We start from the raw sequence: 72,089 nt of genomic DNA, 5'->3' as shown, positions 1-72,089 counted from the left end.
TAAGTCCTAAATTGGGAAATTATTATTCTACCCCACCTGATTTCTACCTTGCTAGAATAGCACACTGAGCACAATAATCACTTAATAAACACAATACCATGCTGTGGCTGCTCAATAAATATTATTATAAATCAGTGGCTGATCAATAAGGAGGAGAATATGTCTGTTAAGGCTTTTTATATGACATATCTAGTTTTATCAAAGAGCAGTAGAATACCTATCTGACCAGAACCTAATCAGCTTCTTAAAAAATAGGAGATATTGTCATATACAACTTGAAGCTTTCTTGATACCCCATTTTATTTTCAGATTTTAGAGGAGAAATGGTACATTCGAATTATGTTAAACCAAGCTAGATAAAACTGTAACATTTCCAGCTTCCATAAGCCTTAACTAATTCATTGACTAGCCACATTGGATTTGTCTATATGGCAGAAAGAATGGCAGCACATAAGCTTGTTCAAGTCTATGCCCATAATCTTGTGCATAGCAGGGCTAGGCTGACTGATGACCTTGATTGTAAAATCGAGGTCAGAATTGTTAAGCAATAAACTTTTACCTTCATGTGTATATGCAATTTTGCTTTTTCACCCACATTTTGTTTTGCTTTGTTGTCTCCCTAACTCATTTTTCCTCTGTTATCTGTGGTAATGCCTGCTCAGGATGTTATACCTGTATAATATTTTAATTTTTATTCTGCAAATTTATATATATGATTTAATTTGAAGTACAGAATAGCTTTACGATAACCAGAAATTTGAAATACAGAAACTAATGTTTAATACATTTCTGAGAAATGGATCTTAAGATCCTGCTTGGAAATTTAATCAAGTTTTTTACCTTAACTAATTCTTGGTTAAAGAACCAATGCCAATCTGGGAAGACTGGCCTATCTGACGGAGAATACATATTAATAATTGAGGGATGAAGGGAGGAAGCACTTAGATATCAGTGTGACAGATAAAACATTCTCAGTCTCACAGCCAATCATAAAAGTTAGGAGATTTTTCTGAATGTACTGCAACTGGTAAGCTGAAAATCAGGCTGACAATTAAAATAGACTGTCCCCTGGCTTGCTCTAAAATAATATCCATTGCATAGAATTTGAGAAGTGCTAAATGTTATTATATATGTAACAAGTTTTACACAATGCCTCTTGCGTGGTAGAGGATCTATAAATACAATTTCCTTTAATGTTGAGGCAACTCCAACTGAGAAGTTCTATTTGCTTTTACAGTGTGCCCCTAGAAGTTCATAACTGTGTCACAGCCTGAAAAAATATTGGGCGATGCTGCCCCAGGGCAAAGGGAAGAAGCCAAGGCATTACGCTGCGGCATGTCACACAGCAGGCAATTTAAGATTCTAGGTTCTGAAATCCATCTCTTGAAATAGTTCCTAGAATAGATATAGGGCATTTATTTCAAGAAATTCAAAACCAATCTTTTACCCTATCTCATTTATTCACACTACTCACCTATGAGAAATGAGAAGGTCAAATAATACCAACCCCAGAGTTTTGATACATAGATCTGATAAGTGATTTATTCAGAAACATAATGTTTAATAGATCTCAAGGTTCTAATTCCCAAAGCTTTGCAATGTTTCTTGACTTAATGAATTAGCTAATTTCTTTGTGAAGAGGGCAGTGATTAGTTCTTGTTTTACTGGCCCTTATGGATGAAAATGTGGTCATTTATCTTGAATGTGTTCACAATAATGGTCACCTAGGGCCTTTTTGGGATTGCAGCTCAAATAAACAAATAAAGTCCCTTTTTGGGATTGCAGCTCTAATAAACAAAGTCCTGAACTAAGCATTAGCATTGCCAGATTTAAATCACTTTCTCTATTCAAGTTAGTTTCCTAGGACACGTGCACTGAAAATTCCAACTTTATCATGTTAGTGAAGAGGATTTATAAGGATCCCTTTTTATAGGGTCTGAAAGAGCGACAGCATAACCACTATTGCTCAGGACCCTCACTCAAATGAATAATAAATATAAACTTATTTAAAAATAAGATTTTTAATAATAAATGACTGCATTGCGTGGAAAGAGCAGCTTCACACATCCCATTAGAATGGCATTCATTATCTGCAGGCATTTCCACAGTTCTTGCTGACCTTTATTAAACCATCACTAACAAACTCCTTCAGGTGACTGGTAAAACATGTTGAAATGAAATGAAATGAAGAAGTTAATATCTGGATGTGGAGAGACATTGCTGTTTTTACAAACAGAGAAGTTAAACTCCCAGTCAGATTCTAAAGTGGAAATATACCATGCAAAAGTGTGCATAGCACAAAGCTTACCACTGTAAAGTACATTTTGGAAATATATCTAAACAGCCAAAGTAAAAAAAAAAAAAAATTCCTTCTTCGGGAGAGAACTGTCAAGTTTAGAAAAAATTACTGTTTGGTGTCATAAGTTAGGGCACTACTTTAGTCATGGATTAGAAGGAGATACAAAGGGATAGCTAATGTAATTTTCATTGCAAATAAATAGGAATTTAGGAGAAGCTGAAACCTGTGGGAAGGATGGAATCAGGAATTTCTAGAGTCAATGATGTAACTGAAGGTGTTGTAAGAAAAGATACTTAATATACAGTTCCTTAAATCACTGATGTAAAATCCCTCTCCCTCTCAGGCTATGTATATATGTGTTTGTGTATATGAAATGGACAATCAACTGACTGAGCCTTAAACAAAGAGAAGAATCATGGATACATGAGGCTTAATTGGGATGGGAAATTACAAGGAATCAGAATCATAAAGTCAGAAGCCATAGCAATCATGAAAATACAAGTCCATGAACATGTTTAGGAATCTTGGGAACAAGTAAAACATACAGTTTTGATTGCCATCTAGATAAACCTCGTTTTGTTTTCCATTCTCAAGTAATATTTAGTTGGAATTTCATTTTTATTGTTTTGAGCCACTTGAAAAACGATTTCTTTTTTATATCACCATCCTCTAATAATATATTGCTGGGCTTTGTTTTCTGTAGGTTTTTGTTTTCTTTCACATCTCTCTCCCTCACATGTCTGACCTTACTCCTTAAGGACAATTCAGTATCATTGGTTTTAGCTGTCATCACAATCTTACTTATTAGTTCCTGTTTTTAGTCTCTCTGTGCTACAAGCTTTTGTCCACGATGCCACCAACTACCTTTCTTAAAATTTTAAATCATCTTTCCCTCTTTAAACAACTATGATAGCACCACTTCATAGCAAAATATTTTGATCTTTTCATTTTTATACTTAAGGGTATTTTGACTTCACTGTTTGACCCTTTGTTTTGTCTTTGCTCTGTTACTGGTGGGGAGAGTTACAACACCTCGTGCAAAGCAATAAAAAGATGGGTGCAGAACAGAGTGAGTGGTAGAACATGTGCAATGTGGTCAATAGAAACACTCCTAGGACATCTGAAAGCAATTTGGCATATTTTTCTCATTGGTTAGTTACCACCTCAATCATAACGGCATCTGTCTTTAATATAAAGTAAAATGAACAATAACCAAAACTTCTCATTATAAAAAATGAGTTCTGCAATATTTTTACCCTCAACCATTAGACATCACACACACACACACACACACACACACACAAACTTACAATGGTGGAGTTATAAAGAGTAAAATTTGAAACTGAAAAAAAATCTAAGTGATGCATAAAATTTAAAAATATATTTACAGAACATTAAGTAGGATAATGAAAATATAATAAATGGAAATGGTTTAATGGAAATGGTTTAATACATTTTAGTAAAGATTGATCAGTGTTGATATATATCTTAAGCATTAGGCTTGTTCTTATTAAATATATATTATTAAAATGCTGTCAGGTTAAGAATTGCTTAAAATAGAGAATTCAAATTACTTTCCCAGCTAGCCTCAGTCAACCTCCCCAGCAACATGTCCTAATTCCTCCCCAATTCCTTAACATAGTCCTTAGGACCCACACTGCTATAATCATATTGAGGGTCTTATTTGCATTTTCACAATCTCGCACTTTATAGTTCCTGAAACCTCTCTCCAGAACCTCTTCATCTTCCCTCATTTTTCTGCCTGGCAAATACTTACTTACCCTGAAGGTTTGGTTGACCTCCATGACCACAGTCAGATTTGATCACTCCCACCTTAAGAGCTTAGTACTGACATGATAGTATTCACTGTAGAGATGTCCATTTCTCAACGTATTCCATCCATCACTAATCATCAATTTAATAAAGGCCAAGATTTAAGAACCAAGATTTACACATTTGTATATTCCCCTCAATATTTTGCAAATATTTTGTGCACGTTCCAAAAATTTTGCTAAATAACTAAAAAGCCATATAGTAGAAGCCTTGAAGAGCTTCACAATGAATTACCATGTACCCTCTGGGAATTTTCTTAAGCTCTTTGTACCCTAGAATTTATTTTTGTTTGTTTGTTTTTCTCATTTTAAAAACGATGATGGTCATACCAATCTCATGGAATTGATATATACATGAATGTATGTATGCAAAGGACTCAGAACTGTGATTGGAATAAAGTACGCATTCATAAATTAAGATATGTAAATTAATTTCATGTCTTGAATATTTACATCAGTCCTAACTGGAAGTAAGAATACACAAAAGTTCTTGAACTATCTACCAGCTCTGGGATTTCCTATGGCTGGTGAGTAAAAGGCAGACATATCAGAATTGTTCTGCTTTTGTTTACATATCCTGATACATTATGTAATGTGATAGGGATTTTAACGTTCATGTAAACTGCAGTGGTAACTTCTATATAATGGTCTGTGGCCCTAAAAATTAGAGAATTCAATTGAAAGGAATTATGGTAGTGTTGGCTGTTTTCAATGAACTAATTTGAAAGTTAATTTTTTTTTAATAGCTTTACCAAGAAAGTAACTCTTCAGGAAGCTTAAAAAGCATAATTTCTCTGACTGCTTTTCATCAAAGTCCTTTTACTCCCTGTTGTGCTGACCTATTAAAATGATTATTGAATCACATGTTGAATGCAGAACTTTGGATAATTCTTTGCTAACAAGTAAATAAAACATTTCTGGGATAATCACAAGGTTTTATTTCTGCCAGGTAGGGGCTCTCACATTTGACAGTTATATCTTAATGTCAAACTGAAAGCAGACATTTACAGTGATTACTCAGTGCAATAAGAAAGGGGACCTTTCCCTTCTAGATTCTTACCCTTTAAAAACACTCCTTCACCGGTCTCAGCTTTTGGCAAGGAAAGTCACTATGGCCAGTTTTGTGGTTGCTTCTCCATACTTGGTAGTAGTTGTTCTGGAGAAAGGAAAGGAGGAATATACTTCAGTGAAAGAGGGAGACTTATACTGGTGATCACTTTTTATGAAAGAGAAAAAAGACGTTTGGACTCCCTCAGTTTTTTTGAGCATGACCTATAACAATAGTAATTCAGAAGACACTTATTCAGGCAATTCTATGACACTGTAAGGAGGGTAACACAGGTATCTGGCTTCAGGGAGGGACAGTAGTGGTGGAGGTTATGATATAAACAGAAATAGACATAGGTATATTATTTCCAAAATAGCATCCCTCACCTTTTTTAAAAAAAAATCAGCTTATGAAATAGCTTATAAACATGTTTGCACGAGTGGTTTTGTAAAGGGATTTATTTGAGAATTCATTCTTTCAGCAATCTGTTTTGTAAGAGGCAGTGGCATATATAGATCTTAGAGAAGAAATGTAACTATCCTAAAACAGAGGTGAGGACGAACACCACAAATTGCCCTGGAATAGAATAACGACCAGATTTGAAGTTTTATAAATGTTCTGGAAATTGATCATGCATCTTGGCCTCTGGACATTTTCCAAACCCTTCCAAGACATGTCTCTCCAGGCAGAGGTGTAACTTGCTTCCTATTCTCCTATGAGGTGATGTAGCAGGAATATGGCTTGTCTGCCAATCTGCTAGATCCATATGAGACATCAGTTCAGAAGAGAACAATATGCAGGCAGCATGAGGAAGTCCACACAGGAGTCTGGTTTTCAGGGCCACCAGTAGCACTGGAGGTTTTACTGTACAGCGTCCAGCATCAGCATCGTAAACTGCAAGGTAGTGCCCAACATAAGGGCAAGGAGGTCATAACTGGAACAGCCTTCACACCTAACTTTGTGATCCTACTGACGAGTCGGAGAACATTTAAGTATCTTCTAATAAATCTATTGTCTTCTTAAACTAGTTAGTGGTGGTTCTCCTGCAACTAGAAGCCATGATACACTGAGATAGCAACAAGAACTCGTACTTCTCCCAGTTTCTAGAGTATATAAATGACAGTGACCCCAGCTTGAATGATATTAACTATGCATATATAAATGAATAGATAACTATGTGATACTGAATACGAACTTCAGAATTGCATTATTTCAAGGTCCTGGTGAAAGTAGTCCTTTGGACAAGTCATTTAAGCATTGATATGGCATTTTGCAGCTCAGAAATTTGCTTTTAAAGTATCAATGTAATTAACTCCCTAAGCCCATAGTTATGAGGGTTAAATAAAATGATTTTTAGAAAATGATTCAAAAATACCTGGAACACATGTAGCTCTCAGCAAATTTTGGTTGCCTTTGCTGATGTAGTAGTAGCAATAATAGTAGTAGTAGTAGTGGTGGTGGTGGTAGTATGACCTGATGAAAGTTTTTTATTATATTACCTCACTTATTCTCACAGAAGCCTCAGTAAGTATTATAATTTCCAGTTTTAGTAATGAAGAATATGACGCTGAAAGTTTAAGTATCTCATCCCAAATCACACAGATTTGAAATAATAGTCGACATTTCTCCAAAACCTGTGATCCTCAATTCCCCATATCGCTTACCCAAGTCAAAGGCCGACAAACACAAAGGTACGAGTCAGGACGTATCAGTGGTCAAAGTCTGCATGAGTGAAGAAGGAAGGCTCAGAGTCAGGGCAGGTGCCAATTTGTCCCCAGAACTGGAGATCAATAGTTTTTTAGAGGACCGAATATGCTCCATGTACTGCTGTAAGCTCTTCATAGGAATCATTTCATTTAATGATCACAAGAAACCAAGAAGACCAGTTTTATAGTGAATTATCAACGTTTTACAGGAAAACTGAGACATAGCCACTTTTGCAGGGTCACAGAGCTTGCACCTGCTGGAGCTGGGAACTGAAGCTAAACTGACTTCCAAGTGAGTCTGTGTTGATTAAGCCAATGTTTTATCATCTCCACTTTGCTCTGGTTAGCAACTCTTTCTCTGGTGTCAGACTAACCTGGATTGCTGTGTGTGATAGTTAAGAAGTGACAATATGTGAACATTTGCATTGGTTAAGGGGTTTGTTTTTGTCCTTTTGCTTGTTTGTATTTGTTTTATTTTTTGGTGTTCTTTTTCTCTTTGTTTTTAAATGGACATCAAAGCTCTCTTTGTTCTCCGAATTGTCGGTTGCTGACGTCTTTTGATTTTGCTCCTAGGTTTTGAGCACCTACTATGAAGAAAACAACTGACAAAATGTTGATGGAGTAACATTACAGGGAAAAGTTGTAGGGGAGAGAGAAATGTGGCTGTTCCCCACAAGAATGGGAGGGAATAGTCTTTAGCATGGGGTTGGGGGTAGGGGGGGATGGAGCAGTGGAGACTTGTTTCCCTGATTCTTGACAGTGCCCAAGGCAGACAACCAAACCTGGGTCTGTGCGGGGAAGCAAGGAGATAAAATCCTCAGTCTCACACACAATTCTCAAAGCTCAAAGTTCAGGCTTGGCAAGGAAGTAGTGAAGAGTCATTTAAGTATGTGAATAATGATTTATAAAGTCTAATACATAGGAAACACAGTAATACTCTCTCATGGGTGTGTATGTGTGTGTGTGTGTGTGTGTGTGTGTGTATATATTTGTGAAGTGACATAAAATCTAGGGAATGGAGAACACAGTACTTGATAATTTCAAGTACTCGTACATTTTAATGATTATTATTGATATTTCCATCATGAATTCTTGTTTCTGTGGAATGGATCATATTAAAGAGCCAAGAATAAACTTGTTTAATCTTATATATCTTAAGATTATAGATGTCATTACTTCTTATATTTCTGTATATCTTAAATTTATTTATCACTAAATATCCCCCCCTATTTTCTTTCCTGACTGGTCGTCTTCTCCCTATGTTCTCCCTAGACTATAGTTATCAGTCTAAATGGTACCTAAATTTTACAAGAAAAATAGCATCTAGGTTAATATGTAGAAAAACTTTGCGAGAAGAGTAAAAAATAACTTTGTTTTTGATGCTTTGCACTAAGTTGATGTCTGTATATATGGTGGCAATAAACTGACCTTTTTAGTAGTACAATTTCTGTCCAATTAAAACATGCTTAAAATATGCTTATTAGCATGTGTCTGAGTTATGTATGAATAAATGCATACAAACCTTCCATTTGTTGTACTTGGAGCAGATGAAACTAATAGAAGTGCCTACAGCAGATGACAAATAGTCTGGCTGCAGTTCAGCTACAGAGTGCACATGATTCTTACTCTTAAAGCCTTCATGTCATTAAACTGTTATTTATTGATCCTGCTGTCAAGGCAGCAAAGAAGAGTAATTTTAAAGCTCAGAATGAAAAAAATAAATTTAAAAAAATCCCTTTTCTGATAGATTGTGCATATCCAGTGCAATCCATTTTCATATGTTCCCAGTTCTTGATTTCCTTCTATGCCCAGAAGTAATGTAACCATAAATGAGATAAATGCATGAAATATCTTCTCTGCTTTTTCAATTGATAGTATCCTGTGTTTAATTCATGTATCAAAAGTATTAGTATCAGGAAAGGAGAAAATGTAGGAAGTCAGTGCCCCATTAAAAAGATAATAAATGCTTAATTTTATCTTTTGGTATCAATTTGTGACTTTTTTTTAAAGAAGAGATTGCTAATAGGAAAGATAGATATTATGGTGATGATTAAAATGATCTATTCCTCCCTGTTTTTGTTTTTATTTTTGTTTTGTCTTCTTCCTGTATATATTCTTTATTTTCAACTTGTGGAATCTACAAAGAAGCAACAGCAAACAGCCACGTTAACTAATTCCCTATGTCTTTGGAAAGGGGGATTTTTAAAATTTAGCAATCATGACCTGTGATTTGAAATATAATATGAATTGTGTGTGTGTTGATTTTTTATTTGACTGGGGTTTTTCTTTAATATTCCTCACTCTAACTTTCTGTGCAAGTTTTAAATACAGTTTTCATTTAGGACATTGAATTTTCTACTAACTTACAATACAGTACCGATTAACTGCACTGTTATTTCCTTTCCTTGTGCACTCATTTATGTATTGAGAGCGCTGAAAGATTTAATATATCAGTTTAATATTTTTAACTGTCACTGAATTTGCTACAAATGTGGGGGTCTTCATTTTTTGATTGTGGAATCATGCTACAGTTTCTATGCTCTTGCTGGCTTGATCACTCTCTTCTATAATGGATCCAGAAGAAGCAACACCAGGTGGCAGATATCTGCCCCAGGGAAACAGCTAGGTATGTTTCCTGTTATGCTTCTGTACTCTGTTAGTGTTTGTTAATGATGGGATTGCAGACGTTCTCCAAATCTTCCTGCTGAGATGCAAGTGTCTCCTTCTCTACAATGTTATTCTTATTGAACCAGTCAATGATTTCATTACACTTGTAGAAAATCTTCTATTTGTCCTTATCATTGACATTGCCTTTGATATTTTTTTTACATTCGACGATGGCTTTCACATTGAAGATGTAGGATTTAAGAGAATAATTAGAAGAAACCTTGTCTCTCTGCTTCTCGTTTCAACTTTGTGTTTCTTAGCCTTCTGAATTGTACCCTCAAGGTCTTCCTTGCTCAAAGGACACTTGTCATTTGTGGTGGCAATCTGTTCTTTTTTTCCTGTATTGTTATCTGCATACTGTGATCTGAGATATACCACAGAAAACGGGAGTATGCCTATGAATTAAAACGTGCCAAGCAGGTTGTCATGGCACATCACCCTTTATAAACTAGAATAAGTGCACTGAGCTGGTTGAGTAAGTTGTGAAAGTCTGTGTGTGCTTTGTGGGCACGCTGATATCGTGTTGATCATGGTGATTATGACGCCACCAGGGGTTTCAATATTAATGGAAAAAGTAGTGATATCCAAGAGCAGTAAACCTTGAACATCCTCAGATTTGTCCCTAGATAAGATCACTGCCTGGGCAGATGTATCATGAACAATAGCTCCGGGATTGATGTACCTGTCAATTGTTTTCCCTTGAAGAAGTCTTGCAGAAGTGTCTAAATACTAGAGATATGTGTATAATCACTCATCACAATGAGGACATATATCTGTGTCTTGTCTAATTTGACATAGTGAATGGCTTTCTCCACAGATTCCAGAATGCCACAGGTCAGCATTCAGTTTTTCAAACTAGCACAGATAATTAACGTGTGGAGCTCAACCCTCTCTTGGAGAGAATCAATATCAATTTTGACCTGATTTTGTTTAATTACATTGTGCATGTTTACAAGTAGTAAGAGGCTACAGTCATATATCTTGTTCTCATGAATATCCTTCTTATGCTTGGACTTGAAATCTGCAATGAAACCTTTTGTTTGTCAAAGTCTTCTCCATATAAGCTTTAATCTTCTGCTATAGGTTTGACCCAAAAGATTCCATAGTCAATAGTGAGGATTTGTACATTTTAAAGTACACCTTTTAAGAAAAAAGGTCACCATATGTATTTCACCACCAGTATCTTATTCAAGCCATAGCAGCAGCCAATAGCTCTTTGATACTTCTGAGAATATTAAGAGAAGCAGTAGGTTTACCATCTTTGGAAATCTGATGGTGGCCGTCATTAATAAACTAATGCTGTGGCAATAGCATTTGTAAACAGTCTTCCCAAGGTAGGCTTCTGTGGTTTCTTCATCTTTGCTAGAATCATAGATGATACCTCCTCTGGTTAGAAGCCTCTGGATTCTCCGTTGTATTCCATCTGGACCATAGGCCTTCTTGCATCATTTACCACCAAGAACGGCCAATGATTCATGTCAGACATGTCCAGACATGTCAGGACAACAGCATTTTCACATCTACATTCAAACTAACACAGTCTGATTCTTCGAAACGTATCACCACTTAATTGAAAATATTAATTAAGGTAATAGTTTCAGGTGATCTACCTAATCATTGGCAATTATCTGTACTTCCCATGCTGGCAGATATCTACACAGGAATAGATGGTGCCATTATCACTGGCAACTGCAGGTGCCTCAGACAAGGTTTCTGGGTATAGGTCTAGGTCAGCTTATTGGAGAAAGTAGTTACTGTAGCTGTTGCTGTGTTCAAGGGGAGCTCTATATTTTTAAAAAGAAAACATACATACCATTTTCTTCTGAGAGTGAACAGGATATTTATAGTAAAACAAACAGCCAGTCTATTACAAATTATTCAAATTAGCACTGTTTATAAACATTCAAGTGAGATTTTTGATGATATTCCTTCCAATTATTTACATCTGAATACCTCTGGATAGATATAAAGTATAAAGTAAATATAAATTCACATATATGGAAACCTAACATTCTGCTGTTCTTGAAGTTTTTATACACAAAAATATATCATGGGGAGAGAAAGAGAAAGAGAGAGAGGAGAGAGAGAATTTCCTTATTCAATTTAAGTGTCTTCTTAGCACAGAATTGCATTTTTTTTAAACATCTTTATTGGAGTAAAATTGCTTTACAGTGGTGTGTTAGTTTCTGCTGTACAAAAAAGTGAATCAGCTATATGTAGAATTGCATTTTATATGTGAACTGATTAATCTGGCTCTCACTGATGGACATTTTTTATATTTCTAATTTGGCTTACTATAAACAATAATGAAATGACGTCTTTGTGTAAGTACATCGGTTCACTTGTGTAATTATTTTCTTTATATTGATTCTTCAAACTCATTGCTAAACCAAAATATATTTTATATTTAAATATTAAATGTATTGAATTATTTAATAAATATTGTAATTACTACTCCAAAGAATAAATCATAAAATATTTTTTTCTTCATAATATATCCAATACTAGATTTTAGCTATATGTTTTATTTATTTTTCTTAATTTTTAAATTTTTTTTAACATCTTTATTGGAGTATAATTGCTTTACAATGGTGTGTTAGTTTTTGCTGTATGACAAAGTGAATCAGCTATATGTATACATATATCCCCATATCCCCTCCCTTTTGCATCTCCCTCCCACCCCCCCATCCCTCCCCCGTAGGTGATCACAAAACATGGAGCTAATGTCCCAGTGCGATGCAGCTGCTTCCCACTAGCTATCTATTTTATGTTTCATAGTGTATATACGTCCATGCCACTCTCTCACTTCGTCCCAGCTTACCCTTCCCCCTCCCCGTGTCCTCAAGTCCATTCTCTACATCTGTGTCTTTATTCCTGTCCTGCCCCTAGGTTCATCAGAATTTTTTTTTTTTTTTTTTTAGATTCCATATATATGTGTTAGCATACGGTATTTGTTTTTCTCTTTCTGACTTACTTCACTTTGTATGACAGACTCTAGGTCCATCCACCTCACTACAAATAACTCAATTTCGTTTCTTCTTATGGCTGAGTAATATTCCATTGTATATATGTGCCACATCTTCTTTATCCATTTCATCTGTCGATGGACACTTTGGTTGCTTCCATGTCCTGGCTATTGTAAATAGAGCTGCAATGAAACTTGTGGTACATGACTTTTTTGAATTATGTTTTTCTCAGGGTATATGCCCAGTAGTGGGATTGCTGGGTCGTATGGTAGTTCTATTTTTAGTTTTTTAAGGAACATCCATACTGATCTCCATAGTGGCTGTATCAACTTACATTCCCACCAACAGTGCAAGAGGGTTCCCTTTTCTCCACACCCTATCCAGCATTTATTTTTTGTAGACTTTTTGATGAAGGCCATTCTGACCGGTGTGAGGTGATACCTCATTGTGGATTTGATTTTCATTTCTCTACTGATTAGAGATGTTAAGCATCCTTTCATGTGTTTACTGGCAATCTGTATATCTTCTTTAGAGAAATGTCTCTTTAGGTCTTCTGCCCATTTTTGGATTGGGTAGTTTGTTTTTTTGATACTGAGCTGCATGAGCTGCTTGTAAATTTTGGAGATGAATCCTTTGTCAGTTGCTTCATTTGCAAATATTTTCTCCCATTCTCAGGGTTGTCTTTCATCTTGTTTATGGTTTCCTTTGCTGTGCCAAAGCTTTTACGTTTCATTAGGTCCCATTTGTTTATTTTTGTTTTTTATTTCCATTTCTCTAGGAGGTGGGTCAAAAAGATCTTGCTGTGATTTATGTCATAGAGCGTTCCGCCTATGTTTTCCCCTAAGAGTTTTAGAGTGTCTGGCCTTACATTTAGGTCTTTAATCCATTTTGAGTTTATTTTTGTATATGGTGTTAGGGAGTGTTCTCCTTTCATTCTTTTACATGTAGCTGTCCGGTTTTCCCAGCACCGTTTATTGAAGAGGCTTTCTTTTCTCCACTGTATAGTCTTGCCTCCTTTATCAAAGATAAGGTGACCATATATACATGGGTTTATCTCTGGGCTTTCTATTCTGTTCCATTGATCCATATTTCTGTTTTTATGCCAGTACCATACTGTCTTGATTACTGTAGCTTTGTAGTATCATCTGAAGTCTGGGAGCCTGATTCCTCCAGCTCCGTTTTTCTTTCTCAAGATTGCTTTGGCTATTCAGGGTCTTTTGTGTTTCCATACAAATTGTGAAATTTTTGTTCTGGTTCTGTGAAAATTCCATTGGCAGTTTGATAGGGATTGCAGTGAATCTGTAGATTGCTTTGGGTAGTATAGTCATTTTCACAATGTTGATTCTTCCAATCCAAGAACATGGTATATCTCTCCATCTGTTTGTATCATCTTTAATTTCTTTCATCAGTGTCTTATAGTTTTCTGCATATAGGCCGTTTGTCTCTGTAGGTAGGTTTATTCCTAGGTATTTTATTCTTTTTGTTGCAGTGGTAAATAAGAGTATTTCCTGAATTTCTCTTTCATATTTTTCATCATTAGTGTATAGGAATGCAAGAGATTTCTGTGCATTAATTTTGTATCCTGCTACTTTACCAGATTCATTGATTAGCTCTAGCAGTTTTCTGATAGCATGTTTAGGATTCCCTATGTATAGTATCATGTCATCTGCAAACAGTGACAGCTTTACTTCTTCCTTTCCACCTTGGATTCCTTTTATTTCTTTTTCTTCTGTAGATAAAACTTCCAAAACTTTGGTGAATAGTAGTGCTGAGAGTAGGCATCCTTGTCTTGTTCTTCATGTTAGTGGAAATGGTTTCAGTTTTTCACCAATGCGAAGGATGTTGAGTGTGGGTTTGTCGTATATTGCCTTTATTATGTTGAGGTAAGTTCCCTCTGTGCCTACTTTCTGGAGAGTTTTTCTCATAAATGGGTGTTGAACTTTGTCGAAAGCTTTTTCTGCATCTATTGAGATTATCATATGTTTTTTCTCCTTCAGTTTGTTAATATGCTGTATCACATTGATTGTTTTGCATATATTGAAGAATCCTTGCATTCCTGGGTAAACCCCACTTGATCATGGTGTATGATCCTTTTAATGTGCTCTTGGATTCTGTATGCTAGTATTTTGTTGAGGATTTTTGCATCTATGTTCATGAGAGATATTGGCCTGTAGCTTTCTTTTTTGTGACATCTTTGGTTTTGGTATCAGGGTGATGGTGGCCTTGTAGAATGAGTTTGAGAGTGTTCCTCCCTCTGCTATATTTTGGAAGAGTTTGAGAAGGATAGGTGTTAGCTCTTCTCTAAATGTTTGATAGAATTCGCCTGTGAAGCCATCTGGTCCTGGGCTTTTGTTTGTTGGAAGATTTTTAATCACAGTTTCAATTTCAGTGCTTGTGATTGGTCTGTTCATATTTTCTATTTCTTCCTGGTTCAGACTCAGAAGGTTGTGCTTTTCTAAGAATTTGTCCATTTCTTCCAGGTTGTCCATTTTATTGAAATATAGTTGCTTGTAGTAATCCTTCATGTTTCTTTGTATTTCTGCAGTGTCAGTTGTTACTTCTCCATTTTCACTTCTAATTCTATTGGTTTGAGTCTTCTCCCTTTTTTTCTTGATGAGTCTGGCTAGTGGTTTATCAATTTTGTTTATCTTCTCAAAGAACTAGCTTTTAGTTTTATTGATCTCTGCTATCATTTCCTTCTTTTCTTTTTCATTTATTTCTGATCTGATCATTATGACTTTTTTCCTTCTGCTAAATATGGGGTTTTTTGTTCTTCTTTCTCTAATTGCTTTAGGTGTAAGAATAGTTTGTTTATTTGAGATGTTTCTTGTTTCTTGAGGTAGGATTGTATTGCTGTAAACTTCCTCCTTAGAACTGCTTTTGCTGCATCCCATAGGTTTTGGGTCATCATGTTTTCATTGTCATTTGTTTCTAGGTATTCTTTGATTTCCTCTTTAATTTTTTCAGTGATATTTTCATTATTTAGTAGCCTATTGTTTAGCCTCCATGTGTTTGTATTTTTTACAGTTGTTTTCCTGTAATTGATATCTAGTCTCATAGCGTTGTGGTCGGAAAAGATACTTGATATGATTTCAGTTTTCTTAAATTTACCAAGGCTTGATTTGTGACCCAAGATACGATCTAACCTGGAGTATGTTTCATGAGCACTTGAGAAGAAAGTGTATTCTGTTGTTTTTGGATGGAATGTCCTATAAATATCAATTAAGTCTATCTGGTCTAATGTGTCTTTTAAAGCTTGTGTTTCCTTATTTATTTTCATTTTGGATGATCTGTCCATTGGTGAAAGTGGGGTGTTAAAGTCCCCTACTATTATTGTGTTACTGTCAATTTCCCTTATGGCTGTTAGCACTTGCCTTATGTATTGAGGTGCTCCTATGTTGGGTACATAAATATTTACAATTGTTAAATCTTCTTCTTGGATTGATCCCTTGATCATTATGTGGTGTCCTTCTTTGCCTCTTGTAATAGTCTTTATTTTAAAATCTATTTTGTCTGATATGAGTATTGCTACTCCAGCTTTCCTTTGATTTCCATTTGCATGGAATATCTCTTTTCCATCCCCTCACTTTCAGTCTGTATGTGTCCCTAGGTCTGAAGTGGGTCTCCTGTAGACAGCATATATATGAGTCTTGTTTTTGTATCCATTCAGCCAGTCTATGTCTTTTGGTTGGGACATTTTATCCATTTACATTTAAGGTAATTATCTCTATGTATGTTCCTATTACCATTTTCTTAATTGTTTTGGGTTTTTTTTTTTTTTTTTTAGGTCTTTTCTTTCTCATGTGTTTCCTGCCTAGAGAAGTTCCTTTAGCATCTGTTGTAAAGCTGGTTTGGTGGTGCTGAATTCTCTTAGTTTTTGCTTGTCTGTAAAGCTTTTATTTTCTCCATCAAATCTGAATGAGATCCTTGCCGAGTAGAGTAGTTTTGGTTGTTGGTTTTCCCCTGTCATCACTTTAAATATGTCCTGCCACTGCCTTTTGGCTTGCAGAGTTTCTGCTGAAAGATCAGTTGTTACCCTTTTGGGGATTCCCTTGTATATTATTTGTTGCTTTTCCCTTGCTGCTTTTAATATTTTGTCTTTTATTTAATTTTTGATAGTTTGATTAATATGTGTCTTGGCGTGTTTCTCCTTGAATTTATCCTGTATGGGACTCTCTGCACTTCCTGGACTTGATTGACTATTTCCTTTCCCATGTTAGGGAAGTTTTCAACTATAATGTCTTCAAATATTTTCTCAGACCCTTTCTTTTTCTCTTCTTCTAGGATCCCTATAATTACAATATTGGTACATTTAATGTTGTCCAAGAGGTCTCTGAGACACCTCAATTCTTTTCTTGCTTTTTTCTTTATTCTGCTCTGTGAGAGTTATTTCCAGTATTTTATCTTCCAGATCACTTGTCTGTTCTTCTACCTCAGTTATTCTGCTATTGATTCCTTCTAGCAAATTTTGAATTTCATTTATTGTGTTGTTCATCATTGTTTGTTTGCTCTTTAGTTCTTCTAGGTGCTTATTAAATGCTTATTGTAATTTCTCCATTCTATTTCCAAGATTTTGGATCATCTTTACTATCATTACTCTGAATTTTTTTTCAGGTAGACTGACTATTTCCTCTTCATTTGTTTGGTCTGGTGGGTTTTTACCTTGCTCCTTCATGTGCTACATATTTCTCTGTCTTCTCATTTTGCTTAACTTACTGTGTTTGTGGTCTCCATTTCACAGTCTGTGGGTTCATAGTTCCCGTTGTTTTTAGTGTCTGCCTCCAAGGGGTAAGGTTGGTTCAGTGGCTTGTGTAGGCTTCCTGGTGGAGGGGACTGGTGCCTGTGTTCTGGTGGGTGGGGCTGGATCATGTCTCTCTGGTGGGTAGGACCACATCCGATGGTGTGTTTTAGGGTGTCTGTGAGATTATTTTGATTTTACGTAGCCTCTCTGCTAATGGGTGGCTTTGTGTTTCTGTCTCGCTAGTTGTTTGGCATAGGGTGTCCAACACTGTAGCTTGCTGTTCTTTGAGTGGAGCTGGGTCTTAGCATTGAGACAAAGATCTCTGGGAGAACTCTTGCCAACTGAGATTACATGGGGCCAGGAGGTCTCTGGTGGTCCAGTGTCCTGAAGTTGGCTCTCCCACCTCAGAGGCTCAGGCCTGACACCATGCCAGAGCACCAAGATCCTGTCAGCCACACAGCTCAGAAGAAAAAGGAGAAAAAAAAGAAAGAAAAATAAATAAATGAATAAATATATAAAAATAAAATAGAATAAAATAATTTAAATTAAAAATTTTTTTTAAATTATTAAAATAAAAAAGTACCAGGATCTTGGTGTGCTTGAGAGCAATGAAACCAATAAACAAATCCACCAATGATAACAAGTGCTAAAAACTATACTAAGATAAACATAAAGATCAGAAACAAGTCAGTCACAGAGAGCAAACCCCATGTCTACATTTGCTCCCAAAGTCTGCTGCCTCAATTTTGGGTTGATTCGTTGTCTATTCAGGTATTCCACAGATGCAGGGTACCTCAAGTTGATTGTGTGGATTTAATCCACTGCTCCTCAGGGTGCGTGGAGAAATTTCCCTTTCCCTTCTTTTTTCGTACAGCTCCTGGGTTCAGCTTTGGTTTTTAGCCCTCCTCTGTGCGTAGGTTGTCTCAGGCTTCTGTTCCCACCCAGACAGGACGGGTTAAAGCAGTGGCTGATTAGGGGGCTCTGGCTCACTCATGCCTGAGGGAGAGAGGGATACGGTAGTTATAATATGAATGCGGGGTGAGCTGTGGCGGGCCGAGACTGGCGTGACATTGCACCAGCCTGAGGCATGCCATGTGTTCTCCCGGGGAAGTTGTCCCTGGATCATGGGACCCTGGCAGTGGTGGGCTGCACAGGCTCCCAGGGTGGGGTGGTGTGGGTAGTGACCTGTGCTCGCACACAGGCTTCTTGGTGGCTGTAGCAGCAGTGTTAGCATTTCATGCCTGTCTCTGGTGTCCGAGCTGATAGCCACAGCTCGTGCCTGTCTCTGGAGCTCGCTTAGGTGGTGCTCTGCTTTCTGTGGGCAGACAGGGAAGGAATCCCCTGTCCTCGTGCACCCTGAAACAATGGTCTCTTGCCTCTTAGGCAGGTCCAGACTTTTTCCTGGACTCCCTCCCAGCAGCTGTGGTGCACTAGCCCCCTTTAGGCTGTGTTCACGCAGCCAACCCCACTCCTCTACCTGGGATCTGACCTCTGAAGCCCAAGCCTCAGCTCCCAGCCCCCACCCACCTTGACGGGTGAGCAGACAAGCGTCTCAGGCTGGTGAGTGCTGGTTGGCACTGATCCTCTGTGTGGGAGTCTCTCCGCTTTGCCCTCTCGCCCCTGTTGCTGCTCTCTCCTCCGTGGCTCTGAAGATTCCCCCCCGCCCACCGCCCCCCCACCCCCGTCTCTGCCAGTGAAGGGGCTTCCTAGTGTGTGGAAACTTTTCCTTCTTCACAGCTCCCTCCCAGAGGTGCAGGTCCCGTCCCTATTCTTTTGTGTCTGTTTTTTCTTTTTTCTTTTGCCCTATCCAGGTATGTGGGGAGTTTCTCCATGGGGGAATAACATGGGGGGAAAGCCCCATGTTATTTAATATCACTATAAAATTTATTTTTGTAGGAAAAGGACACATCCTTGGTTTTCTTTCCTCTTCAAGTACCTCATTTGCATCTTCTTAGGTATTTTTAAAATACTTCTGCTGTAATCTGCTGAGCCAAATTCTCCTAATTTTATAGGACCCAGTTTAAGCTTTACTTTTTCATTAGTACACTTTTTTTCCCTCTGTATTCTCATAGATCACTGTAGCACTTTTAGCTGGTAATTGGTATTTAACGTTTTATTACAAACTGATTTAATGATAACTTGGTTCGTATTCACATTATCTCCCTAAAAACGTAATATCCCTGATGTCAGAATTCAGACCCTAATCTAAAGCCCTCAAAATACTTAGCATAATACTAGACAGCAAAGAAATGGTCAATAAATTTAAGTCTTAAAACAGATGTATACATTCTTCATAGTTTCAGTCTCATCACAAAGAAAATAGTCGGCACACTATATGTTCATTCCTCATTCTAACTCATTCTTCATCTTTCAAAGTATTAAGTAAAAAATATGTGTGATAAATATGGAGGAAATAGTTTTATGACTGGTTGAGAAATGACAGTAGTCATTAATTGGATTTGACCAAAAAGGGTTTCTACCAATTCAGCTTCATTATTTTTATTTTATGTAACAAAAATTTATCAAAGTAGGCATAACACCAAAAATTGTTATTTATCATGTAAATAAATCTTTATCATTTTATCTAAGATGACATAATATTGTAAAAGGGAAAAGCAATATGAGAAGATTTGTTATCTTAAAATTAAAGTGAACTTATAATAAAATATATGCTAGAAATAAGAAAATTTAATAATAGCACAAGGAAAGGACAGTGGATAATAATGTCAGGGGTAACATCTTAAGTTAGTATATCATGTTTTCGTATTACCATCTAAGTAACTCAGTCTTATTAAAACTAAGTTAAAAATTGAAAAAATAATTTTAAAATATTGTTTACAAAGACTTGCACAATATTGTTGAATCTTAATTTCAATAGAAATTTTTAGATACATCTCTTTGAACATCACATACAAATGTCAAAATATTGACTCAGTGAGAAAATATATGAGAAGGTATTTGGGGCATTAATTTATTTTCATTTGAATTGACTCAGAGTGAAAGTCAAAATATTTGTGTTTAGGAAAAGAAATTAACTGCAGTTTTTGTTCCAAATTAGTTCATTTAAATAGAAGCCTCCTACTTATGAGTAGGTTGTCTTCTAAATAGTGATGTGTAAATCAATTATTTGAACATTGGAATGTATTTTCCCTTGCTGTAATACAATAAATGGTGGCTTTGTTACTTATATGAATAGCTCCACAAACTCAGGGTGGGAATATAGTTAGACTTATTTATTTATTTTTTTCTTTATAATTAATTGGCTAAAACTCTGCTCTGTTAAAGGGGTACCACTGTGAAATATCCTATAGAGAAGATGAGAAAAATAAGACTATAAACTGGGATGAAACATTTGTAAATCACATGTCTGGTAAAGCTCTTTTATCTAGAATCTGTAAAGAACTTTCAAAACCTAAGCTTAAAAAATCCAGTTAGAAAATCTGAGAAAGAGATATGGATGGCAAATAAACACATGAAAATATGTTCAATATCATTTACCATTAGTGATATGCAAATTAAAATCACTATGAAACATCACTGCACACTTATTCAAACATTTAAATTTTTAAATATGTGACAAAACCAAATACTGGTGAGAAAATGGATAAATTGGATCATTCATACATTTCTAGTGAAAATACAAAATGGTACAGGCAACTCTAAAAAATAATTTGGTAGTTTGTTATAAAATTGTACAGGTACTAACCAGACAACTCAGCAGTCGTATTCTTGGGCACTTATCCCAGAGAAATGAAAACATACATTCACATTAAAACCTGTACGTGAATCTTCCTATTGGATTTTTGTAACAGTTCCAAACTGGAAACATTTGAATATCCTTCAGTGGGTAAATGTTTAAATAACTGTGCCATATTCATACCAGGGAATTCTATTCAACACCAAAAATAAACACAATACATGTAATAATTTAGGTGGATTTCTAGGATATTATTATTGGTGGAAAACAATTCTGAAGTTTAAAAACCATATGTTTTCATTTGTATAACATTATATAACATTCTGGGAATTTTAATGGTAGAGAACACTTTAGTAGTTGTCAGGAGACAGAGACTAGGCTTGTAAATATAAAGGGCTAGTATGAGGGAGTTCCCTAGTAGTGTTGGAAGAGTTCATATGTATGATGAAATTGTTTGGAACTATGTGCCCATGTTTACACACACACAGAGGAATGCATGTAAAAATAATTTTAAAAAGTGAATAAGGACTGTAGTCGACTTAACATTGTACTGAGGCCAGTTTCCTGGTATGGGCATTGATTCTGTACTACAGCTATATAAGATATCACCACAAGAAATCTGGGTGAAAGGTACTGTGGACTCTGTGTACAATCTTCCCTACTTTTTATGCATCTACAACTACTTCAAAATAAAATGTTAAGAAAAAAGGAAAGGAAATTTGGTATCTCACTTTGCCGATTTCTACCATCCTCTGACTTCTCCAGGAACCCCTAAGGCTTATACACTTCAGGGAGAGCATCTACTTTGATGCCACACACAATGGAGAGGGGACTTAGGTCTAGTTAGTATATTGCTGCCATTGCTTCTTACCAGTATAGGGTGTGATTTTTAAAGATTGATCTTATATAGACTCAAGAGACAATTTTTCCTCAATCTGTGATGGTAGAATGCAGGTTCTCAAGATTTTCTTTTTTTTAAATTAAGATTCTGATGATTCAGCTAAAAACCCTCTTTAGGCTCACAAACCATGCTGAGCTGCTTCATTTCTCATACACTGGCAATTCTCAAGGTGTCTAGCATTCCACAATGATGAAATCATAAAAGTGTTAGCATTCTGTCTTTCAAACAACTACCATTTCATCAACCAAACTAGGGACCTTCTATTTTTTAATATTCTTTGTATAAATCTACACAATAATGTCTCATTATCCACTCTTTATCCACCAACGAGGCTATTTACCCATTCATTCATCTAAGGATACTTCTCAGTGGCTACATGCAGTCTACAGCCAGCCTTATGAGGAGGCTACTTTTTTTTCTAAACACTCCCTCCCAATTGATATTCTTTGCTTCTTTACCCTTCTAGAATGATTACACTCATTTTATTATAGTGTGAATTTATAAAATACATCCGGGGGGAGAAGAAAGACACAACCATCAGTTTAAAAATTTCTTCACTAACATGGTACGTTGGTATAGTCAGGATCCCAGGTGAATTGACAAAAGCCTATTAAACCCAGCTCTTTTGAGACTACCAAATAGCCACCAAATGGAAAGAAATATATATAGGAATTGATTTTACCTCAATGCAGAGGACTGAGACAAAAAGGACAAAAGTTTCAGGAGACTGATTTGAGTCTAAAAAAATAAAATCTATAGATTCAATGTATTTACATAATAAATGGCTTTGTCAGATAGTGAGTTCTCAGAAAATTTTTCAAGAAGTGGTTACGTATGTTTCAAGAATTTCAAAGAGGATATTACTGTTTTGGTTTTCTCTTTATGTGCCCATTTGTGTTTGCTGGGGCTCTTGGTTTCAAATAACAGAAGTACTTTAGCCATTTCAAACAAAGTGGGACAATGCATACTATATTAAAAAGAAATATCCATAAAGATGAAATACAAGGATTCACTTGGACCTCAACTAGAGGTCCAACTAGAACCAAGCTCTCAGATGACACTGGAATTTTCTTTTTTTCAGTTCCTCAATACTGCATTTACTTCATTTTCTTTCTCTTTGGTAATCATCCACTTCTGCTTATTTAGTCCATGGGTGGGGGAAATAGAACTTTTTGTTTGTTTGATTTTAGTAGCTCCATATTTTATGATTTTTTGTAGCCACTTGAGGCTAAATGGAATTTATCTTCTCATGAGATCAGAGATCCCAACTATGGATCCATCAACTATGGACAAAGAGTCAGGTTCTAGATATGGGTAAGTAAGAAGCCCAGTATCCTGGTCAAGTATCTGAGTAGTCTGGACTGTGGTCTATGTGTGATCTTTCAGACCTGATCATAGACAATGACAAAGGTTTTACCTGGCAGAGCCTTATGGGAAAAAGCTGCCCCACAACGCACATGGTACCTATCTAGGTTATTGCAGTCTCTGTAAGGAGTTACAGTCAAGGACTCAGGCCTCCTTGGCCATTTACACTCTTATGCGCATCTCCACTCCTAGCCTAGGTGCCTCCATTGGGAGATCTCCTTATGGGGGGGAAGCTGGAAGACACCTTACTCTGCTCAGACTCAGTACTAAGTAGTTTTTCATACCTAGCCCTTCTCCTCAACTCCCTCCCTGGTTCCTGGGTCCATAAAATGACAGCAACCTTATATTTGTAGCTCCCTCTTTAGTGAGAGGATCTTCATGTCTGTGCTGATCCGCTGCACCCCCTGCTGCCCCCCACCCAGTGCAGTCCCATGGCAAAACATGCAACAGTGGAGGAGCCATTCCTTTCTCTAGCTTTAGCCTCTTACTTACCCTATAGCAGGAAGTAATGAAAGGCTTGCGTGTTACTTTCATTTTGGCTTATTGTTTTAATTGACTAGTACTCCAACACCTGGTGGCTCAGCTCTGCTCTTGACAGTATCTACTCCTATCAAATAAATGTATTGAGGGGACATGCTGGTTGTCTAAATATGACTGTTTATAGTACAAGCATATAATTGAACTGCAGAAAGATTAACTCCTAAAAAAAGTGTACATGATATCACCCAGTTCTAATGTTATACAAGTTATGTTGCCTCTGGGGGGAAAAATCTTTCAAATTGTCTGAATATAATTCTTACCGAGAAGATGTGAACTACCTATTCAGAAGGGGGAAACAAATGAGCAGCAATGCAAGATTCTGTAAGCCTACTCAGAAGGATATGCACGATATTTATTGCAACAATATTATCTATCTACAGAAAGATTGATAATAAATATTAAATCAATAACATGTGTGATTAAATTAAAAACATGCTTCTGAAGAGTATAATATCCTGTAATTAATATACTACTAAGAAGATATATGATCTGATGTCACCTTGATATCGAATTATTCATTTTAAATAAAATTGGCTTGACCTCCCATCTCTGTCCTGTGAAAAATCTGATACCCAGTATAGGATGTCTACTAGTGGCTTAAATTCTCATTTCCAAGGTCTGTTCTTATCACTTTCTTGTTCCCATTTTAATAATAATTGCACTTCCAGTAATGCCTGTAGCCTTATCTAGGCCTTATGTTTAGCCAAATGTGAAACACATACCCACTTCCAAGATTTATTAAAAATACTGGGCACATTCTTTCTAGTATAATTTTAGATTTGATAGAAAATATAAACCATAGCAATAAAAATACAATATAAAGTATTCCCTGTTCTTAAAAAGTCCCTGGCTGTGTATTTCCACAGAGGATTTCAGTGGACTTGCTTTTCTCTCTTGTTATCTCTCCTTCCCTTCAGACTTGTTTTTCATCCCTGCCCATTCAAGCCAGGCCTAGAGAATATTATTTCTATATGCATCCATATGCGTTGGACATTTTTCTGAACAAAGGTATTTCTCTTCAAGAGAAGAAATCTGCAATGGTCTCTTTATTTATTTATTTATTTATTTATTTATTTATTTATTTATTTATTTCCTATCTTGCTATTAGGGCATTCTCAAACAAGAGCTATAGTTAAGTGATGTAATCCATTTAATAAAGGTCACATTTGAAGTGCAGTAGCTCCAGAATTAATAAATACTCCAATATGTGAATAGTGAGAGAGTGCACAGAATATGCATATCTATACAACGGGAAATGTATTAGAGACTGTGGCAAGAATCTTTAACTCAGTACAACAGATAAATGGAAAAAATATATATTTATTCATCACTTTCTATGTGCCAGGCAGTGTAAGAACCTCACCGATTTTATTTTTTAAATCTCTACAACCACACTCTTCATTAATATTACTGTCTCTCTTAACAGATTTGTGAAAACTGGCACCCATGGTCCTATACCTAATAAAATAACAGAGCCAAGAGTCTAAAAAATTTATTCTGATTACAGAGTCCACACTTGTATCCATAAATCAGGATTTTTTGGCTCCTTATGAGAGTATTTCATTGATAAGATGGAATTTTTTAAATATTTTATTTCATGGAATCCAAAATAATTACCAAATGTTTAATTAGCAAGAAAAAATTTATATTATTTTAATGTGATATCAATTATTTGTGTAAGATCTGTCCTACTCTGCAAAGTCAGTATATAACCTTCCAATTCTTTGATTTAAGAGAAAGTAATTTATATGCATTTCTCCATAGTAAAATATGCAAAGTCTTCAGCAAGACAATTAGAAACTGCATTGAGAAATGCATGTTTAGTAACAAGAAACATATTGAAAGTGCACAGAAAGTCTTTCTTTTGTATATATTTTATTCCCTTCTTTGCTCTCACACACTTTATTATTACTCCTCTAGCTTCTAAATAAGATTGATTGGTGAGTTGATTACAGGGGTGCCTGAACGCAGATTGTGGGAAGCCTTAGTGTCACTCGGTATGCCATAAATCAAACAGCAGGTGAGTGGGAAACACAGTTCCCTGACTCACAAAATATAATAATAAAAATGTAAATAAATAAACTAGCCTCCTTTATTAGGAGATAACCATTATCAGTAATAACTCTGATAATATATAGGATTCAGTTATACAGTTTCCTTTTATTTACAAATTTTAAAATATTTATAATATACAAGCTATTATACTAGGCAGCATGGGAGATTTAAGTGTGAAAAAACAAGGTGCTTGTCAATGGCATCACCATCAATTAGAGGAAATAAAATCGAGCACTGTAGCATAGAGTAGAAATTAACAGCAAATGTTTAAGATTATTTGGAAGGGAAGAAATTTATGTTTTCTGAGGTAATGATTTGAAGAACAGAGAAAGATTCTTAGAAGGGGCTTCCATGCACATAATGATGAAAAACAATGGCATCGAAAGTGCAAATAGCAATGTGAGTATTGATCCTCCCATTTTTCACAACAAAACAGGCTTCTTCATTTCCTTACTCTCACTCAGTGTGGACACAATCTAGGCATCCATTGCCGTAAATACTCTTTTCATTCATCATTCTTTCCATACTGTTTTTTTGATTCCTTAGTATGTGCCAGTCACTACAATAAGCTCTGGGAATAAAGAAGAGAGAGCCAAAGTCTCTGTCCTCAAGGAAATCTTAGAGAATCTTTTTCCATGTCAGAAATGCCTCTTCAATTTTCCTTCCTGTCCATTTTGTAGTCACTGCTTTAGTATATGTTATCATCACCTGTTCACAGAACTATTCTGACCAACAGTTTCTTAGACTTCCCCACTTTACACCAACCTGTTGTTGAGGGTTTTCCTTGGCACTCTCTGTTGGCAAGAGAGGAAATCAAGCCACACTACTGAAATTAGTCAATCAATGAAAAAGTACATGGACCAAAATATAGATGACAATTATGTGCATAAATGATAGCAGAATACATGAAAAAATATCCACGTTATAATGTTCATTTCAGAGCTGTTTCTAATGGTGAAATAAAAATATAATTCAAATCTCCATCAATACTATGGTGATATAAAAAATAGTGCATAATCGTTAAAAATGATGATACCATTTATAATTTCTGACGTAGAAAAGATGTCCATGATGTATTTTTAAATGTGTGTGTGTTTATGTTTGACAGAGAAAGAGAACCCTGAAGGAATATGTTTTAAATCACTAAAATTGGTTACTGCTGCGTCAAGGAATTATGGTTGGCAATTGAGCATTCTTTCTAAGATCTTTATAATAATTCATCAAATCCTAATATAAATAATATTTATTGATTTATATATAAAACAAATATATTCATATTATAAAAATGGAGTTTTTACATAAATAAACATATTAAAGCAACACTATTTTGTATAGTCAATGATATAACATTGGAGGTTATGTATACACAGGAAAATATACTTAGCAGTTTTTTAATTTACTTATATGTATTATAAAAAAAAATTCTGCCACTGTTTTTGGTTAGATTATCATAATTGCATGTTAAACACTTTCATGGAGCTGGCCTAAACTGCTCAGCAAATTATAGGCATTATAATTTAGTCAGAAGTCTACTAGATATAAAAACCTGAAAAAAGATATTTTTACAGATTTAGGCTATGAAGATCTCTTTATTTCTCCAAGGAGCTTATAAATATTTAAAGATAAAAAGGCTCTCTAACTGTAACAGATGATTTAGGTAAAATATTTGAAAAAAACATTTAAATGATAAATTTTTCTGACAGTGATCAGTAATACCAGGTTTCACATAACCAGAGGGAAAAATTAGTGTCAGTCAGAAGTTTAGCTAATAATATGGTATCACAGTATGAATATTCCTGGGGATAATTTTTTCAAATTGTGTCATATTTTATCTCGGTTATTTTATCACAGAGCTGAGAAGTCTAATTTGTAAAGAAATCCTCATGAGATGTTGGGAGGCTAAAAGAATCAAACTCTGAGTATACAAAGAGCCAAACAAGATCTATACGAACTTCTATCTATCCTCCAATCCTTTTCATAGTTTACATTATTGGGTGTTTTATTCTTTTCCCATCATTCCATTCAATTTAACTCTGGGTTATACTTGGGATTATGATCTGGTTAGATTCGAACTCAACAAACATCACAGTATTCTTCCACATCTTCCTTCCTTAGTTAAAACTCGACAGTTTCCAAGTTCAGTTTTGTCTTCCATAACGGCTTCCTCACTTTCTTTCATGACGTTTGCCACTGTCATAGCTCAAGCCCCTCTCTTTTCTTTCCTTTAAAGACCTCAGTTACCCATATGTTAGGTCACTTGACATTGTCCCACAGTTCACTACATATTTTTTTTTCTTTCTGTTCAACTTGAGTCATCTTTTTTCTACAGTGTCTAATCTTCCATTAATGCATTAATGCTCTCCAATGTATTCTTCATCCCAGATATTGCAGTTTCTGTCTCAAGAAATTTGATTCGGGTGCTTTTTGTTTTTTAGTAGCTTTAACTAAGATTTTAAAATATATGTAATACAGTTATAATACTTGTTTTAAAGTTCTTATCTACTAATCTAACATCTGTGTCAGTTCTGGATTGGTTTCAGTTGGTTGCTATTCTCTTCATTATGGTTGATTCATCGAAATAGAGACTATATCCTCCCAGATGAAGCTCAGCCACAGAGAACTGAAGTGATATGTTGGATTGGTAGAGTATTCAAGAGTAATATTCCATGAAATACATGTGAGGAGTTCTATGTGATCTTGGAGTGGTTTTGGAAGACTTTTTGGTTGAGGAAAGACTAGCTGGCTCCTCCCTTAAAGTTCAAAGTGCTTATTTTCCCCGATGGCAGGACACATATCATTTGAATAATAATGAAAAGCAGAAGAATTTATGTTCCTCAGTTTTCTGTTAAATTTTTAGCACAATAACAGCTTGAGGAAAGACGTAGAATGATGTTCATTTCAAACAGTGAAACATTGAAAAGTTAATTTCTAACTAAACTAAAACCCAATTGTGTGCATAAAAATGGCTGGAATATAATGATTCCTTGGCAAGTGAGAAAAGGGGAGGACTTTGTGTTTGCTGAAGAAGTGTTTATCATTTGTCTTTTGTTTGCACATTTATTTCCTCCCTATATGATTCTGATAGAATGCATCAAGGATATAATTCTCTTTCTGGTGCTTGCTTTGATGTTAACCCTACAAACAGAAAGGATAGTGTATGTTTCTGTATAAACAGGTCAAAGATGGCCTAGAAATTAGTTCACATTATACTGTCACTTACATCATATTACAAGATTCTTACAATAGCTAAGGTGTCAGCATTGATGTGGACTCACTATGCCCATTTTATAATTGGTGGATGTAAAATTTAGAAAGGTTAAGGGCTTGCAATCATAAGATAAATCTATGAAGGATTTATAAACAAGCCCAGAATTTCCAGTTTCAAATCCAGTATTCTGCCCTCTGCCTCAGCCATTTTTTTAAGTTTGCATGTTAGAGGCAGTAGGACTTCTACAGTTTTAGATAACATCAATGAAATACCATAATTGTACTCTTGATTATGTTTAAGATACAAAGAAACTTTAGTCTACATTCATTTTTTTAACTAAAAGCTTCAGTTTGAATATTAATTTTATTTAAATAATGTTCCTAGAAATTTTAGAGAGAAAATTAAACTGACTTTATGTGCAGAATACAATCTCCATTTGCTTTGACAACTCTTAGTTTACGTATGCAAAATAAGTCTACCTTTTTGTATATATAATTAAGATGCGATGCCAGGATATCATTGACTGCTTAATTAAAGCAATTAGGATTGTAGTGAATCATGGCACAACTTACCTTAAGAGGTGTGAGCAGACTACGTCACAGGCTATGATACAGTAAATAGTCATTGAGTTCAAAATACTTCCCACATAATAAAACATAAAGCATATTTGAGTGCTAAAGTTTCATTCATTCTTAACATTGTAGATGCATTTAGAAAAAAAGAAAAACCTTAGAGGTTACCTGCTTTTCAGGACTTGACTTGGTGCACATCATATAGAAGGACTTCCACATGCTGTGACTTATTATTCAAAACAATGAAGTCCCCAATAGAAAGCATTTCTTTGCTTGGAGTGTCCTTTAATGTACCTGTCTTAAGAACCTTTGGTGGTGGTAGGTAGCTGGCTGAGGGTTCAGGGAGATAGACCCTGCCTGTGTCTCTGTCTTTCTATTAGAGAGCTATTGCCTCTCTCACCTTATCTGAGGAGGGATTAGAAGGTTGGTCGCATTGCATTAGCATGGACTTTGAAATGACAATCTCGGAATCAAATTCCAGTCTCAACATTCATTTCCCGGTAAATTAGGTCAGGGTGCTTAACTTTTCTGAGAGGCAGTTTCAGCAGTGATACTGTTGTATGTGCCTTATAGACAGGAGTAGATCCAGATTTTATGGGACCTAAAGCAATACTTTTGGGAGTGCTCTTTAAGGAAAAGGATACACAATAGGAATGATTGTGAATATTTATTTAGAATTAACAAAGAAATCACAATAGAATAGAACTTTGAAGAAGCTGACAAATTCATCATACATTAAAAAAAATTCAACTCTCTATAATTAACTGCCAGACATATCGTTTATTGTACTTTTTCTTTGGCTTTGGCTGTATATTCTCTGATTATTTCTTTATAACACTTTGAAATTATTATTTTCTTTAGAGAGAAGGGTATTCAATATTTCCACTAGCATGGCTGATTATTTTTTAATTAATAATGACAATTTAGAAAAGGTTCTTTCAGTTTCACAAATAAGTATTGATTATGTCATGTGGATTTTAAAAATTACTTTGAAACTTGGGAAACTTCCATTGAGTTTCTTTTGTATATGAGATATTTCAGATATACTTTCTGTAGTATTGCTATAGGTTTGTGTCCTAGAAACATAGGAATTTTATTAAATTTTATTTTACATAATTCTCATTTTTAAATGCATGATGTTTTTGTAGTCATATATATTACTGAGTATATGCCTGACAGAGAGAAATTCTCCTCTGATTTAGGCGCTGATGAGAACTAAATACTCTTCTTACAATTTTATACTTCTTGTGACTAAAAGAATATTCCAATAACAACAAAATCTTTTTTTTTTTTTTAACATTTATTTATTTATTTGGTTGTTCCTGATCTTAGTTGCTGCATGTGGGCCCCTTAGTTGTGGCATGTGAACTGTTAGTTGCAGTATGCATGTGTCATCTAGTTCCCTGGCCAGGGATCGAACCTGGGCCCCCTGCATTGTGAGCACGGAGTCTTAGCCACTGCACCACCAGGGAAGTCCCAAATCTTTTGAGCTCTGTCCTTTTCATACCTCTATTATTTACATATTTCTTTTGTTGCGTATCTTGGGACACATTTATATCCCATCGTGATCTGTGGCTGTAAAAGTTTGTGACATGATGATGGGTGGCTCAGCACAGGGCCCTTAGGGGTACCCACCATTCCTATACAGTGGATTCAAAATGCCTTGACAGTACATGAAAGGGGTTTCATCTACTAAATACAAAGTTTATGTATCCGCAACTCAACTTCTGCTATCAGCTAGCAAAGATGCCCATGGCTGCTTCAGTGTTCCCTGACACAAAAGGAGAGGTGTGACAGAGGGGAAATTGTTGCTTGAAGAGATTATCAGTCTTAACTAACTGTTAAAATATTTTAATTGTATAAATTTAGCATAATTATACAGCCATATGAAACAACTGCCAGGGTTTCACCTTTGAAAGAGTCTTTGTGAGCAAATGGCTCTGAAGTTTAAGATTCATTAGGTATGTAGTAAATCTTCTGGTTTAATGTTTACTGCATGTGTAAATTAAAGAACGTATTCAACTCTATATATTTTGATATTATCCCCACAAAAGCTACTGACATATAATGCAATAAAAGAATACTACCTATTTTTCTATTTCAAATTCAGAAATTCTTATGCTAATTAGAAGCAAGGTTCTAGATACAATATTAATAAGATTCTTCTTGGTCCTCATCATCAACAAAGAATTGATCAAATATTTCCAGCTTAATTTTTTAAGTCAGAGAGTAACATTTTATTAAAATACAACCATATACATTTTAATTATAAACCTCAGATTAACAATTGATTAAAATATACAAACATCTTGGTAAAATTAAGTATTTTCCAATCTTTTCTGAAATTTCTTTTGACAATTTTATCATGAAAAAAAAAAAAACCTGTGATCATTTTACATCGTCTAAAGAAAATAATTTAATAAACCTATTAGGGCATTATTGAAGTTTTTATTATCCTGTAATAACTCCTTAATAATGAAAACATTCTCTTGAAAAGAATCTATTATTATTATCATTTTTAGAGGTCTAGCTCTTGACAACTGAAAAAGATACACAACCTAAAAGTTGAGAGTTGTTTTACTTGGCAGACGGAACTGAGGACGTAAGCCAGGAAGATAGCTTATCAGCTCTGAGGGATGCTCTGAAGAGATAAGGAAGGAGACAGGATATAGAGCAGTTTTTGCAACAAAACCAGGCAGTCTGAACAAGACACCAAAAGATTACTGTTAATTAAAGAAAAACAGACATCTCAAGTTAATGAATTTAGTGCTTTTCTGTGTATGGGAACATGCAAGAGTCTGGGCTCTTTAAAATCATTCCTTTGATATGCACCTCAGCTATCTAGGGCCAGTATCCTGTTCTTTTCCATCCTGAATCCCCTCAGGGTACACAGTCTGGGGCTGCTGCAGTGGCTGATGGCTGATGGCTTGATGGCTGCAACGTCCTTTGTTTACTGATATGGCGGCCGACTTTCTTTGTAGACAGTCTCCTGGGTGATGATTATGCATGAATTCCAGAAATTCTCTAACATTTTTATCAGCTTCCTGAAATTCTGTATGTTAGAATTTGCCATTTCACTTGATAATCAATTTGAATTCCATTTCCATTATATTTTGTGATATCTAATATATAGAAAAATTAGACTGCTCAAACAGATAGGGATATACATTATTGTAAAATAGGGACAGCTGATTTGGGGAAGAGTGTATCAATCTGCTTGGATCACCATGACAAAATACCAGACTGGGTAGCTTAAACAACAGAAAATATTTTGGTACAGTTTCGAAAGCCAGAAGTCTAAGGTCAAGGTGCAAGGAGATTGGTTTCTGGTGAGACCTCTCTTCCTGACTTGTAGATGGACACCTTCTCATTGTGTCCTTACATGGCCTTTTCTCTGTGAATGCATAGAGAGAAAGAGAGAGATCTTTGGTGTCTCTTCCTCTTCTTATAAGGACACCAGTCCTAAAGTGTTAGGTCTCCAGCTTTATGACTTCATTTAACCTTAATCTTCTTTAAAAATTCTATCTCCAAATACAGTCACATTGGGGGTTTAGGGCTTCAACATATGAATTTTGAGGGAACACAATTCAATCCATAGCCAGGACTAATATAATGAATTCTCAGTTTATTAAAAATATGTCCATATTAATGTTATTTTGCTCTAAACTCTGCATAATGAATATTTAGATAATAAATATCCACTGTACTGTAATTTTTCTTTCAACATGTTACATATTCACTCTTTTCTTGTCTGCGTGTGTTCTAAAGAGAAGTCCAATGTAATTCTTATCTTTGTTCTTTTATAACCATAATTCTTTTTCTCTTCTTTCGAGATTTTTCTCTTCGTTTAGTTTTTTTACAATTTGATTAGGATACACCTAAGTGTATGTTTTTTGGTATTTATCCTGCTTGATGTTTTCTGAGCTTTCTTGACCTGTAGTTTGGTGTCTTACTAATTTTGGAAAGCTCTCTGTCATTATTTCAAACAGTTCATCTACACCTTCCCTCTTTGTTCTCTTAGTATTTCTATAATATGTATGTTTTACTTTTGAAATTGTCTTACAGTTCTTGCATGTTCTATTCTTTATTATTTTCATTCTTTCTCTCTTTTCATTTTAGAATACAAAGTTTCTATTGACATATTTTCAAGCTCACTAATCCTTTTTCAGCTGCGTTCAATCTACTACTGGACCCATCAAAGGCATTTTTCATTTCTGTTGAAGTTTTTTTTTTCTAGCATTTATTTTTATTCTTTCCATCTCTCTGCTTATAATACCCATCTCTTCTTTCATGGTGTTTACTTTTTCCATTAGAATTCTTCACATATTAATCATAGTTATTTTAAATTCCTTATCTGATAATTTCAAAAGCTGTGTCTTTTCTGAGTCTGGTTCTGATTCTTGCTTTGTCTTTTTAGATTGTGTTTTTCTTACCTTTTAGCATGCCTTGTAATTTATTATTGAAAACTGGGTAATAGCAACTGAGCTAAATAGGCTTTTAGTGTGAGGTTTCAAATTAATCTGGCTGGGCATTGGACTGTGCTTAATGATTACTATAGCTGTAGGTGCCAGAGGCTTCCAATTTAAGTGTCCTTGTTCTTGTCTTGCCTGTAGTCTTTGGACTTCCCCATCAGTTGCTCCTCAGTTAGAGTCTGTGTCTTGCAGTTATTTTTGTTGTCTGTAAGCCACTGTTATTACACAGGAGTCCTTTTGGTGTGGCGGTAAGGTTTGAAGGATGGCAACAATTCTATAATCCTATGATTGCATCTCAGTCTTTTAGGGGGTAGGCCTGTGCACTTAGGCTGTATCCTTCATAGGGATTTCTTAGTTCCCCTTCCCTTAGGTGAGATGGGAAGGCTGGAGGAGCCTGGATTTTGAGTAACACCTTTCCTACAGGTGAGAAAAGGCTCTGGTAAAGGCTTTTCTCCGGTAGAGTAGGCCTTTGTAATGGACAACACTATGGGCATATTTTAATGGTTACCTTTGCCCTGCCCCTGCCAGTGTCATTAGGGATTGTCTCTTGGCTGTTCATCTTGAAAACCTGGTGAAATCCCTGGACATAAAAGCCTGGAAAATGTGGGAGCCCCTCACAAGCCCCGGGGGTTTCTCACTCTCAAGTCAATGCACATTAGCCTCCAGCAATTCATTAAGAGAATTTCCAGTTAAATATTCCTGCCAGTTTATGAGTCCAGGGCCTTCTCCAATAAACAGATCTCAGCTGTGACTCTGGATTTGCTTGTCTCCAGATTTCAGGGCAGCGGTTTGCCCTGTGACCTCAATCATCTGATGAGTCCAGGAAAAGTCATGGGTTTTCAGTGACTTTTTTCCCCTCCTTTTCTTACTAAAGATAGGAGTAATGACTTCTAAGCCCTTTACATAAATGTTGGAGCTGAAACCAGAACTTATATTGAAATTTTGCTTCTGAAAAAGTTATGCCAACTTATAAATTATAGTGTATTAATTTGTAATAATAATAAAGACTATCACTTGAGAACTTAGTTTGCATGAGGCATTGTGCTAAACACTTATATGCCCTATTTGATAGAAACAAAATGCATAGTGGTTGAAGATACGTAGTTTGGAGCTAGGCTGCCTGGGTTGCTGAATCCAGGCTTTATCACTACTATGGGACCTTGGGGAAGTTACTTTTCTGTACCTCAATTTTATCATCTGTTCATGAGGATAATAATAAGACCTACCTCACAGAGTTTCTATGAGGATTTAATGAGGTAACACATGAGCAGTGCCTCGTACATTGTGAACGCTATGTGCTTGCTATTATTACCTCATGTAATCCCATGATAATCCCCTGAAATGAATATTCTTTTGACAGAGAGGAACAAAAGCACAGATGGTTTAAATTACTTGACTAAGTGCTCTTCAGTAGCCAGTCCAGATTCCTAAACTATACCTATGACTTAGAGATAATATAGAAGAAAAATCCCCCATCCTAATTTTCATAATTGGCCACACAATTTTTGTAACTTAATATAATGCTCCTAGCCTACAGAAATGGGTTAATGCTATTTAGAAATTAATTTTTTATGTATGTGTAATCCAGATATTGTAGATTAGTTATATGAATCTCAGAGCCCAGCCTAATCTGCACAAGTTTTGATCGGTAAAAACAGTCTTTGTTGTAAGAAATATGAATCTGAAAGTGTTCCGACTGGGGCTCCTGCAGTGTCCCAGTACTTTACCTCCTCTGGTTAAATATTTGGTTTTTACAAGACCAGGCATCAAATACCGAAATGATGTATAGCAAGATCATGCAGGGCTTATTGAGGGCCAGGCAATCTCAAGTCCCTCCATGTGTTCCTATTCAGTTCCCCAGGGAACCAAAATATTTATTGTTTTCATCTGATTCATCTCTTTTACTTTGGAACTTTCCTCCTCATTGTTTTATTCTTCTATTTGGGTACCTGTGCTTCAAATCAAGCAAGTGGCTTTTTTTAAAACCTCAGCTTGTACTGGCACTGGGAGTACCAGACAATCACCAACATGATGAACAGGTTGTACGAATAATCAGTATTTACAGCATACGAAACTTCCAGCTTTCATATGCCTTTGTCATTATAGGCACAAGATGCCTCTCCACAAAGTTTTGTGCTTGCTGGTAGATTTTAGAGGTTGTTCTGCTTTCCCTAATCTAGCAGAAAACTGCAAAGTATGGTTTTCATTCTCAGGCAAACCATAAAACCCACAATAAAAAAGAACAAAACTGCCAAACTCTTCTGAGAGGGATTCCCACTTGGTGAATCTTTAAAAGCTCGTAAATCCAGAAGTATATTTATTGCCTTTGATGCAGTTCTCTTCCAGGGGATTCCCCACCTTCCTCAGTCTCTTAAGTTCTGTATTATCCTTCTTAGATCTACTGCACCCCAGCAGGGTTTCCCTGAACTTTGGTAAAATCCCCACATACTAATAGGTCTTTCATTCCAACGGATATTCAGACCTCCTTTCCAAGCATTCGATTCCTTAGAATTTGACTCCCGAATCCATTATTGTTTCAATATGTCTCATAATAGCTTGAAGGAGACACAGTACTTAAACAGTTTTGACTTCCTGCTTTGTTTTTTCTTTCCAGAAAGCATTACTCACATTCAAAAGAGGAAAAAAAAAAAAACCTAGTTTAAGTAAAAATGAGATACTGTGCTATGTGTCTGTGGCGGGGTGGGAGAGGGGTGCACATGCTTTCAAGTGTGTACGTACCAAATGGGATATTTTGACTGAGAAGAGGGATGAGGCTTTTATTTTCTTGGTGTGTTAAGTTAGGTGTCATCTTTCTCCCAGTAAATCAGTTTAAACCAGGAATTTTGTTAAAGCCAATGTGTCCCAAAAGGTAGCACATTATCCCTGTATATATATTCGAATTCAATTAATTTGTATAGTGAAGCTTGGACCTCCCCCAGCGAATTAAGGGTCTTAAATAGTTATCTAGTTAAGGTCAAAGCATGTAAAAAGAAATAAAAATGTTTGCTATGGACAAAGGCGGGTGGGCACTGTGGGTGGAGTTGATGGATATCTCATTGAAGATAAGAGTGAACCCAGAATGTTATAAAGGAAGGGGAAATCCTGGGAGTGATGTGGATTCAGAAATAGGACTTTTTTTTTAAACTGAAGTATAATTAACTTACAACATTATATTAGTTTCAGCTGTACAACATAGTGATTCAATATTTTTATGCACTACAAAATGATCACCATGATAAGTCTGGTTACCATATGTCACAATACAAAGTTATTACAATTACTGACAATATTTTCTACACTGTACATTAGATCCCCGTGACTTATTTATTTCATAACTGGAAGTTTGTACCTCTTAACCCCTTTTACCTACTTTTCCCATCTCCCCACCCGCTTCCACTCTGCCAACCACTAGTTTGTTCTCTGTATGAATGGGTCTGTTTCTGTTTTGTTATGTTTGTTCATTTCTTTTGTTTTTTATATTCCACATTAAAGTGAAATAATATGGTATCTGTCTTTATCTGTCTATTTTATTTCACTTAGCAGATACCCTCTAGGTCTATCCATGTTATCATAGATGACAAGATTTCATTTATTTCTATGGTTGAGTATTATTCCATTGTAAATATATATATCTATATTTGGCTATTGTAAATAATGCTTCACTGAATACTGGGGTGCCTATAGCAAAGATAAACAAATGAGACTACATCAAGCTAAAAAGCTTTTGCACAGCAAAGGAAACCATCAACAAAAAGAAAAGACAACCTAGTGGGAGAAGATATTTGCAAACAGTATACCAGCATACCTCATTTTACTGCTCTTCACAGATACTGCATTTTTTTTACAAATTGAAGCTCTGTGGCAACCCTGTGTGAAATAAATCTATTGGCATGATTTTTCCAAAAGTACTTGCTTACCTTGTGTCTCTCTGTTACATCTTGGTAATTCTTACAATATTTCCAACTTTTTCTTTATTGTTATACTTGTTTTGGTGATCTGTAATCAGTCACCTTTGATGTTACTACTATGACTTGCTGAAGGTTCTAACGATGGTTAGCATCTTTTAGCAATAAAATCTTTTTTAAATTAAGGTATGTACCTTTTATTTTTAGACATAATGCTACTGCATGCTTAATAGACTACTGTATAGTATAAATACAACTTTTCTATGCACTGGGAAACTAAAAAATTCATGTGACTCACTCTACTGCTCTATTTGCTTTATCGCAGTGGTCTGGAACCCAACCCTCAGTATTTCTGAGGTCTGCCTGTATCTGATAAGGAGCTTATATCCAAAATATATGAAGAATTCATACAGTCCAGTATCAAAATAAACCAAACAACCTGCTGAAAAATGAGCAGGCGTCCTGAATAGATATTTTTCCAAAGAAGACACACAAATGAGTAACAGGTACTTGAAAAAGTGCTCAACATCACTCATCATCAGGGAAATACAAATCAAAACCACAGTGAGATATCACCTAACACCAGTCGGAATAGTTGTTATCAAAAAGACAAGAAGCGACAAAGATTGGTGAGGGTGTGGAGAAAAGGGAAACCTTATATGCTGTCAGTGGGAATGCCAGTTGGTACAACCACTATGGAAAACAGTATGGGAAGCTCCTCAAAAAATTAAAAATAGAACTACCATACAATCTAGCAATTCCACTTCTGGATGTTTATCTAAAGAAAACAAAAACTCTAATTTGAAAAGATATATACATCCCAGTGTTCATTGCAGCATTATGACTTAAGCACCCGAGTTTTTTGTTGTTGTTACTATAAAAAAGACTGCAGCTGGTTCTAGAACCCATGCTGAACTGGTTACCATGAGTGTGTGTGTGTGCGTGTGTGTGTGTAAATTAAAAGAATAGTCAGTTACACAGTGGGGCCTTTTTAGAATCTCAACTGATGGTGATGATAGCTACAAATATTCCTCAGTATTTAATGGTATTTATTTTGAGTTATCAATTCATTGTTTGAATTTGTTGAGCACTTGAAAGCTCCATTATGATTTTTTTCAAATTATGTGAAGTTGGTTATTTCAGAAAAATATACATTGTGGGATAATCAACCAGGAGAGAAGCCTGGAGTCACTGAAAATTGACGTTTTAATGAAGAGGTAATATTAGTTTTATTCCTGAGGTTATGAAGCCAATTCAAACCAGTTGTACCCTGGAAATGTCTGAAACTATAATCAAAAAAGCCATGACAAGAAAAAATAAGTTGAGTATTATAGATGTCACATTTATCTTTGCTCTTGCTGACTTCTAGCAACTTAGACAATCTATTAGGTGTGTTTTCTTATATAAGTTCACTGACACCACTGTCATATAAGCAGTGACAACTGGACAATTCATTCTTTCCTCATTGGTGTCTGAAAGTAATTCCTTTTTCTAGATGAGATTATAATTCACAGACAAGCATATCAATCATCTACTGTCTTTGACTGTATTGTCAAGGAATCAGTTTTCACATCAACCAGACTTGAATTTTAATCAATGTACTAGTTCAGCAACATTGGATATGTTTTTCAACCTTTCTGATATGCCTGTTTTTTTGTCTATATACAAAGAATATAGTGGGATAAAAATTTTTAGAATGCAAAGGTCATGAATACTGAACAATGAGCAAATTGTGGTGCAATGAGTGGTGTTTGCTGCTATTTAACCTACTTGCCTCTCTCTTCTTGTCAACATTATTCCCAAGGGTATTGTCTTGGCTACATATTAGTTCCACATTATAGGTTGTTGGAATTTTATACATTGAAATAGGGCACCAGGAAGATTTGTTTGTTTATGAAAAGAGGTAAATCTTTTCATTCTAGAGTTTTTCTAGCATTCTGTAATAGTACTATTAGCGTTAACTCCACACAAATTTGTCTTAACTTACACATCATTTAAGTCCTACTTAATTTTCTTCTGTATTATTTAGAAAATGTTGAACCTGGCTTTATTGAATGTCAATTCAATGTAAGCTGGCGAGAACTGCCAAGTCATCTGATGTTAGGGGGCATATAATACAAATTTAACATAAAGCCATACAATTTGTATAGGTAACTAGATTTAAAAAATAGAATCAGCTGTGATGTTTCATATCATAATCAGCATATGAAACAGTGAATTAGCTGATGAATTACTTTAAGCTATCATATTTAATGAGAATTATTTTTCATAAAGTTTGTAGCTGTGAAGAAAATTAATAAGGTTTTGAATAATGAATTCTTTTACGTTTGGTAGTATTATTTTACTAATTGAGCTTTTTTTTTCTTTGCTCACTGAGGTTGATTACTTAGATGTAGAAACTTAAGTGATACATACATTTTTTGTACAAGATACTGATATTTATTTACTCCATTAATACTTATTAAATATTAGCTTAGTACATAGCAAACCTACTAGATATTATTTGATGATATAGGAAGATAATAAGACAAGCTGTATATTAATTAGCTATATGAAAGTGACAGTGAACATGGAAGTGGCCAATTTTGGACTGAGGATGGACTGAAGAATTTATGAATTTTAAACTTGCAAAATCATATAGTGGAATCATGACATATGGACTTAATTAGATTTAGCTACATATATTAAAAATACTGAGGCATAAATGAGACAGTTTATTTTTGTTATACCTAAAACATTGTTGGTCAAGGGCTGCTACGGTAGCCCCTAATATCATCAGGGAACAAGACTTTTTTCTTTCTGTTCTTTGATCATAAATTATTCATAGCTTCATTAATCAAAATTATTGTATCAGAAGGGCACCAAATCAAAGGCCACAGGCCAAATTCACTCTGTCAAATTCTGTATATAAAGTTGTGTTGGAGCACAGCCACCCCCATTTATTATGTGTTGTCTAAGGCTGCTTTCATGATACAAATGGCAGGATTGCATAGTTGTGACAGAGACTATAGTCCTACAAAGCCAAATGTTTGCTATCTGATGCTTTATAAAAAATAGTTTGCTGAGTCATGATCTAAGACAGTATCTATTAGAAAGAGTATAATGTGAGCCACATATATAGTTTAAATTTTCTAGAAGCCACATTAAAAAAGTAAAAATGAACAAGCAAAATTCATTTTAATAATGTAATTCTTAAATCCTTTATATCAAAAAAATCATTTCACCATGTAATATATTTAGAAAATAATAATACATTTTACTTTTTTTTTTATAAATCTTTGATATTTAGAGTATATTTCAATTTGACCTGCTCATACTTCAAGTACTCAATGGCCGTACGTTTCAAGTGGCTATCATGTTGGGCAGAACAGGACAGATATATCAAAATGAGTACATCCATATCCTTTGCTTTCTTCATAGGAAGAAGAAAGAGAAGTTTTGAGAGGAACAAATAGGATAAATATAAAACAAATAGTAATATTATATATATATAAGGACACACTCGTATTGATATTCACAATAAAGGTACATAATTTAAAGATCTCCATTAAAAGGCAGAGGTTGTCCAATGGATAAAAAGCAAGAAAAAACTATATGCTGCCATAAAGAAAGTGATTTTAAATATAAACATGCAGATAGGTTAAAAGTAAAAGAAGAGAAAAAGATATACTATGCTAACACTAGTCAAAGAAGACTGGGATGATTACATTAATATCAGCCAAAATATATTTCATCGCAAAAATATTACCAGGTGTAAAGAGGCTTATTTAGTAGTGATGAATGAATTAATTCATCGTGGGAACATGATAATTATAAATGCTTTGCTATCTTATCACAGAGCTTTTACTTCACTGACATTTATAGAACATTCCACCTAATAACAACAGAACACAAATTGTTTTCAAGTATACAGAAGTAAATTTACCAAATGGGCCATTTTCTAAACCATAAAGCAAATTTAAATAAAGTTCCATGGAATCAAATCACAGAAAGCATGTTTTAAGACAATTCGGCAATGATTAGAAATAAATATCAGAAATAAATTTGAAAAATCATCAAATATTTGAAAACCTAAATAATAGACTTTTAAAATGATAGGTCAGAAAAGCAATCAAAAATGATGATTAGAAAATAAAATGCAAATATAACATACCAAAATTAGTGAGATACAGATAAAACACTGCATTGAGGAAAATTTATAGCATTGGATGCCTTTATTATAAAAGAAAAGGATCTCAAATTAATTTTCTTCCATTCTAAAAAAGTTTTAAAAGTATCAAATTAAGTCCTAAGTAAGCAGCAGAAAATAAATAGTAGAGGTTAGTATGAAAATAGAAAACAGAAAAATAATAAGTAAATCAATGAAACCAAAAGTGTGTCCTTCCAGACAGGAATTTAAATTGATAAACCTATAACCAGAGTAACTAGGAAAAATAAGAGAAAAGACACATATTACTAATATAAGGAATGAGAGAGGTGAAGATGCTGCTAATTCTACTAGTATTAAAAATATACTAATGGAATATTGTCAATAACTCTATGCCAACAAATTTTACAACTTGTATAAAATGGACATTTCTTCAAAAATGACAAACCCAAAGCTCAGTAAACAATAGATTAGCTGAATAAATTTCTCTATATTTGTAGTTGAAAAAGTAGGTCCAGATAGCTTCATTGGTGACATCTATGACATTTTAAAGAAGAATTAATATCAATTCTATAGAAACTCTTCTAGAAAATTGAGGAGGAAGAAATACTTCCCAACTCCTTCTATAAAATCAGCATTACTCTAATAATCAACAAAAGGCAAACTTTTCCACAATGGCACTGGATCAATTTGAGATGATAGATAGATAGATAGATAGATAGATAGATAGATAGATATGCACATACATAATACATATATACACTTTGATCCACATCTGTAGCATATGCAAAAACTAGTCAATATAGGCCTAATGGAAAAGAGAAAACTGTCAGACTTCTAGAAGATTATATAGGGGGATATTTTCATAATATTACTAAGGCAAAGATCCCTTTGATACAATATCATAAGCATGATCTCTCACAAACTGATAAAATTGGATTCATCACAATTAATAATATATGCTGTTCAAAAGACACTATTAGAAGAATGAAATGACAAGCCAGAGACTGGAAATAATTACTTGTAGGTCACATGTCTGACCAAAGGACTTATATTTGGGCTGTATAGAGAATTCTCAAAACTTAAAAAAAACAGATTACTAAAAAAAGAAATATTTAAACATACACATTATAGAAGAAGATATGTGGCTATTAAATAAGCACATAATAATGTGTGCAACAGTATTAGTCCTTAAGGAAATGCAAACTGAAACTATGATAAGATATTACAACACACTTAACAGATTGTCTAAGATTGAAAAAGACTGACTGTATGGAGTTCAGGAGGATGTGAAGTAACCAGAACTCTCATGCAATGCTGGTGGAATGTACATGGTACAAGTACTTAGAAAAGAGTTTGAATATTTCATTAAAGGTTATACATACACCTTCCATACTACCCAACAATTTCACACCTAAATATTTACTGAAAGGAAATGAAGGCATATATTTACATAAATATTTGTATACAAAATTTATAGCATCTGTATTTGCCAAAAAATGGATACAATAAATGTCTGTCAGTAGATGAATTGATAAATAAATTATGGTATGGCCATAATTGAAGTACTGTATTACTGAAGAATAAAAAGGAATAAACTATCAATATATACTAAAGATGGATAAAACCCAAGGTAATTTTATTGATTGAAAGAAATCAGATCCCCCCAAATCCATCCTATATGATAGTATAAAATTTTATAAAATTCAAATATATTGACAGAAAACAGAAAGAAGATCAGCACTTACCTTGGGATGAGGGTATGAGGAAAGACAGAAATTATTTTACAAAGAGTCATGAGAAAGAAGTTAAGAGTGATGGATATTGATCGTGATGATGCCTTCTCAGGAATGTGTGTGTGTGTTAAACATTACGTTGTCCAATAAAACTGTTGAAAAAATATACAATATATTTCACCTCACCATTCTAAATGAAATGCATTTAAATGTAAAAGTGATATGAGTTAATGCCAGATATCCAAATGTATGTATTCACGGACAGGCTGAAAAAATTGGTTTGTTCTTGCTGTTGTTGTCGTCATTGTTTTCGTATTTTTACAAATCATAGAAAATAGCTAGCTGGCTATATAGATGCTATGGTCTGAATTGTGTTGCCCCCAAATTCATCTGATGAAGCGCTAACCCCCAAGGTGACTCTGTCAGGAGATGGGAGTCTTTAGGAGGTATTTGAGGTTAAATGAATCCATAAGGAGGAGGCTTTAATCCAATAGGACTGTGATCTTATAAAAAGAAAAGAAATATTTCTTTCCCTTTCTTATTTTCTCTCTCTCTCTCTTCAACATATGAAGACATTGTGAGAAGGTGGCCATTGGCAAGCCGGGAAAAGAACTCTCACCAGAACCCAACCATGCTGACACTCTGATCTCCAATTTGCAGCCTTCAGAACTGTGAGAAAATTACATTTCTGTTGTTTAAGCAACCTAGTCTATGGTATTTTGTTATGACAATCCAAGCTTATTAAACAGAAACATGTAAGTGTAGAGACCATAGTCTCTACAAGCCTGCAAATTTTTAAGTTTTATAATGATTGTCAAATTTGAGTTAATATCTACAACAGAAAAGAATATTTAAAATTTAATTTGAGCACAATTTTATATCAGAGTAGAGATTAATCATCAATTGTCTTTTATTAATTTAGCATAGATAAGTATATATTACCTGAAATTTATTAATCATTAAATATTTATATAATTTATTAAAATATGGTTTTGAGCATCTGGTGAAGCATGCACGGTTGACTCACTCAGTTATTAAGAATTTCAGATGCCCTTCTTCCTTCTCACTTCCATACAGAAGACAGAAAAGCCATATACTTTCCTAGCCTCTCTTGAACTTACGAGTTTCTTGGCAGCAGTTCTGTCCAATTCAACATGACAGTTTGGGGAAGTTTCTGAAAAGTGTTTGGCTTTATCTGATAAAAAGAAAAGATAAAGTTTGTCTCCAGATCTCCCAGTTCATTTGGCTTTGAATGCAAATACAGTGTTTACTGCCAGTAAGGCTATTTTGCAATAATGAAGGAAATGATATATCATCGCAGATATACCAGTCCTAGTTTTGGGCAACTGAATGAACTTCAGTGCACACTTGCCTCTATGCATCTTGTTATATATAAAAAAATCAAATATTTAAGCCATTGAAAGTTAAGTATTCTGTTTAATGCAGCCAAACATTCTTAATCAATAAGCCCAATGCATATTAAAAATATTGCTTGGCACCAGAATTACAGAAATGGAAAGTGTTGATTTTGATTCTGAACACTTCAGAGTCTCCTGAGGATGATAAGCAAGTAAAGAAATGCTTGGAGAGAGTTTCTTCTGTAAGATGAAGGCATGGTGCGAAGGCATCATTCAGAAGACCATTATTCAGTGAGAGAAGGGTAGAGAAGGCTTCCTGGATATGGAAGCTTGGAAGGAAGAGTATGATTTAGCCAGATAAAAAATGGAAGGGCATTCTAGCCTCAAAAAAGAACTGTCCATCTACGTTGTTTAATTCTTCTTTCAAAATGTACCTTTTAAGCCATCCTCTTCTTTCTATTCCTGCCTTATCCACCCTAGTTCAGATCACAGCCTGACCTACTTGATGATCCTGTTTTCCTCCCTTCTGTACTCACCCCCACCCCAAATCCACTTCTTACTAGCAGCTAGAGATATGTCTTTAAGAGAAAAGAGATCATGTTACTCCACTACTTTAAATCTTGCAGTAGACACTATCTCCCTTAAAGTAAAATGTTTGTAAGTTATTCTATGTAATAAATGTCTAAAAAGTATGAAGGCAAGTTAGAAAAATAAAGCAAATTGGGCAACCAAGTAATATCAGACTCTTAGAATTAAACCTGGATTATCTGAAGTGACAAATACATCAACTAAAATACACAAACAAAGCACATCTTTTAATGCTTTTTACACAACTAACATCTTGACTGTAAGACTTATTCATTTTTTTGGGGAAATGTTTCCAATGAAAAAAGAGGGGGTAGAAAAAGAAAGAAAACATTGCTGAACCAGTTGCCCTGAATGGCATTAAGCTCTTGGTGTGTACAGTGTGTGAAAATGAATCTGACATACTCTATTACAAAATCACTGAAATAGCTTCATGCAGGTTAGCAGGAAAACCTGGCTTGTATGCCGATATTGCTGAAAGCATTTATGTGAAGGAAAAGCCAAGTACTCCCTGGTGTAATACACACCATGATCTATTGTTGGAACAAGAGTCTGAGCTGTAAGCCTTTGGGAACATAGGGAACAAAATCTTTTACCCATGACTTTATGCAGAAGCTTTGTTTTTGCAAAACCTTTTTCACTTTTGCCTCTAGAAAGGTACTGAGATTTTCACACAGTGCAAAATGACTAAAACAGTATATCACAGAGGAATGTGTATAGTATTTAGATGGGTCAAATAGGTTGGTTCAGGACAAGGATGACTCTCACAATACTGTATTGGCTTAACTTGAATTCAAGGGTCTGGGGTCAAGAATCAAGTTACAAAGTCGTGTTCTTTGTTTTCTGATTGATGGAACTGTGACAAATGGGGCTGGGAAGTGGAAAAGGGACAGAACAGTTATGAGAAAATTTTGAGACCTTGAAGTTATTAGCTGGAGACCTTAGTATGGCCGGTCATACATTACCAGAGAAAGTTCCCAGAGTCCTTTAATTTTATGTTACCAAGAATGTGCTGTAGTTATAATGTGTATTGCTGTATACTTCTTCATCTCACTTTAAGAGCAATTTTGTGCTGGGTACAGTGCTACGTCCTAGGGTTTTCTTGATGCATAGCACTCAGTCCTTCTTTCCTTAGAAACTTCTTGGTCCAGTTTGTGAAAGGAGACATTTGAACAATGAATAACAAGTGCTCATCACTCAGTAGTTCAGGTTGTGCTGCATTTGGCTGAAGAAAGGATCATTAATTGTTTTCCTTAAGGAAATTAAAGGAGGCTCCATGGAGGTGGTACATGTAAGACAAACAAATATTTTGATAAAAGTTTGAAATAATTTTATCTTCATGTGCAGCAAATGGGAAGTTAATAAGAGAATGTGAAGAGAAATAATATTGCTATTTGTAGGCTTTTGGTGTACTATCTTTTCTTCATATTAAATAACATTTCATTTATATAGAGTTCTATTTGTTGAATTACCTCATCTTCCAAAGCTTACATGCCACATGGTCAGTCCAGATATCTTCTCATTTTTACATTCATTTCTCATTTGCAATTAACGTATGATTTAAACATCATGCATGCATAATCAAATGTCTTTCATTAGTTCAGTAGAAAAAAGCAACTTTAAGAAATTAACATGTAGTCTACTATGTCTCCTTTGTATTTAGCTTAAATATTTATGTTTAGCATAAATATTTATATATTTCACAATATAGCACTCTCTGAATTCATATCTACTGTTCCTGCTCTCACACTGCTTACTAGATGACTTGCATTTTGTTATTGGTCTGTTTTTCCTTTCCGCTGCTTAAAACACTTGAACAAATTAGTTATTTGCATGTAGTGCTTTTGTATGGATAAATCCAGGAAGAAAAACTAAACCTATACTTTGTAGAAATGAAATCATTACAGTGGACCCCGTATTACTTCTGAGTCTGGTTAGATGTATTCAGTCACGGCACTGCCTGACACCTCTTTCTACTGTCACAGAGTAAGGTCTGTCTGTGACTGATGATGTATAACTCATGAAGAAAGGTGGCGGAATTGATGGGAATGGAAATTCAGAACGGCCAAATTTTGATTCAGGCTCCTAGAATTAGGCAGCCATGCTGATCAGTTCCCAATATTACTGACGAGGTTACAGACATGGCCAAATGTTGTTAAATTCATAAGACATAAATTTAATGAAACTACAGTCCTGCAGTCACCAGTGAGCATTTGTTTCCCACAAGACACAGAAAATAAGCAATCTTTCAGACCCAATCTTTCAAGTACGGAGATGGGAGGAAATCAGTTGTGTGGAGCAATTCAAAATGAATAAAGAGACTATATTTTAAAGTGAAATAAAGTGGCTTCAGCCATGGTCACTTGTGTCAAATTCAATCTTTTAACTGCAAATTTGATTGGTATGATGTTTTGGGATAGAGTTGCAGATGGGGTGACGAGGTCTTCAGAGTCATTATAGAACTGAGAGAATTGAGACAAGTTGCTTCATGTAAGACACGGAAATCACAAACCTTATTTTTAGGTTGGTGAGGTTAAAATGAGAAAAAAATATATGAAATATCTGAAGCATAATAGAGTGCTAAATAAAAGGCAGTTTCCTCTCTTTCACTCAAGATTCCTTAGCAGTAATTGGGAACAAGTTATTCTTAGGAACTCTGGAGCAATTCACTAACTTTTGCCTGTTTAAATAATTATGTAATTATAGAAAGGAAATCCACCATAAGTAATTGGGGGAGAACTATATGATAGAATTTCCATCAGTCAAAGTAATTTTGCACTGATGATAACCAAAATGGAGTCTGTGGTTTATACAGTGAAAGGTAAGAAATCGTCTGTTTTAAAGTCTCTAAATAGGTAAAAAGATGAGAGTGAAAGTTCTGGTCCAGATAGTGATGATTGTTGGTGTAAAAATGTGCATTTCCATAAGTGAGGAAATGGAGATATTCTGTAGGCAGAAAGAAAGCCTCTAGTAGAGTTAATGAAATTAGAGAAATTGTTAAGGACCAAAGGAACTTTCATAAAGGAGTTGTATCAAACATGATAATTGACAGTGAAACACCTTCTCCAAATCATCTAAACACTCAAGAAGATTAACAGGATAAAAAAGTTCCCAGAGTTTCAATGGCAGAGAAGCAGAAGGTTTAGTTCAATGTAATTCAAAAAGCATGTATTAAATATTTATCAAATGGCAAATACTGTACCGAGCATGAAATAGTCATAAGACATTTTTAGTCCCTGTCCTATAGAAGCTCACATTTCAGTAAAGAGGAAAGCAAGTTGGCAAATATTTCTTATGCCATCTTATTTTAAGTTTGTTAAGTGAAACCCCAGACTTTAAGCTCCATGGGGCTAGAGATTTTTGATGGTTTAATTTTGTGTTGATTGTTTTATCTTGACTGATAAATCTGCAATACCTCAATTTATACCTCACTTTATATAATTGGTACATATTAGGTATTAAATAAACTTTATTGAATGACTGAATAATCAAATTAAAAAGGAAACATTCTGTTTAAATGGAAATAATTTTGATTTCCTATGGAAAACCTCTCCAAACTTCACACCATCAATCCTATTAGTAAAGATAGGTGCACAGACATCCCCATCATAGGTATATGAATCTTTGTATGCAGGTATTGCTATGCTGATTTATTAAGAACAATAGAGAATTAAAAAAATAAAGATGAAAATAAGATAAAAATAAATAGGAATAGAAGTTCTAATATTTTTCTTCCCATTCACTTGTAAAATTTGTGTGTGTGTCCCCTGAGGTGCATGAAATCAGTTTGTTTTATTTTGTTTTGTTTTGAAGGAACAAATATGGGAGTAAAAATGTTATCTGACATGTATATGACCCAGTGTAAATTTAGGGCGATCTACACTTTATGTCTATAATCCTAAAAGTGAGAACTAGAGGAAGACATACTGTATAACTGGTAAAACTGAGTAAACAATCTGCTATATTTCATTTGGGCAGAGTCAGTCATGAAAAGAACATATGAAATGACACTTATAATGGTATTGAGTGGATCCTTGAGTGAGTTAATTCCTGATCTGTGGGTAAAGAAAAATCCTTTCTGAAGATAATAGAAAAAAGTTTCCTGGCAAAATATATTCAATTGTCTAACCTTTAAAACACTTAAACATTTCTCTCTTTTACTACAAAGTTTTCAGAACCCAATTAAGTAACTACTATGAAGACAATACAGGAAATGAAAAAATGCATTTCAAAATTAGTGGAACTTTATCAGCTAACATAAAATGATTCTTGATTAGATTTCAACTTTTACTGAAGTTTTCTGTAGGAAAAAAAAAATCTGGTTAACTTGTTTCACAATTCTTTCCAAGGTGATGTGATTGATGGAATGTGGCCAACATAACCCAGGCAAATTGAAACGAGTTACCTGAATGTAGATAAAAGTTGCGGGAAAGTATGTAGTTACTGCACACCAATTAACAGCTCTATGATAAAGGTCAGGAAACCCTGCCCTTTGAAGTCCCCTAAAAGAAACCTACTGCTTATAATACCACTTGATGGCTTGAAGATCCTCTATGAAAAGCTCTCCTTACTAATTTATTGGCATTGTTTGATCCCACTGGTCTCTGTCATCTGTTCTGGAGATCCTGTTTACCATTCATTATGTGTACTGGTTGTCATAATACATTTAGGAATGGTTTTCATCAAGGTCTAAAAGTGGGCTGGCTGAAGTGATAGTAGAACTTGGAAGTCGATGTTGAATTCTTCCTAAAAGAGGGCATTCAAAATGTCCAGGGACAAGTAACAGGAAGTCATCCCAGCATATTGCGAGTGTTCCCTGCATGAATCCGATATATCAATTTCCTGGGTCTACCATCACTCTCAGGCCTGGCTGAAATTTATTCCAAGGCATTATGATACTGCTGCACATTGGTAAATTTGGTCTTGGGCATCTGTGGCGATAGAACAGGTGGAATTTCCCATATGGATCAAAAGACCCAAAGATGGCTATCCATAAGATCCTGTTTTACTTCTGACAGTGGTATTGTCTTAAGCCACACATGGTAGCCCTAGCACTGGCAAGATTCCACCACCTTTATCATGAATAATAACCTTAGGAGAATAGTATCATTACAACAATTTCATAAAACTCCCATTACTGAGGTTTATAAGCTTAAATTAAGTCATATGTACAGCTTCAAGCAACCACTGTGGCCAAGGAGATACAACGTTCCGATTAGCAAGATACTCTTTCTAAAACCGAATGTGTAGAAGTTGTTAAGTATACCCAAACCAGAGGTGCTGTTTGATTCAGGGAGGGCTATTCCCAATTGCAATATCATTGTTATCTGAAGTCAAAATAGATGATGGGTAATTAAAATTATCTCTATAAAGTAAAATCCTAGGACACTTCTCTCTTCAGGGAACTGTCATTTGAATGGCACCCACTTTCATTATTATAATAACACTCTTCCTGGGGAAGATACCTTGACATAGGCTGCTCTGTGCCAGGGTGAACCTTTTCTTATGGAAGAGTCTTTCTAAATGTTCTCTTACAAAATTTGTCATGTATCTAACAACTATCTTAAAACACACCTGTTTTACAAATGCAGTGACTGTTTCATTTTATAGAGTTAGCATTTTCATCATTTTATAAAGTCTAATGCTTGATATACTTAAGAAACTGAGTTGAGACTCTACCATTAGGCTTAAAATTTATGAACATCTAGTAGAAATTTTTTTTTCTACCTGAGTCATTTTTCCTCAAAGGCCATCCTTTTGAGCTGGGAATTAGCAAATCATTCATGTTTTATGGAAGTTTATGCTTCTGACATTCAGAAATCGCAGCAGTTAAAGATGAAAAGACCTTTAAAATGACCAGTACATCAAGCTTATGCCCTCCTGTGAAAGCAGGAGACAGAGAGTGAAAGAGAGAGACAGAGACTGTTACTGATCTTTATTCTAAGAAAATCTCTATACTATTAAACTTCTAATGTTGTGTTGAAATATAAATTTATTTCCAGTTGCTGATAAAGACAAAGTTTTCAAACACTTTTTTTTTTTTTTTAAACTTTGGGTTTATTTATTTTATTTATTTATTTATTTATGGCTGTGTTGGGTCTTCGTTTCTGTGTGAGGGCTTTCTCTAGTTGTGGCAAGTGGGGGCCACTCTTCATCGCGGTGCGTGGGCCTCATTATCGTGGCCTCTCTTGTTGTGGAGCACAGGCTCCAGACGCACAGGCTCAGTAATTGTGGCTCACGGGCCTAGTTGCTCCGTGGCATGTGGGATCTTCCCAGACCAGGGCTCGAACCCGTGTCCCCTGCATTGGCAGGCAGATTCTCAACCACTGCGCCACCAGGGAAGCCCCTCAAACACTTTTAACTGAAAAATATTTGCATTCTTACCATGGTGTTTTGATTTGATTTGATTTGATTTTGATTTTTTAAAAAATTGGCGTATAGTTGATTCGCAACATTGTGTTAGTTTCAGGAGTACAGCAGAGTGATTCAGTTATATAGATGTGTGTGTTATGTGTGTATTTTTCAGATTCTTTTCCCTTATAGGTTATTACAAAATATTGATTATAGTTCCCTGTGCTATATAGCAGGTTCTGGTTATTTATCTATTTTATATATAGTAGTGTGTATCTTTTCATCCCAAACTCCTAACTTACCCCGCCCCTTCCCCTTTGGTAACTGTAAGTTTGTTTTCAGTGTTTGTGAGTCTATTTCTGTTTTGTAAATAAGTTCATTTGTATAGTTTTTTTTAGATTCCACTTATAAGTGATATTATATGATATTTGTCTTTGTCTGGCTTACTTCACTTAGTATGATAATCTCTAGGTTCATCCATGTTGCTGCAAATGACATTATTTCATTCTTTTTTATGGCTGAATAATATTCCATTTATGGTGTTTTGATATATATCTTTTTTCAACTGAATTTATTTTAAAGGTGCAATCTGAATTACTCAGAAGCCTTTACTTAGTAGCAGAAATTGAAAATACCTAATGGGATTTCAAGCAGTTTATTTAGGGAGGTAGTAAAGTTTATGACACATGTTTGGGAAAAAAATACTACTTTTCTATGTGTAGAGCACCTTGATTGTTTTTAGGTTATTGACTAACTAGTTCAATAAAAGGCATTATTTCCCACTGGTGCTAAATACATTTAATAAAAAATTATTATAATTCCATTTTATTTTTAATCTTTGTTTTCTCACCACAATGTGAAATTTTCTTATCTAACTATAAAACTGAAGAAAGCAAAATCTAGCAAATGAGGATAGAAATAATGTAAAAATACAGAAATACATAAAAAAGGAGATTATTATAATGTATCCAAATCATTTGAAAGGTTTCTCAAAGTAGCATTGTAAATGGGAACCCTGAACAAAATATCAATATTGTGGTATGTTGTATCTTAAAACATTCTCATCAAAAGTGATACAAATTTTTAAAAATAACTAATTTTTATATTTAATCACCAAGTGTTACTAAACCAGGTTTTTTCATTGCCAGACATGCAGCTAGCCAAATGCTGAGATGCTGAGATTTGCAGCAGAGAAAGGATTTATTCACAAGGCAGCCAAGCAAGGAGATGTGAGAACAAGTCTCAAATCTGCCTCCCTGAAGGACAGGGGCTTGGAATTTTTATGGAATAAACAAGCAGGGTACTTCTTAGGTGTGGGGAAAGGAGTTTGGGGGTAGGGAAAAGGTGAGGTAATCTGTGTTCTATGCAGGCTTATCTGAGTTACATGCTTCTTCGTGGGATGTATTTTTTAAAATGGAGGCGCTTAGCATGATCTGAGGGTGGAGTTTTTGGCCCTCTAACGTCAAAAGGTCATTCATCGGACACCTACACTGGTCCAGTTTTAGGGTCGGTGGTCCCAACCAGTCTTAGCCAGCTTGAGCTCGAACTAGACACAGCTGACTCCAAGTTTCTAGAAAACACTTCAGGCAAACATCTGTTTAGGCTAGGTGAAGCTTGGAGTGTATGCAGTTTGCACCAAATAATAAAGGCGAGCTTGCTCAGTGAAGGTGGGCTGCAAGTGGAGGGGATTTTAGCAAGCTGCAAGACTAGCTCAAGAATTTCTGTTAGTCACCAGTTTCTGTTAACCCTAAGGGGCATGGTTTCATAACAGTCAAGAAGGGGTTAAAAAAGTACTTTAATGATTAACTCTAGAAGCTTTTTTTGCGATCCTCAGTGTGGTCAGAAATGCCTTTTTCCACTTAGTCCTGACTAACTTATCACATCTGAGATTTTTCTAGGTTAACTGAATAAAGAGAGAAAGCATTCCAATATGTTTTCAAATATGCTGATTTCCTACCCTTGTTTAATACTTTTTGATGGCTCCTATTTTGTCCAAATGTGCTTTTCAAAGTCATTAGATATTTTACTCAATTTCCCCCTTTTTTCCTCCAGCCTAGTGTTTCAACCAACTGTGTAGCCATAGGTGGGTTACTGAGGTTCTCAGAAATTACCCTACTCTGTTTAATTTGGTACCTTTGCAGAACTGTTCCATTTGACTTAAACAGCTTGGTTCAATTCTGCTCTTAATTTTCACAGACATAATTCCTGTTAACTTTTCGTATTCTTCTTAAACATCACCTTGTCTGGAAGCCTTAGCAGATGACACAATATTGTATTACTTTCTGCTTATATACCTTTCCAGAGTGCCCTGTATCTTAGCACTTACCATATGCTATTAGCCTGACTATAATCTTGTATTCTTCCTTCTGCTCTCTAATTGAGGACAGGCCTGTGTCTCATTTATTCCCAGAATCTAAACACTGCTTGACACATAGTATGGGCTCAATATATAGATGCTTTCATACATTTGTTGTGTTTCTAACACATTTGTGGAATAGGAGTGAATTATTTGAAGACAATGGCAATTCTTCCAAAGCATCTCAAATAAATTAAATTTATTTCATCTATAATCATGTACTAAATTTGTTTACAATTTCCAAATGCAAATTATTTAAATCTTTAAATTCGTTATGAGCTACATAAAAATATTCATTTTCCCAACAACTAGAGAAATACATAAAACACAGTTTAAAAAATCTGAACCTCCCACTGGCTTTCTGGAATTCTTTCACTCCACATTCTAAATGATTTATTCAAAATAATGATTAGATTTCATCATAGTGTTTATTTGGAATGTATTGCGTTATATATCTCAGCAAAAGTGCATATCTCAGCATCATGCAACTTTAAGTCATATTTCACACAGAGTAGCATGGATTTAAGGGATTATACTTAAGGAAAAGTTTAAAAAAAAACACAAAACTTTGCAAAACCTATTATCATTTTTCTCCTAAATTTCAAATTTTGGAATGTGACTCATATACAAAAGTTGACATAAAAAATTATAAAATAATAGTTTCCACTTCTCTAGTGTGACTAGCTCAGTACATCACTTGCACAGTACTTCATGTTATCCTGATGATGCCATGTGGATTTGGATACATTGACAATTATGTTTGTGATGGTTGTGCTCAATAACTTAGCTAATATGGTTGTGATGTAGCAGTATTTTTCTACCAAATATTCCTCGTCCTACCTGTTGTGTCATTTTCAGTAAGAGGATTCTATTATCCCCTTCTCTTTGATGACACTCTTGCCTACATGACTTATTTTGGCCAGTAAAATTGTGAGCCCGAGTGATGGGCATCATGTCTTTTCTGAGCAAAAGCTGTTTGAGTTACCTCACGGCTTGTCATGTTTATTTTTCCTCTATACCAAGACTAATAATGTCCCAGATAAGGGCTGCTACAGCACTATGAATTCTGGAAAGATGGCATGAAGCAGAGATGTAGTTGACCACTTGAGATCCCTCCTTCCTACTGGCTACGTGAACTTTAACCCATGACTTAACCTCCTCTCTGAGCTTCAGTTTTCTTATTTGGAGTCATGAGTGTTGATACCTTGTCATATAATTTTTATGCATAATTAAATGAATATGAAGAAACTAGCTAAACACCTGGAAGTGCGTGTGTAAGCAAGAAATGATGGAAATCTCTGTTCTTAATCTTTGAAATTCAGCTGGAAGAAAGTCACTCTGGGTTTTCCTTTAGTGTTAATGCATAAGTTTTTAGCATTTAGAAATCAGTATAAAATAATATAAAAACCCCCCATATATACATTTAACAAGTATTAATATTTATTACTGATAAAAATAATCAATTAAGATTAGTGTAATCTTATTGTAATAATAAGTAGCTGTTATTACTATGTAACAGTCTTCTGTTCTATGTGTATCTAAAATAAATTATGAATTCACATCATTTCATCCCCAAATGCATTTCTAAAATTAAGGGCATCCCCAATACAATGCAGCTATCATAGCTAACAAATTAGCAATTCCTTAAATTCAGTTAATATTTCATTTCAGTTAATACTTCAGTTAATATTTCATTCCTTAAATTCAGTTAAAATTTCATTAAATTTTACTAATTGTTTACAAAATAGTTGTACATTTGGGTTTTTTTTTCAGGACTAGGATTCAAACAAGGCCTTCATATTATATTTTCTTATGCTTCTTCAATCTATTTTTCATGCAGTTTTGGAGAAATTGTTTTATATATAAAGTAAAATAGAAACAAATAATACAATGAGCAACTATTTGTCTGGAATCTAGGTTCAATTGCTAGTATTTTGCTACATTTAATAAATCTATTTATTGAACCATCTGTCTAACTATATTGCTAAACTATTTTAAAGTAAATTCCAGAGGTCCTAACACTTAACCTTTAATAATTCATAACGCATTAAAAAAAACTATATTCTCTACCATATTTTATACCACGAACACCTAAAATTAATATTCCTAATATCCAATACCCAGTATTTTAGTATTTCTAAGATGTTGTTATTTAGCTGGAATGAAAAGACAGAGAAGTACATGCTGGACAGTGAGGGATTAAAAGAAAAAGCTTGCATAAGTGTCTGCCTTCAGCCCTGCCTTTCACAGCACCCATATGCACATATTATTACAACCAAATGTGAGGCAAAACCCTTAAAAACAGCTTGGAAAGGAAATATATCACAAGTGCACATTGTTCAGTGTATTAGACTACAATGAGAAGATAAATGGTACTCATCATTGTCAGGAAACCACTAAAAATATTGAAAGTTGATATTGAACTCTTCAGGGGAGGGTGAATAGTAGCAGTGAAAGAGGCACTGGTTCATTGGAGAGTGGAATAGTGTGATAGGAGAAACTTTAGTGACATGTATGGAAAGGGAAACATTTATATAAAATGTGTGCCCATGGCCTTAGGAAGTTTCTGGTTTTATTTTCTGAGAATCTACTATGGAACACCAGAAGCTATGGTAAAATAGCCTGGCAAGAATAAGTGCAGTAACACAAAGCCTTAATAGAGACAAGCCAAGCTGGTGCCCATCAGTTGTCCCTCATGGGCTTACTTTTTGCAGAGTAGACGGGCACCCACTGTCTGAAAACTTGGACAATGAATGTGAGAAACTAAGGCAATTTCTTAAATGCTGTATCGCATGGATTAATATGTGAATAAAGTATAGGAAGGAATTAAAAGGGCAGAAGAGTTAATAAAAGTTGAGAAGACAGGGATATGGAAAAGTGAGTTTGTAAAGACAATTTTAAAATAAAATTAATCCATTATGCTTACATTTAGGAAGGGTGTTCTTTCCTTCCTGGCAGATGGTAGCACAATAGAATTCCTTAAACACTGTTGGAAGTGGCAGTGCGTGGTGATGGCTGCTGATGAATTACACTAATATGTTTTTAGAGTGACAGCACTCTTGATGATGAATTATACTAATATTTAGTTTATCACCTGAGCAGAAGTCTGATGATGCATTACAGCAATGTATCATCAAAGCAGTTGTGTTTATTTTCTTTCTCACCAATCTAAGTCAAGTTAAAAATTCTGTTAAAAGGGTAAATCTTTAAGTCCAGGATGGCTTTCAATCTGTTTGTTTGGTAAAAAAAAGTCTTTGAGGAAGGGCATGACACTTGTAGTTACTATAAAAAATGCAAACAACTACCAAGAAGTCATTATTTTGCTTTAGTGCTTAACATTTACATCTCATAACCTTGCTTTAAAAAAGTATAGTATATTAAAAAAAAAAAAGGATAGTATATATGTAATGAAGTTTTGCTTTGTATTGGCAGAACAAAATTTTATATCCACTGTATCTACAGTAACATTCCTGGCCTGATAGAAATGTCTGAATGAGGCTAAGGATAGAGATAATACTTTATTACATAATTCAGGGACTATGATGAATAAAATGAGGTCAACGTGGTTGTATTAATTGTCTTAATTTAAGAAAAGTAGAAACTACTATCATACAATGAGGTATTAGCTCCTGAAAGTACCTCATTTTCTTCAGTAACCAGGTGGACTTTGATATAGATGATTATGTGGTTAAGAGAACTAGAAAGAATGATTTAATTCTGGATATTGTAGAGAAACTGAGGTTTACTGGTGGGATGGGCATTATATGGAGGGCAGCAGGAGAAATAAAGGAAAATTAGGGGGAATCAGAAACCTGTACTAGCAGGAAGTTTAGATCCAACAATAGTGGCTCCTAAGATCAGTTTGGGCTGAAGTTTAGGGTTGATTATCAAGGGCAATTCCAAATGTAAAATGTATATGCATAAATGAAAATTATCCCTAAGGATTTGGACTGAGAACTAGTCAGTGCACAGAGGTGAGGTGGGTGGGGGCGTAGTCTTGTTGTACAAAGAGTAAAGAGCAGTCTTAGAGCACTCTTGACTAACAACTACCTCTCACCCAACAAATCTGAATTCTGAGTTGTCTATTACATTTTTTAAGTTCCTAGAAATATAATTTATTTTAAAATTAAACAACTGCACCCTCTTTAAGTGTCAGCTCTCTTTTCTCCACATTTAAATCATTTCATTTACAGATTATCCTCCATGATTCATTTCATGATGTTTTGCCTCTTTCCAGGGATATATACAACATGCAATTTAACCAGCAAAACATTTTTTTTCTAATGTGAGAGTGGGTGAAGTAGAACATTTGGACCAAAACACAGTGTCATAATATTGATGCTCTTGCTAATAGATCTAAGTTGTGCTTCTACAGATAAAAATTTTTTCAATAATGACAAAAAATAGGTACGAAAATTATGTGTATGGTAGCCAATTCAGTGATATCTGTTGCCTTCATTTGATCTAGCAAATAAAAAATGTAATATTAATCGAAGTGTGTGGCAGATGAAGCCTTTATTATTGTATATTTTTGCCTTCTTTTAAATGCCAAGTCCATGAAGCACAATATTTAATCATATAATGAAGTCAGTGAGTAGGTGTGAATGTATTAGTGTGTATCTGTTAAGTTAGGACAATTGACAAAGGAAAACTAACAAAAGTAAAAGTCATAGATCTTGCAATTAATATATTTATAGTATACTTCGGGAGTCAAATACTAATAACAATAAAAAGCTTTACTATGTAAAGTGCTATGAAGTCCACAGGGCCATAGTGTTCAAGATTTCACTTTGCCTTTATATTGACTCTGGAAGGTGAGTGGCACATGGGTTAAGATCTTGGACTTTGGATTTCAACAAATCTGGGTTTTGAATCTCAGCTCTTTAATTTACCATATACATGGTTTTGTGACAGTTAAGTGTGTAAATCTCTTAATATCTCCAACACTCAATTGTTTTCATCTGAAAAATGGAGAATAGAAAGAATACATATATATATAATAGACATTGTGTGGAATTAAGGCGATAATATGATTTTTAAAGGTTTACTGCAGTATTCTGGGCATTGAAAGTGCTCAGTATATACCATTATTGTCTGTTTCTTCTGCATTTTCAAATTAGAAAACTAAGGACCAACTTTTGTCAAGGGCACCTAGAAAGGAAAAATGAATTGCAAACTAGTGTTAATGATTCTTGCTGACAGACAATTCTGCCTCTTCTACAAACTTAATCAGTGTTGGTGTTGGTAGCAATGGCTTAGTTTGTCCCTTTGTTTGCTTTTCTGAAACAAAGAGCTCTATGAAGTTGTTGGCTATATTAATTCAGGGAAAGCTTCTTAGACGAGAGAGATTTTCTGTCTTTTCTAAGAACTGTGGTAGGATAATTTATTGAATTAATAATTAAAGTTTGCTTTTTCTTTTTGAATATAAAACCTGACTTCATTAGTGGGGATGAAAAAGAAATGCCTACAATGATGTATTCTCCCAGCTGGAATGGAGCCTAGGGCTTAGAGTTGAAGCTGGAGAGGTGACAGGATTGGGGTGAAGGAAAGTAAAGCGTTTCCCTAAAAAGAGAAAGATGCATTCGTTTCTGAAGGGATTCACACACAGCCCACAAGAAATGGATTTCTTCCAGAAGATTCCTGAAGATGGGAGGGAGAGGTGGGAATAAATACTAAGAATTACGGGTCTTGGGTGCCTTTTAACAAACAAACAAGCACAAGCACAAGGAAGTCAAGGCTTTGCGGTGTCTACCTTCCCGTATGTTGATGTGAGCATGTACAATGACCAGTGTGAACCCACAGAGTAGAGAACCCGGCCCCATTTCCTCTGAACTGAATATATGTATACATATTCATATAATTCATATATACATGTATGTATGTATTTGTGTGTGTATGTATACACACACACAGCTGAACAGAAGGAGGAGCATAAGGAGCCCCAGAAACCACAGGATTTAAAGCAAATTACATTTGAATGAGTAAAAAAGTCTACTTTCGTATAAACGAGGGAGGCTGGGTACCTTGCTAGTTAGTAGCACATAGTCAGTTGCCAGTTTGGCTGATGTGAACTTCCTATAAATTGTGGCATGAACTTGAACAAGTTATTTAACCTTCCCATGCTTCAGTGTCCTTATCCATGTGATGATATTAACAATAACTATAATATAGAGCTATTGGGAGAATAAGTTAATATAAAAATATAAAGTTAAGGTAATACAAGTTAAAAAATATTTGTAGGATTATGTGGATGAAATAAAATAATTCTTATTGCTTATAAGAATAAAGTTGCTATGTAATAGCAAGTAATGATAAATTATTACAAGTAATAGCTGTGAGTGTGAACCAGGACTCAAGGATACAAGGGATGTTTCTTGGAATTATTTATAATAATTTGGGATAATTTATTTTCTAGTCACCGTGTACCTCTATAATTACAAAACTATATATTGCTTCTATAACTTAATAAAAATGAAGCTACAAACTGGACTGGAATATTTGCATGATTTTATTAGTAAAGGTAAACAATGATCTGTTCTCTCTAGGATATAGTTTCTGTGAAAACAAAGGATAATTCAATTTAGAAAAATGTAACTCTGTGTTTAGTCTGGGAACTTTTATTTATTAGGTAGAGCTGTAGAATCACTGTTGATAATTATTATAATGACAGTAGCCTATCTAAATATTTTGAAAATATATTTGATCTCAGTCTATGAAAGATTTTGAACAATTGTCATATTATGGTTGATTTCAAGATAAAATTTCTTTCTAAAAATGAGCTTACATATATGTAGGCAATTTCTTAATCTCAAAATTAATTTACCCTGAGCAGCTCCCAAAATTATAATTGTCAGATAATTAAAAAATAAAACATTAATAGTGGAAGAAGGAACATGCTTACAAAAATTTTTGATTAGGTAAGTTAAACTGCTTACTATTATGTTTTTTAAAATGCCAGCCTTTGAATACTGTAGACAAATCTCCTATAAAAAGTCTTCTGATGTCTATACTTTTAATTACACAGATTTGAAAATATGTATTAGGATTGAATATTTATTACAAAATATAATCCTTAAATTTAAAGACTTTATGCAAATTAAATTACACTTATAAAATTATGAGGTCATTTTTTTCTCCCTCCTGATACTGAAATACAGTGCTACATATTTTCTTCTTTCCTCTCTAGAGGATAAATTGTGTTTTGATTGCATTAGGAAGGACATAATTTAGACATAAGGGAAGGCTGTGTTTTATTGTTTTAGATTACAAACGGTTATAGAATATTTGGTTTTGAAGGGACCTTTGCAGTTATTTAATCCACCATCTCCCCTTTACAGAGGAGGAAACCAAGTCTTCCACAGTGACTTGCAGAAAGTCAAAGTAGCCATTGGCAAAGCTAGAAATGGAAACCAGGCCTGTTTGTTTGTTTGTTTTCCTTCCAAGTTGTGGAAAAAAACTGTATTCATTTTGTAGTATGTAAAATTTCTGACATTATTTACAGTTGTAATCAAAGATCTTTGAGATGGGCGTGTTTGTGGTCAAATGGTGTTGGATTGGGTGGGGCATTTTTCTTTAACCCATTTTTCTTTTTTTTTTTAACATCTTTATTGGAGTATAATTGCTTTACAATGGTGTGTTAGTTTCTGCTCTATAACACAGTGAATCAGATATATATATATATATATATATATATATGTCCCCATATCTCTTCCCTCTTGCGTCTCCCTCCCTCCCACCCTCCAACCCATTTTTCTTTAATGGGTTTAACTGTGCCTCCATGAAGGCAGCTGCATAAACTCATTTTGGGTTTCTTCCCTGCCAGCCTGCTGTTTCAGCCACAGGCTAGAGACAATGGAACATGAAAGTTAACAGTATTTTGAAATCCATTAGTTTCTCTTGAAATGAGAGCTCAAATAAGCCTTATAGAAAGTTATAAACAGAAATAAATGAATAAATAGCTCTGTGTTAAAACAATTAAGTTATATGTCAGATAGAAGGGAATGACAAATGTGAGTATCAGTGAAATGCTATTTAGTGAAATAGGTCTCTGTGTGTCAGTGAGCATTCCTCTATTCTTACATTGTTAGCATTAAACATTATATTTAAACAAAAGAAATAAACACAGCTCTTAGTGTTACGTGTAACCCCAGCACTGCAGTTGTGTAGTTATTTGAGAAATCAGAGTGTGACCTAAATTCCGCGAGCTGGTCTGCTCCGGCGCACATTGTGAGACAGCATGCTCCACTTCTCAGACTTTGAGTCAAACATTAATGAGATTAGGCCAAAGAGAAAAAGGCTCATCAGTTTTTCCTTTGGGGCCTCATTTTGGTTTTGTGTTTTCTTAGCTTCTCCTTCAATTGTCTCCTGTGTCTGATCCCCCAAATTGTGTTACCATCCAGATTCTAGGGTAGTTTTATTTCGTTCAGATATTTCCAAATCTGAAGCCTGCAGAGGTCCTAATTTAATAGTCAAATGACCTAATCGAAGCTTCCTTCTTAGGTGCCTTAGGGAAGTATACTGATTGATCAAGTTCTTTCCCCCCAACGATTTCTGAAAATCTTTGGAGAGTACTTGAATATTCCCTATAGACCTCCTGTTTGCTTAAGACCATGATGCTTGCTTCTACCCTAGTTTAAAAGCATGCTAAGTGATGTGTGGTCCAGGTCAGCTCACCAATTAAGGACACAGAAGAACTTCAGCAGGTACTAATGTTTGAATTGATCTGGAGGGTCCCCTTGGCAACTGATCAAAGATTTGGCAACTCAGATTTGACCATGACTCCTTTTTCACAGACAGAACTAAGAATTTGCCTGTAATTCTTCTCTTGAGTCCTATCCTATCTTGACCCCCAGACTCTGAACTTCTTATTTATAGAATAAGTCTCCGAGTTTGATTTACTGTAATGTCAATGAAATGACTCCATCTTTGCAGGCAGCCCAGCTCAGTTCAAATCATACTTTATTGCCATTCATATAACCACAACATGAAAGGAGGCCAATGACAGCTTATTGGATTCTTAAATGACACAGAAAATGAAGTGATCAAAACATTGTTTGGGGTTATTGTTAAACCCACTGAGTAGAAAGTCTGCTGCATATTATTTAACTTCCACATAAGAAAGTATTGCTGCATGTGCAGAAAGACAAAATGATAACAGAGAATTAGGGGCAGACAATTAAACATACCTGGTGATAATAAATTTGTTCTCAAGTAGCTTTAAGTAGCTTTTCTTCCTTTCATCCCGTTAATAGTTGATTTTCTGGTCAGGTGCACTATTGATCGATTTGCACTGAAGCCATTTCTTCCTCATTAGCTTTCCAAACTTTTCCTTGCTTCAATTTTCCTGGATACAAAAGCCTTACAAGATTATAGAAGATGTGTTGCTTAGCAACAGTCTCATTCCTGTAACTGTCATGGTTGAGTGCACAATGTCACCTTTTTGGGGGGAGAAGTCAGACATTTTCTTAGTTCCAAAGTTTACTCCATTTAATTACCAATGTAAGATATTTAGTTATTTTTAATTATATCTTTCCTACATGAATGTTTTCAATTTTGGTAATTGTACACAGCTGTGTTGAGACAGAACAATCGTTTTTATGCTGTACAAATATATCCAGAAACTTATTCCAGGTTAAAAAAAATACTAGCAAGAAAAATGCCTGTTCTTTTTTACTCTCAGAAACTCTTTTCATACCTTAAACAAGAAATCTGGACACTTCTTATAGTAATAATGGCAATCTACTATTCTGTTCTAAAGGATTAGAAAATGTAGAAATTTATAGGTAAACAAATTGCCTGTAGTAAATTCCTGTAACAATAGAATTACAGGAATTCTGTAATTCCTGTAAAAGGAAGTAACTTATGAAAAGTAACTTTTCATAAGTTTTCTCTTTTTTACCCACACCTATGCACCAATTATACCGTTTGTATCTGTTTGATATAAAGTATTCTATGTGTTTTGTATACAAAATTTAAATATAATTCAGAGGTGCTCATGAATGTAGCTATTATGATGTTTTGTGACTACAATATAATTTTGTACAAAATTGAACCCACCAGTAGTGAGATGTAGAAATAAGACAAAAAAAAAAAATTTGTTGGAAATAATATACGTAGTTGACCCTTGAAAAATGTAAGGATTAGGGGCACAGACCCCTGTGTAGTTGAAAATCCTAGTATAACTGTACAGTAGGCCCTTTGTATCTGTGGTTCCACATCCATGGATTCAACTATAGGAGGATCATGTAGTGTGGTAGTACATATTTACTGAAAAAAAATATGCACATAAGTGGGCCCACAGAGTTCAAACCCATGTTGCAACAGCTCAAGAGTCAACTGTACAGCCATTTCAAAGAAATAAAACATATTCGAGATTAGAAAATTTTGTATCTACCACTGGGAACAAGCCAAAGTATCTAGTGCATATTTTCCCATACTGCAAAATAAATGTCAAAAGAACTGAAGTGTGCAGAATTTGGGTTAAAAGCACTATACTAATAGCCTAACATTATGGACCTCAACACAACTGGCTGGAATGAAGAACAATTTAGAAAATGTTTTATTTATTTGTCTATCTATCTATAATTATTTTTAATAATTTGGAAGATAAATCAATCATGAAAACTTAGTAATTATCCTTGATGGTTATTTGGTGGGAGGTTCTATATGCAAAAATCTAGATCCCCCTAATGAGATGTGTTTTCAAATTTTTCTTCTTTTATCAAATGCATTTAGTTATTTATCTGTTTATTTTTGCCTGCGTAGTTACTAGGTGACAGGGTATACATGATTGTGCAGGGAGATTGCTCTTGTCACGTGACTTCCCTGTAAGCTGTGGGAGGGAATCCACGTGAATCAGTCCTTGGGGAGCCAACTACAGAGCAACGTGTAACTTTTCTTATCCTCTTATTATTATTTATTCAACTTAGTGGCATTTCGGAAGACAAAGGGAATAAAATATTCATTCCATGGCAATGTTCAACTGGAATTCCACATTCTTATTTTAGATATGAGGACTAGATCAGTTTTCTTACCAACATTAAAAAAAGCACTTATATAGAGATCTGAGGTTTAATCACAGTTACATTTTTTTTTTTTTTAATGCTCCTGTTAGTAGGTGCCTGAGGAAGCATACTATTGTGCATGGAAAGGGAATTGCTTTTATCAAGTGCCTTCTTTGTATGTTGTTTTGAAGAAATGCATTTAAATCATACCACAGAACTGACTGACAGCAAACCCAGGTATATAACTAATACCTGAAGCCTCTAAATCTCACTGATCACCAATTGCCAAGATTTTGGACATTCGATGTGAAAAGGGTGTTCCTTAGACGGTGTATTAGTTTCCTAAAGATGCTGTAACAAAGTGCCACAGACTGGATGACTTAAGACAACAGAAATTTTGCTTTAGCAGTTCTGGAGGCTAGAAGTCCAAAATCAAGGTGTCTGCTGAGTGGCAGTCTCTCTCAAGTCTTTAGGGGAGGATCCTTTCTTGCCTCATCCAGTTACTGGTACTCCAAAGTGTTCCTTGGCTTGTAGCAACGTAACTCCAACCTCTGCCTTCATCTTTACACGATGTTCTCCTTGTGTTTCTCTGTCTTCAGAAATCCTTGTGAATCCTTATGAGTTTTGAGTAGAGTCTTAGAGCATAGAATGTCCCAGATCATCAAATTAGTCTAATTTATTGATTAGATATTCAACTCAAATAATGGGAACTCTAGACCTAGCTTTCCTGATTTTCTCACACTATTTCCAGACTAAAGATGTTTTGTTTGGCTTACTATTATAAATATTATTATAATTTTATCAGAGTAGAATATTACTCTACCCACACACATCTTTTTCCTCAACATACTTTCATTAGATGCTGACTATTCATAATTATTCATAGGGAAAGTCCTCTCTCTTTTTTTTTTTTTTTTTGCACTTTTGCTAAATTAAAATATACATGCATGAAGGACAAATGCACATAGATAATACAAGAAAAAATATTAGTGTGACAGTAATTGAATATTTATGTTTTATTTTTAAAGAAGGGTATGTACAAATTATTGCTTTAACCTTACATCTAACTAGCACCCTAAGAGATTGAGGTTGACTAACTTATGCACTCATATTTACAGGAATAAATTAATGGGTAAATAGATGGATCAATGGGTAGATGAGTGAATGGTTGGATGAATCACAAATTTATAGATTTATGAAGTCTTTGTAAATCAAATAGGTATTGATAGTCTAAATAGCACATTAGAGGCTCATACTTTAACAGATTTCTTCAATACAAGGATTTTATAAGAATTTTAAATTGATTTTCTAGTATTTGCTATATCTAGACAAAGTTTACATATGTAACCATATTTCATCTAGAAAACTATTATTTTGATGTCAATAGGGCCATAATTTTCATTTATTTTCTTGTACTACCTGTGTACTTCCTGAGGGTATAAAAGACATATAGAAACATTCATAAAAACTTATCAATTCTGGGAATTTATTAATAATGCATTAATATATCTAAGCCCTGGTTATACTGCCAGTGTGCTTTGGAGGATTTAGAAATCCTCTGGGTAATTTGTTTTGCTAAAAATATATTGCTTAAAAATTCAGGCCACTAATGTATTGAAATTTTCATCAACACATTTTAAAAACAAATTCTCTACAGACACTTAAATTGTGAAAAATCTCAAAGTAGAGCCATTAAAATACTTTCAAAATTCATTAGGGTAGTTCCTCATTTCACATCCTTTATGATTATTTTGAATTGTGGATCAGAATAGCAGTCATTGAATAAATACTGAATTCCCATGTGTACACAGGACCATTTCATTCAGGTTGGAGACTTTGATATTTGCACCCAAGGAACTTATTCTCTAATGAAATGTGCAGGGCTACCCTAGAAAATGCTAGTAGAGGGGAATGTAATTAAGTGATAAGACCTATATATATATTTTTAAAGTATCAAAACAGAGGAATCTAAGGGGTTTCAAGGAGTTGATGGGACTTTTACTGACTCTTGAAAGTGAGAAAGCATTAAGCAAGGTATAAAAATAGTAAGAAATAAAGTCTCAAAAGCAAAAATAAATAATGAAATATCCTCATCTGTGTAGGCTTAGGGTAAATGTAGAAATCTGTTTTGTCAAAGGGAATGATGTGTTTGGGAAGTTAATGAAAAATAAATTGGGGTGGCTTTATGGAGAGTTCTGAAAATGAGACAAGTTTCTGGAGTATTAAGATGCATTGGCTTATGAAATGACCAGACTTTAGAATATGTAATATTCTAAGTACAAATAATATATGAAAATTATATTGACCATATCAATAGTACTGTATTAATATTAAGTATTAATGAATACTGATTTATTGTATCAATATTAATTAATATAATAATATTAATATATTGTAATAGTATAATAAAATAAAAAATATAAATTTAAAAAAAACACAAGATCATAGGTACAGAGAAGAGATTGATGGTTGCCAGAGGTGGAGGGTAGGGGGATGGGAGAAATGGGTGAGCTGTTTATTTTAAAAATTTAAATAAATTGAATATATATATATAAAACTTTATTTCTCTGTAACTGTAAATTCAAACTTTACCGAAATTTTATTTCTCACCTATGGTTGAAGTCCACACATATTTTGGAAGGTAATCTGCTTTAGTCAAAATTACTGATTGAAATGTTAATCATATCTAAAAAATGCCTTCCAAACAACACCTAGGTTGGTGTTTGACCAAACATCTGGGCACTATAGCCTAGCCAAGTTGACACATAAAATTAACCATCACAGCTGCTCATTGTTACCTTACGTGCTCCTACAGGTTACCAATTTTGTTTTATCTATGAGTCTTATCTGTAACAATATTACTATATCTGGCAAATGAAAAGCATATAAAACTGATATACAAATCACTGATTCTGAGGCTGGAAAAGTGGACTTTATCCAAACAGTTGGGGATCAAACAGACTGAGGTCCCTCTTGGCCAAAAAAGGAAATTCTGCCTCCAGACTACCTTCGAGTTTGAGCTTCAGCTCAGGTCAACTTTTTCTTAGGTCTTCATTCTACAGGCCTGCTCTGCAAATTTCAGTCTTGCCAGCCCACCATCATGTGGGCCAAATGCTTAAACTAAGTCTCTCTCTACGTGTATATACATACACATCCTATTGGTTCAGTTTCTATGGAGAACCCTGAGTAGTACAGTGGCCAATGTTAATTATCATGTTCTAACAACCCATTTTATATGCAATACTAGCAACTGCTAACAAAACAGTAGACAGTTTTCATGGTAAGAGGACCTATAGAATAGACAAAATAAATTAAATTGCAGATAATTCACAGGTTAAAAAAAAAAAAGAAAACTTAACCTTAAGGATTTGATATTTAATTTCAGATATGCTGACATGTTGCCCACTATTGTGAAGACTACTTGGCCAGAATTAACTTAGTATGAATACTGTCTCCCTAATTTAGCTCTGAGATGGCTTCACATTAAGTAACCAAAAACTCTGTACACCAAGGATTCATAATCTGTAAACTTGTATAATATCAATTACCTTCTGTTGACCATGCTTTCTTGGTGTAGGGTTCCTAGAAGTTTATTTTCATTAAGCCCTGTAAGAATCATTTCTCAAGGGAGGGTAGAATTAGGATCTTTTGCTCAGAAAAGGCCAAGAAACATGAAATGGTTAATTATACCCAATTCTGTGCTATGACTTGCTCAACTATGGTGTGATCGTGAGATTTTCTCTGAGCTAGCAGAGAACATGTATCAGTGATATCAATTTGTATTGATGCTGCTTTGTTTAGAAGGGTGGTCTATTCAATAATTTATGGTCCTTGAATTGATATCTTCATGTCTAAAATTGCCACCACTTACAAGTGAGCTCTTAAAATCCATTGATCTACTTTAATGCAGAATATGCCTTCCTGTTCTGATTTACAGTAAAGCAATGGATTATGAGAGCTCACTTTTAAGTGAGGGTGGTCACCTATATGTAAGCAGACTGCACCAAAGCTGTTAACTATGAGCAGGTTTGGAGTTCTGGAATTTGAGTACCTGTCAATTGTGTTTTAATTATCTGTTTGGAAGCAAGGAATACCACCACCTGGCACGTGCATAGTTAATGATATGCAGTTAGTAAATATTAAAATTTATTAAGTTAAGTATTAAAATAATCAATTCATGACCAAACTTGGTTCTGAAAAATACACAAGTAAGACTTCCTATATTTACGGGACTTCAGGAAATAATTGCAAATTTTGGTATCCAAAAAGTTAATGACTTACCTAATATAAACTTACAGCTCCAGAAAAGAAGTAATTAAGGTTGTCTAAGAATCTAAAAAAGTATAAGCTATTGAGCCCATCAAAATGGACAGAGAACTACCCTAGACCAGACATTAAGGATTCTCAACTGTGCTTAGTTAGGCAAAGTAACTGATTGGGGAAGCCAAGTATGAAGTGAGTTTGGACAGATCTATGCAGCAGGAAGAATTATAGAGTACAAAAAAAAAAAAAGGCTGAGTCATCACAAGAAATTTTTTAGATATATCGAAAGGAAAATATATAGCATCCATGAAAAAGAAAACATGTTAGAGAAAGATTTTCATGAAAAAAAGTCTTAGAAGCCGTTTGTCATTCTTCCTCTTTTCTCAAATGGAACTTATGAAATAATGAAAGGGAAAATGTGAGTCTTAATTAAGCAATGTGCACATGAGTCTATACACATAGACAAACCCATGTAGAATTTAGCTTTCGGCTTTGTTTATTATGAACACTTGACATTCATCTTAATTCAGTCTGGTTTAGGAAACTCTGATCCCCCATGAGAAACTTGCTTTGTAATCTGTATTTTTGAATAAGCTAGACTGTGGTGTCTCATTGCTTAAACTAATCTTGGTACTATTCCAATTCTTGTGTGTGTATACGGGGAGGGGTGGGAAATACAGTGTTTCTCCATTTCAATATTTTCCTTTATAATTTTTATCAAAATTTTGGCTCTCCTAATTTATCTGATAGTGAGAGATGACCAAAGTCCAACATAAATGAATAAACAAATTGTAATTATTTCCCCCCCAAAAGATGTTGAAGTCCTAACCTTTATACCTATGAATGTGACTTTATTGGAAATATGGTCTTTGCAGATGCTCAAGTTCAGATAAGGTCATTAGGGGAAACCTCCTTATAATATGTATTAAGGGGAAATTAGGGCACAGAGACAGACACCCATAGAGGGAATGTGAAGTGGAGACACAGAATGCTATCCACAAGCCAATGAATGCCTGAGGCAATCTAAAGCTAGGAGAGACTCATGGAAAAGATCCCTCAGAAGAAGTCAACCCTGATTTGGGATTTCTAGCTTTCCGAACTGTGAGATGATAGCACTTCTGATGCTTAAATCACCCAATTTGTGGTACTTTGTTACGTCAGCTCCAGGAAATGAGAACAAGGTATACTTTAAACATGTTTATGTGTATGTACAAATTGCTATGAAATAAAATATTCTGATCTATAATTTAAAAGCTTTTAAATTATAGTTGCAGAGCTAACCTCAACTTTCGTCAAACTTCCATACATATTAGCAAATGCTGTTAACGTGGCTTATAAAAGGGATGTCAAGAATTCTAGAGAAAATATTTTCCTATTTAGGAGAAAAACTGGAAGATTCAGTTCAGTGTTATGTGAAAGTTTGGAGTCTATTTAAGTTTATGTAATCTGCTTATAACATTCTATTTTTGAGCAAGTCTCCAGATAAAGACTTTTTAAAAAAAACAAGCATTGTGCTAACATATCTTCATCTGTTGTTTTTACCGAGTTCCTTTCTCAGCTCTTACATAATATAGCTCTGCTTATGAACCTCTGTTTTCCTCAGTAGTTATTTCTGGAAACGTGGTCAATTTGGCTTTGTATATAGTGAGTCAAACTTTTTGTTCATTATCTACTATTTATGACTCACTGTCCCTCCTGGCATGGAAATATCTTTTACCTTTCTGTGTGTTCTTTCAAAATATTATTTAATGTTTCATTTTTTAGCAATGAAAATAATTTTTCCTTTTTGAAGTATTGTTTTCCGCTTATCAAGAAATGCCACACATCATCTTTCTTCAGCAAAAGTTTTAATTAATATATCTCTGAAAGTGTGTGGTACTTCCATTATACTAGTTTTTGCTTTGAATTTTTACTTAAGTTTACATTTTATTCCCTCTGGATGTTTTCCCTGAAAGCACTGGCAAGTGTTTGGTAGTTTGTTATTTGATGCTTTGGCAGCAACCAAAAGAGTAAAAGATAAGCAGGTGTGGGGGCTGAATAGTGGTCCCCAAAGTGATGCACGTATTAATCCCTGGAATTTGTGACTGTTACCGTATATGACAAAAGGAGTTTGCAGATACCATTAAGTTAAAGATTTTAAGGTGGGGAGATTATCCTAGATTATCTAGGCGGGCCCTAATGCACTCACAGTGTCCTTATGAAAGGCAGACAGAGGCAGATCTGACTACACGGAAGAGGAGAAGGTGAGTGACAATGCTGCTTCTGGCTGTGAACCTGGAAAGAAGAGCTGTAGGCCAGGGAATGCAAGGAATGCAG

The 72,089-nt window shown here is 34.8% G+C and overlaps 2 long non-coding RNA genes across 2 annotated transcripts in view; one reads left to right on the top strand and one right to left on the bottom strand.

Annotated features, from left to right (window-relative positions):
* LOC309664833 overlaps nt 1–3 on the top strand; it is a 14,841-nt gene extending 14,838 nt beyond the window's left edge. The window contains exon 2 of the long non-coding RNA XR_014266070.1: nt 1–3. This exon is cut by the window's left edge and continues 7,422 nt beyond it. This is a non-coding gene — a long non-coding RNA (uncharacterized lncRNA).
* A 16,263-nt stretch (nt 4–16,266) lies between these two features.
* Nucleotides 16,267–42,812, bottom strand: LOC309663586. Its single transcript, XR_014265356.1, has 2 exons — nt 29,766–42,812; nt 16,267–18,255 (listed from the first exon to the last, which is right to left on the bottom strand). It is a non-coding gene; the product is annotated as an uncharacterized lncRNA (long non-coding RNA).
* Nucleotides 42,813–72,089: the final 29,277 nt, after the last annotated feature.

Source organism: Balaenoptera physalus (assembly GCF_965194825.1).
Source record: "Balaenoptera physalus genome assembly, chromosome: 7".
Classification (NCBI taxonomy): domain Eukaryota; kingdom Metazoa; phylum Chordata; class Mammalia; order Artiodactyla; family Balaenopteridae; genus Balaenoptera; species Balaenoptera physalus.
Note: the sequence above shows the minus strand (reverse complement) of the source record. Positions and strands in the feature narration are given on the sequence as shown.